Source organism: Eptesicus fuscus, chromosome 3, assembly GCF_027574615.1.
Source record: "Eptesicus fuscus isolate TK198812 chromosome 3, DD_ASM_mEF_20220401, whole genome shotgun sequence".
Classification (NCBI taxonomy): domain Eukaryota; kingdom Metazoa; phylum Chordata; class Mammalia; order Chiroptera; family Vespertilionidae; genus Eptesicus; species Eptesicus fuscus.
Window position 1 is genome coordinate 22796421 of NC_072475.1, and position 62591 is coordinate 22859011.

At 40.1% G+C, this 62591-nt stretch overlaps 2 protein-coding genes across 4 annotated transcripts in view; both read left to right on the top strand.

Moving 5' to 3' along the window:
* Positions 1-8255, top strand: part of RSRC1 (arginine and serine rich coiled-coil 1) — a 326093-nt gene extending 317838 nt beyond the window's left edge. Inside the window, exons 8-10 of the mRNA XM_054713673.1 lie at positions 1488-1594; positions 6958-7110; positions 7767-8255. Coding sequence (XP_054569648.1) covers positions 1488-1594; positions 6958-7110; positions 7767-7859 — 353 coding nt within the window. The 3' untranslated portion in view covers positions 7860-8255. The remainder of the gene's footprint in view (positions 1-1487; positions 1595-6957; positions 7111-7766) is intronic.
* A 27250-nt stretch (positions 8256-35505) lies between these two features.
* MLF1 (myeloid leukemia factor 1) lies at positions 35506-59570 on the top strand. 3 transcript variants are annotated; one of them, XM_054711005.1, is made up of 7 exons: positions 35506-35668; positions 44410-44557; positions 53305-53388; positions 54508-54636; positions 56601-56760; positions 58325-58466; positions 59453-59537. In XM_054711005.1, the coding sequence occupies exons 1-7, from the start codon at positions 35622-35624 to the stop codon at positions 59535-59537; spliced, it is 795 nt and encodes a 264-aa protein (XP_054566980.1). In that variant the 5' UTR covers positions 35506-35621. The 3 variants fall into 3 exon arrangements, with proteins under 3 accessions (XP_054566980.1, XP_028002304.1, XP_008140457.1); XM_008142235.3 differs by having other exon boundaries at positions 35507-35668; positions 59449-59570; XM_028146503.2 differs by lacking the exon at positions 53305-53388 and having other exon boundaries at positions 59449-59570.
* Positions 59571-62591: the final 3021 nt, after the last annotated feature.

The following is a 62591-nucleotide window of genomic DNA, read 5'->3' on the forward strand; positions in this document are numbered from 1 at the left end:
TGGCCATCTTTGTACCAAAATTGATAGAGAGAAATAATTGAAAATATATTCTGCCTTTTCCTGTATAGACTATATTTTACAATCACCAAATCGTCAATGAGGCAACTTCTTCATTATAGAGGAATTAGAGCTAATAAATGCAGGAAGGATAATGGAATTAGAAATCACCATTTTCAACCTCTAATGAAATGATAGATCTAAGCAACAAACATTAATATGTGCTAAAACCTTTCAGGGAAGGGTCCTGGAGAACTTCATAATAGAAGGGTCAGGCTGACAACACCTTGGACCCACTGCTCAATCTCCGCCTCCCTGAAAGTGGGAGAAGCACATCCTGATATGATGTAATAGGATTACACAGCACCGCCTTTGATGTCTTCTTGGTCAGGAGAAATTGAAACTGAATCTAGATCTAACTACTGGTTTACACAAACTACAAAGGGTAAAGGAACATGTCAAATGACATCATGAAAATAAAAATTAGCCAGATCCAGAATGTGGAAATTGTTAAAGGATAAATGATCCGGTTTCTTCAATAAATAAATGGCAATGAAAGGAAGGACAGTGGATAGGAAGTGATTAAAAGGGATTTAAGATACTTATTGACCAAGTGTAGACCTTGTTGGGATCCTGTTCCAAACAAGCCAACTATAAAAAGACATGTTTTTGGACATGTGAAAATTAAACATGGACTGTATAAGGTGATATTAAGAGAATTATCTATAATAATAAAAGCATACTATGCAAATCGACCCAACGGCCGAACAGTAGAACTACCATCCGGATGACCTTCCGGACGAAGCTGGGGCTGCGAAGGCCTACTCTTGCCCGGATTTCGTGCAGAGGGCCTCTAGTTGGTAATATTGTTGGATGTGAAGGTGGTATTGTTATGGTGCTGTTTTTAATTTTTTTCTGTCTGAGATGCTTACTGAAATATTTAGTGGTAACGTGGTATGATATCTGGGATTTACTTTAAATACTCCAGGTCTACCAAAACACACACATACACACTGAAGTGTGATGGATAGATTAATTAAGAATAATAGAAAGTTAATGATTATAGAAGCTGGATGGTGGGTGCAGGTGGATTTATTGTGCTCTTATTTTAGTTTAATGTGTATTTTCAAAATAATGAGGGTTGTTTTTTTTTCCACTTGTTTTTTTGAAAGTTCTCTCACCAGATTAGCCCATATTGGCTTAGATCATTATAGCAGTGCCTTCTCAGCAATGTTTTAGGTTTTAGTGAGAGTCTAAGTATGTAGGAACATTATACTTGCAGATTTTAGGGGAAGAAAAGTTTCTTGCTGTAGCCTAACTATAACTATAGCTTTTCATCCAGTTAAATTTTTCTTTTTATCCAGTTAAATTTTGTGAGTCAAAATTACTTCATAGAAAGAAAGAACTCTGCTTAGGTGTAGTGTTGTTAACAAGTTTATATGCCAAAATACACTGACAATTCCCCCCTTCCCCCCCCCACTTTTTTTTAGACCAAACCACCCTGGTAGAACAAGTAAAAAGAGTAAAAGAAATTGAAGCCATTGAAAGTGATTCTTTTGTTCAGCAGACATTCAGATCAAGTAAAGAAGTCAAAAAGGTAAGTTTTCATCCAGGTGTTATGAATAAACCTTTAGATTCCAACTGAAGAGATGCTTTATTAATGGATTTCACTTAAATGTAAGAGCATCTGCTAATAGATAGATGAAGTAGGGTGAGAGAGTTCAGCATGTTATTGAGCAAGAGAGAATGAACCAGTGAGAATCAGTTTAAGTTTAACTTGTCAAAAAACATACTGTAAAAATGTGTCTGATGCCATTTTTATTTTAAAATTCACTGAAAAGACCAAGTAAAATGTCAACACAGTTCTACAACAATAATTTGCATTTCATGAACATAATACATGATTTTCTTTTCAAGCGTATATACTAGTATCAACTTTTTGAATTCGCATTGCTAGAGAAAAGTTAGAATAGGCCTTTAACAATGAAATTATACCCAAATAGTAACATATATCTATACTCTTGCCAAATGGGTATCTTGTAAAAGGGGCTTTGATTAGCATTTTATTTCTGTTGAATATTTTGTGTGTGCTTTCAATCATAATTAAGGCTGCTTTGGGGAATATATGTTCCTTTGGTAGGAAAAGACATTTTACTATGAAAATACATGTAATCTTTAGTAACATACATATGACAAAGACATGGTGTACTTACCAGTTACTCAAAAATATTCTACATCTATAAATAAGTTAATGACTGAGAGATTCAAGATGGAACGGCGGCCTCTGCCTCCATAAGGAACCTTTTTAAATCTATGTGAAGGAAACCCATCTTCTGTTTCAACTATTTTTAAAACAGTTTCCCCTTCACAATGATCATAAAAAGCAATAAAATCAATTCTGGAAACCCTAGAAATAGCTAGTTTTAGGTTGGATAGTGAGTATGACAGAGAAGCAAAAATAGCCTAGAAATGTTATTAATTCAGCACTGTGAGTTGAGTCCGTTAGAAATGTATTTAGTTAAGATATTTTACCAACATTTTTATTTCTTTCCTGCAAAACCAACTTGCAGACATCTTGGGTTTAGCCATTGGGAAGCAGTGGTCAAAAAGCATAAAATGTAGAGTCAGACAGACTTGGAAACACTTTCTGATTCTGCTCTTTACTATCTACATCCTTAAACCATATAACCTTATTAAACCTTGGCTTTCTTATCTTCAAATGGGGATAATGCCCATGGCAGAGGTCTTTAAAAGATAAGCTAGATACTGTACGTGGAACAGTTAGCCAAGTGCCTGGCACGTAGGAAGACTCCGGAAATGAAAGCTGTTTTACTCTTCTCCTGCTCCAGCCCCACCTCCTCCTCTCACTGTTCACTGAGGGGTATAGTTGTCGATGGCTTCCTAAAGAGGAATTGTAGGTACAAGGATTCCCATTTTGGTTGGACCAGAGACTGTTGTAATTTTTTATGGTTTCTACACCCTAAAATTCTCCTTATTTGAGGCTTGGTGACCTATTGTATTACTAGCAAATAGCTAAAAATTACTTCAGAGCTTTATATAGCTTTAAATTTGCTGGTTTCCAGTATAGGCATCAGCTTTGGACCAATTTGTTTCAACACAGCAATTTGAAAACATTAAAGCATTGAGCAAATTATGAGAAACAATGTTGTATCCTAGCCCCACTTTTTAAATTTAACTTAAATGGCTACCATTAATACCAGACATTTAACATATATAATTTATGTAATATCCCAATAACCCTTATTTATAGCTAAGGAAGCTGAAGCTCTGCAAATTTTCTAAACATGGTCAAACTGCTAGTAAATGACAAGAAGCAGCATCTAAACCAAATTTGTCCAACTCCAGAGCCTCTTTTTCCTACTATCAAATGTCTAGTAATTGTGAACTCAATGAACCTTCCCTGTTGTAGTAAAAAGAAAGCAGGCATTGAAATAGAGTAAGTGGCACCAACAGGGGACTATGCTAAAAAGCCTCAGAAGATGGCATTTAACTTGGTGAATGTACAATAGGATTAGCCACCCAACACTGGACTTTTTATTAGTCACTGCATTTCAAAATTATCAGGAAAGCCGTGATGGGCCAACAATGAATAAATTCACTTCGACTGCAATATAAAACAGAGGACCAATCTTAGTTTAGAAAGTGATATTCTTTTTTTAGTTTCTAAAATGTCTGTGTCTACAGTATATGGTAGGAATTCAGGATGCCCACAAAGCTGAATTATTTATTAGGAGATTACTTAGCACAGGGAGGTAAATTATCTTGAGTACTGTTTCATCCAGATCATGGGAGAGGTGATGGGGTATCCCTGATGCATAGCAAAGACTCTCTTGAGGACTAAATTACCCACGACCCAAGTTTCAACATCTTTCTCTCCTGGAAAGTTCTACACTCATTGGTATAAAGTTTGTATCTCTGAAAAAGGCTTTTCTATACTATCCACCCTTTCCGTTGGTAGAGTCTTTAGCAATGTTAATTCCACTAATTAAGCTAGGGAGCCGTTACCAGAAAAGTGGCTGTTACTAATGACATGCTAGACACCATGCTGTCTGTAACACTTATCGATTGGACTAGTTTACCCTCCGCAATCATGTTTCTCTTGTGAGTAATCTAATAGCTCCTGGTATATCATCAGCATCAGGGAAAAGATGAAGCTTGTTTTCAGACTGCTGTCCATAATAATATTATTACCAATTATTCATCCCTTAAATTGTTATATCTGGCAGATATCCGCCTCGGTTTAAAAAGAGGGTAATTTGTTCTTTAACTTGGAAGTACAATTTGAAAACAATTTTTTCCAAACTGAACCACCAGGTGGCAGTATTATTCAAAGCCGGATGTTGGATAGTGGCCATGTTGAGGGTTTTTTAATCATCAAATTTTCTTTATTTTCTTCACTTAAATAAAGAAGCAATTAATGATTGTTTTCACACATTTTTAATTATGTATTATTATATAATAACTTCCATGTTCTGATTCAAACCTCTGAGAACTTCACTTATGTTTGCTAAGAACTTCTCAAAGAAATATGTACAGTGTAGGTAAAAAATAGAATTAGATTACTTAGTTTTTATAATGAAATATCTCTGCCATACTTTTGGCAACTAGAATAACAGCATGCCACAATTTTTCAAGGCAGTTCCATACAGACAGCTAGTCTCCTAGCTAAGCCCTATCAAAGAACTGCCGAGATATGCAGAATGGCATGCTCTTCTCGTCTCTGCACAACAACATAGACTCAAACAGTGATGTCCTGGACCTCACTGGATTAGGACACTTCCCATTTTTCCCCTTGCAGAATATTGGGTTTAATCTATGTCTTCAGTTTTACAAAGAGTCAGTATAATATCATCTAAATAAGGATTGTGAGTCTTCTAGGCCCAGTATGTTGGAGTCATAGAAATATTTGAGACCTTGGGGTGGGGGGGGGGGGGGGGGGGGTTAAGTATTGGCTCCAAAATATAAGAATAAAACTTCCAATTCAAATTTAACAAATATTTCTTTAAATATTTTTATGTCGCTTGTTATTATTTGTATTTATATATGTACTAGAGGCCTAGCTCGCGAAATCGCTCAGCCCTGCCCACCCACTCGTGCCCCTCCCACCCGCCCACTGCCCCGCCTTGACACCCTAACCTCCTCCCAGAGCTCCAGTGTGCCTGGCCCCACCCCCGACCTCTCTGGCCACATCAAGCCCCTGGAGTCACCTTGGGCTGGTCCCACCTCCTCCAGGCGCCTCCTCTCTTCCACCCCATCTCCAGAGCAGTGCAGCGGCTCCACCCTGTCATGGTGCCGGAGGAGAGCGTGGAAGCCTCGTGCCTGCTGCAGAGTTTTGAGCACCGCTTCCTGGCGGTGTGCACGCTGCGCTCCTTTCCCTGGCAGGTGGGCAGCGGGCACACTGCGTGCGAGCAGTGGGTGGCGAAGGACTGGTGAGGGGGGCGCTATTACCTCTCACCCCCACCACCCCGCCACGGGATGGTCCCGCCTCCTCCGGGCGCCTCCCCACTTCTGCCCCATCTCTGGAGCAACTAGGCAGCTCCGCACTGCTGCACACGCAGCCTCCTGCTGATCAGTCGTTACGGCGTAAGGGCGTAACGACCATTAGCATATTAGCTCTTTATTATAGAGGATTATTATTTATTATTTGTTAGTAATTTGTCAGTCCCATTAGGAAAATGTAATCTCCAATTGGGACAGGGAACATAACTATTTTATTCTCTTTGTGTACTCAGTGCTTAGCAGTTAGTAGTACTTAACAAATACTGGTTAAATAGATAGATTTTTAATTCTAAGATAAGTTATTCTAAGGATTAACTCAATCATGCCTATTTCATTTTTTTCTATATGATTTTCTCAGTGAAATCTGTTTTTCCCTTCATTTAGAGAAGTGAGAGTTCAGAAGTAGACAGGTCAAAAAGAAAATGGAAGTTGAAAAACAATAGGTGTAGAACCAATAGGTATAGAAAAGGGGCTAAGAAGTTGAATTAATCTCCCAATTGTCTTCATTTTTTATTTTAATTTCAACTTCTCATCTAATCCATTTCATATTATCCCTGAAACCTTGCTGATAATCACTGCTTCCCTGGCTTTCTCCTTTCTTAGGGAAGGAAATATTGGAACCAGCCTGAGTTAGCACCAAAATGCTGGCTCCTTCCTGGAAGGAATGATGATTTATTAGTCTTTTTGTCCCCAGCCCTTAACACAGTGCCTATATTATTCAGCAATAAAACTGAATGAAGTACTGATATGTGAATAACATGGATGAGCCTTGAAAACATTATGCTAAATGAAAGAAGCCAGTCACTATAAAACACATATTGTATGATTTCTTATATATGAAATGTCCAGAATAGACAAATCCATAAAGACAGACAGATTAGTGGTTGCCAAGGGTTGGGAATCAATGGGGAGTAGTGACTTCTAATGGGTATGGAGTTTTGGAAAGGATGATGAAATGTTTTAAAGTTGCTTGTGGGGATGGTTACAAAACTCTCTGGGTATGCTAAAAGCTATATGATTTTCAATATGTGAATTATATCTCAGTAAGACTGTTATTTAAAAATAAATAAATAAATAACCTATGGCTTTGCTTTTTATACCTAAAGAGGCCAACTAAATGCTGGAGATTTGTTGCAACCTTGTTTTGTAATAGAGTTTACATATATGAAATATATTTTTTTTCAATAGTATGGACTCAGAGTACCAGTTTCTTAAAATTATGCTGATCATAAGAAATGATAAGCATTTTCCCAATGTTTTTGTATTTGTTTGCTTGTTTGGGGAGTAATTATTTCTTTTTTAATAACCTAGGGCTTCTTCATGATGACTTGCATCTCAGAAGAGACTATTGAGCAATTGTTATTCAAAATCAGAAATATTATTAAAGCAGAATTCTAATTGTATATTGTGATACAATTAATAATATTTGTTTTATCTCAGTCAGTGGAAGCCAGTGAAGTGAAGCATGTACCTGCAGCATCAGGACCAGTGTCAGTAGCTGCTGATCTACCCAATAATGAAAAAGAAATAGACCCGAGCAGCATCCCTACTGCTATCAAGTACCAAGATGACAATTCTCTGGCTCATCCGAACGTAAGATCCTTAAGCCTAAGACTGTCAGTTGAAGTCTAGTTGACTGAAATTAATTCAGACAGTTGCCCTTTTGTGTTGGCGACAAGAATACCATTGAAGGAAATGGATTCATACGTTCCAATTTGCTAAAAGTAGGCAAGTGACCCACACACACACACCCCAGCACTTGGAGCTGTTACATGTATTTGACTATGGTATGTCCAACTCATGTTGCCTGACTTCTAGGAGAAGTATTTCTATGACTAAGAAAAATAGGCAAAAAGAGGAGTTTTGTTGTGTTTTTAATCTGGCACTAAAAGATCTGATTCAGGTTCAGCTTAGATGGTTCATTGACTATGAACTTGTCATGGACATACTTTGCTGTCTTCTGTGAAATGCTGTCATTTCACTCGGTCTCTCAGAAAGATTGTAGGAAATAAACTTCACAAAATAAGGTATAAAGTTGTTAACCAAATGATGTTGATATTAGTCCTTTTACTCCAAAACTATCTGATCATTATTAATTCCAAATAGATGATCTAAGTTAAGTCATCCAGAATTAAACAGTATTCAAATCTTGTGCTGAAAGATATATTTCATAAAGGTGCTTTGCATCATGTGAGGTCAAACCCAAGTGATTAGTACACAATAACATTTTTCTCTTTTTTTTATTTCAGTTATTTATTGAGAAAGCTGATGCTGAGGAGAAGTGGTTCAAGAGATTAATTGCTCTTCGACAAGAAAGGCTAATGGGCAGTCCTGTGGCCTAAATAATACATGTGGTTGAATTAACAGTAACGTTGGAAATTTAGGTTTTTATATCCCATTGTAACTTTTTACTCCTATAAAGAATTGACCCAATTATATAAAAGGGTAATCTAATTTAATTCATTTCTCATGTGGGCTTGAATATTTCTTGATTTGAACTTAACACTGTGAATATTAAAACTAGTGTAAAATTGAGGAATGCATGAAAATCCCTTCTGTTAATAAAGCTAATCCTAAAAATATCAATGTTAAAATAAATGGCACACAGTATCATTTCTAAGTACAATTTTTAAAATATCAAGCTGTCATTTAAAGACACAATTTGATCATGCATATATGAGAATTAATCTATATGCTATAAATATAAGATTTCATCTTCCATGTCTTTGAATCTTTTATTTCACCTTACTGGGAAATTTTAGGAACAATAAAAAGCATTCTTAACAATCTAAGCAGAATGATCATGTTAATATTTAAAGAAAAACATTTATTGAAAAAAAAATCTTAAAGATTAAATAAATTGATGTCTTATTGCTTAGAGATGAGCTTTTACTAAGTGTTCCCTTTAAACATGTTAGCAGACCCCACTCTTTCTTTTAGAAATCACATGCTCATGGTTAATCCTCACCATAGGATATTTTTTAATCACTTGGCCAAATGTCCATGACAGGGAAGTAATTTCCGAGGAAACAGGTAAGAGCTCTCCCTTCAGTCTTACTTAGCCATCTGCTGTTCCCTGTAGCAGTGGTTCTCAACCTTTCTAATGCCGCGTCCCTTTAATACAGTTCCTCATGTTGTGGTGACCCCCAACCATAAAATTATTTTCGTTGCTACTTCAAAACTGTAATTTTGCTTCTGTTAATGAATCGTAATGTAAATATCTGTGTTTTCCGATGGTCTTAGGCTCTACAGCATTGTTTCTCAACCTTTCTAATGTCGCGACCCACAGGTTGAGAACCACTAGCAGGGTCACCTAAGACTATCAGAAAGCACAGATATTTACATTACGATTCATAACAGTAGCAAAATTACAGTTATGAAGTAGCAACGAAAATAATTTTATTTTTGGGGGTCACCACAACATGAGGAACTATATTAAAGGGTCACAGCATTAGAAAGGTTGAGAACCACTGCTGTGGAGGAAGCCAACTAGTTGTAATGTTGAGAGGCTCTGTCACTGTAGAATACCTTTCTCTAGTGGCTGAATGAAAATCAACTATGCATTCCATACTGAACATGCCAGAGATAAGGGCTTTTAGGCCTTGCCTTTAGTTTTCAACAGCTGACATAAATATTTCCCTTCCCTATTTTGTTCTGTTGTTTGATCTCACTCTAATTTAGTCTCTATGAAGACTGTACCTCAGAATACAATATAAGCATGAACAGTTTTAGGGATAAAATTACCAATTTATAGGACATCTAATGATTTTTTTTTATTTTTCTGAAACTACTAAAATTCTAATCCTTGTTAAAAATGAAAAATATAATGCCCTGCCCTGTATTTCTCAGTGATTAGAGTGATGGCCCATGCACTGGGGGATCTCGGGTTCAATTACCAGTCAAGGCCATGTACCTGGGTTGTGGGTTCGCTCCCTGCCCCCTGGTTCAAGGCACATGTGGGAGGCAACCAGTTTATGTGTCTCTCACATCAATGTCTCTCTCTCTCTCTCTCTCTCTCTCTCTCTCTCTCTCTCTCTCTCCCTCTCCTTCCTCTCTCTCTCTCTCTTCCTCTCTCCCTCTCTTTCTCTCTCTCCCCCTCCCTCCCACTCTCTCTGAAAAGCAATGGAAAAAATATCCTATGGTGAGGATTAACAAAAAAAAAAAAGAAAAATATAAAGAGCTTACATTTAATTGCAAAGGTATGGAAAAGAGACTGATGATAAATATGTGTTTTTATACAAACATGTTTTCACATTCTAAATAAATGCTAGTGTTCTTTTTCTTTAGCTGTCAGTGCCCAGTATGAACTCTTTGTATGGTTTTTAATCTAGATATATAAAATTTTAGTGACTTTAAGAAAAAATTACAGTTTTTGAAATATTTTTTATTTTATTCTTTGCATAACTTGTAAGTCATAAAAGTATTATCAGCCTTCTGAAAAGTATACTGTAGTGGTCCAGGCAAGAATATGGGTTGTCATTGGGCCTATCAGTGATTCTCCAAAGAACCTGAACTAGGTGTTTTTTCTCAGTATGACTGACATTCCTCATCTATAAAATAGTGAAAATATTATGATCCACTCTAATTATGTGTAACTCCAGTGTTCCTCTGTGGTAAGTAGCTCAAATACAGAAACTAGAACTGCAAGAGATTTGTATTTTAAAGCTACATTTTTTTATAGAAATAGAGAATTGGTTATGTTTTTAATTAATTAACTAAATTTTAGTCCCTGCAGGAACTCAATGACTATTTTCCCTTCTTGCTGATTTACAGTATGATTCACTTTAATGTATTAACTTCGCTACCTGCGTTCCTATTGAAGACTACAATATTACCACATACGCCAAATCAAATTTAATGAAAAAGACTCATAGAACACCATCAAACACATCACTGAGCTCAGGCCTTCTTTGGTATCCTAACATAATGAGTCTATAAAACAGAGCACTACCTTTCATGTCACTTGAAAATGATAACAATTTGGACCTACATGAAACCTCAAAGTGTTTTTTGAAATGTTGATTTTGTGTAAAATGATGAGTACTAATAATACAAGTTGGATTTTCATTTCTGAGGTGAGTACATTCTCAGGGAAAATGGAATAAGAGAACTTTTTTCTGGCACTCCCTAGTTAAGAGGATGAGATACATAAGGATATAAGGATAGGACACACTTCAGCATCCGAGCCTGTGAAATGAGGATACCAATAGTGGACTTGCCTACTGTGATTTTTTCAGTAAAATTACCTAAAAGAAAACCATTCATAGGAAAAGTTTACTATTTATGCCAATGTAACATTTTGGCATGGTAGCCATCTTAATGAAATGAGCAAATAGTTGCATGGATAATGATTAAAAAGCTACATCCTAATTTCAATGTAGTGTACTCCCTCTGTTTGTATTTGAACTACTATGGCCAGTAGACCCCATTCCAGCTCTCCCCAGATTTCCCTCCCTGCCAAGACCACAAGAACCCCTACTTGCTGCACAGTTAGTGACCTAACTGACTTCTTCGGTCAGATTTACCCACTTTTTAAACTTGTTTTTAAATACCTAGCGTGGGCCAGGCACAGTAAGGGCAGTTGGGTATACAAAGGCTTAGTTGTGAAGCCCCGGCATGTATATGACATAAGAGATACAATATTTAGTAGCAGAGGAGAGGACATGGTTGCAAAGAAGAGAGAAATTACTCCAAGTTGTAAAATTAAGGAGGGCTTAATGGAAGAATTCACAACTGAGCGAAGATCTGAAAGGAGAAGAAAGCTCCTGAAGCCACAAGAACTCACATCCATCCACTTCCTTCCTTCTGATAGCTGCTCTAGAAGGCTGGGAACTGCTGCAGCTCTAACCCAGGGAAGAGTCCCTTTCCTGAAAGACCCAAGTGGCCCTTCCCTCTCAATCATATTAAAAATTCAGGCATAATTTTAGGTTCCTGGTCACTCTCTGGCATTCTCTGGCCATTCCTTCCTCTTGGTGGAGAATTGGCTGAATCAGCTTACTCTTCATTTGGCCCCTAGCAGCAGCAGTCTTGCATCACCACTGCTTGTCAGCCAAGATCACATGAGCCGAGATGTGCTATGGCACCTGAAAGGAAACTTTCACTACCTCTAAGAATGAACTACATCTGCCAATGAGGCCTTGCCTGGCAATGTGGACCACTGTGTGTTCCCTGATACTCTTTGTCTTTCTACTGTATGTTATAGAAAGCATCAGTTTAGAGTAAAAGACACCATTCACTTGCCTGTGGTTAGATCCTTCCACAAATTTCCTTTGGTTTGGGGAACAAGTAAAAAATCTTTCAGTGAGCAAATAAGAGAGAAACAAAAGCTAGGAATGAAACAAGACATGGAACATTTTTGGTCATTAAACTATGGATGAATTGATGTAGAATTCTTACACCCATGTTACTCCTTCTTTCCCCCCTTTCCCACCCCTAAAATTCCTTGTGAGTATTATTACAGAAGAGATTTTAAATCAGCTCTTGGCCGTTACTCAATTGATACCGTGCTTGAATTACTTAGAAAATGTTTGAATGCCATCCTTTGGAACTCCCTTATGGAATAACAGAAAAACAAATCATCTTGATCTGAGTCTTGACAGCAGAACAGGAATAAAAGTGGATGTAAGAAAGAACACTGAATTCTCAAATCATCTTCATCTTTTACCGCAGGGATGAACATTGATCAATATATTCAGCTCTGTTTGGTGGGGTTGTTTTTTTTTCTAAATCAAAGAAAATGTTCTAATTTATTTCTAAGTTATTTTTGCTATTATTATATCCCCATGATCTAGTTCATGCCTGACACCAAAGAAGGCTTTCAATAAATGTTTTTTATGAAAGAAGAGTGGATTTCTTCATGTCAAATGGGCAGTCTATTTAACAGTCTGGTTATTTAAATTACTCAAGCTATTTGGAGCCAGTGCAAAAATAAATAGGTGTCTGGGTATATATCTAAAATAATTACATTATGTTAAGTGAAATAATCCAATTTCAAAAAGACAGATACTACTTATATAAGATTCTTAGAGTAGTCAAAATCATAAAGAAAGTATAATGGTAACAGTATAATGGAGGAAAAGGTGAATTATTGTTTAATGAGTATAAAGTTTCAGTTTTACAAGATGAAAACAGTTAAGAGAATGAATGGTGGTGATGGCTGCACAACAATGTAAATATATTTAAAACCCTGAACTATACACTTAAAAATGGTTAAGATGGTAACTTTTATGTGTATTTTACCACAGTAAATATATGTAAATATGTATACATGTATATAAGATAAATAAATAGATTAGGTTTATAACCCAACTAGAGGCCCGATGTATGAATTTGTGCACCAGTGGGGTCCCTCGGCCTGGCCTGCGGGATCGGGCCAAAACTGGCTCTCTGACATCCCCTGAGGGGTCCCGGATTGCAAGAGGGCACAGGCCAGGCCGATGGACCCCACCGGTGCATGATCAGGGCCTTGAGAGAGACTCAGGAGGTTGGCCAGCTGAAAAGGGACCGCGGGAGGGCTCCAGGGCATGTCCGGCCCATCTCGCTCAGTCCCAATTGGCCAGGCCCCAGCAGCAAGCTAAGCTACCGGTCGGAGCGTCTGCCCCCTAGTGGTCAGTGCATGTCATAGTGAGTGGTTGAGTAGCCTTAGTATATCATTAGCATATCGACCAGACACTTAGCATATTAGGTTTTTATTATATAGGATTAGTTTGGTTTCTCTGATTTATATCTCCAAATGTCTCTGAGCTGACAGAGGCCTTTGGAAGGGCACAGAGTACATAGGGACTAACAGGGGGCTAGACTCTAAGCAAGAATTTTACTGGTCCTATCCTTGCCCAAACTTTCTTTCTGGTTTAGTTTTTTTATTGTACAAATAAAACTTCAAATGATGTGGATGTGGTCATTCAGAGTCCCCCTAATGTCTCCTGTGGTTGCTCTCTGTGTAAGCTACAGGTCAGTTTTCAAGGAATAAAGGCTACCAACACTATAAGACAACACTTTAAACTCAACAGTGTCCCATTTTATTTTTAGGTCTCTAAAAGGAATGGCAAAATGATCCTGCTGCAGTTCTCAGAATGATGAACTGAATTGACCCTCTCATATTCGTATCTTGTAACATGGTCCTCAGGCTTAAATCCCACAGAGTAAAAAACCTAGTATACTGCAGACTCCCTTTGTAATCTTTGAACACCTAAAATCCCATGTCTTCAAAGTCCATAACTACAGTCTATCTACCTGTGCATGTTCCTCGAAAATTATAAATGTAAAATAGAATTTAAAACATAAATATTTGAGAAATAAATGTTTTTCAAATACCAGCACAATAGATTGAATGACTATATTAAAAATTGAGTAGATTTTTTAAAGCAAATTCTATAACTGGATTATTTAGCCTCATTGTGGCTTTTCTCTGTCCTCTTTCTACTATAGTAAGTCTAATTGACCTGGAGAAGATAACTCATGATAACTTATTTATTAACAGTTTGAAAGAAAATACTTCTTTCAAATAGCTCTGTATGAAGTAAAAATAGAAAGTCATCCAAAATTATAATCACTGATAAATATAATTTTCTCCATGTTGAAATATTTCTCTTTTTTTTAATTTTATACCCTACCATAGAGCATAATTAGCATCCAAAGGCATGTGTTACTTAATAGTCGTTGGATCAAAAGCACTTGAACCTTCAAAGAGAAAAACATTTTAATATTAACAGTTGTTCTCCAATAACCACACTTGCATTTCAAAGATGATGTGGGCTGTTTTCAGCAAAGGTGCTCAGAGACTTTTAACTAACTCACCTTCTTTAAAATTAACTAGAGGCCCAATGCACGAAATTTGTGCAAGAGTAGGCCTTCCTTTCCCCCGCTGCTGGCACTGGCTTCCCTCTAGCACCCAGGACCCGGGCTTCCCTCACAGCCCTGGTTTCATCTGGAAGGACAGAAGGACATCCAAAAGGACGTCCGGTCTAATTATCATATTACGCTTTTATTATCTATATAATAAAAGAATAATATGCAAATTTTTACCCTAACAGCAGAACGACTGCTAGACCAGTCACTATGAGGCACACTGACCACCTCTTGGTCCCTTTCCCCGGCTGGCAGGCTCTGATCTCCTGATGTCCATCCGCGGCTGGGGCAGGGCCAGCGAGTGGGCAGGAACAGCCGTCCTCTCTGTCCCTTCGCCCAGCCGTCAGGCACCGATCACCTGATGGTGAACGGGGAACTGGGGGGCGGGGGTGAAGCCAGCTGCAGGTAGCTGGGGAAGATGGCCCTGATCGCAGGCCAGGCCTAGGGACTGTATCCGCACATGAGTTTTGTGCGCCAGGCCTCTAGTTATAGATAAGAGAAGGTGACAAGTGATTGGTAAATAGGTTAGCATTCACCACAGCCTAGAAAATACCAGAGACTTGATTTCTATTTGAGGTTCTTAACTCAGCCTTCCACTTTCTAAGGATTTTTATCTTGCTAATAGTGGCCCGATGCACAAAAATTGTGCAAGAGTAGGCCTTCCTGCCCCCAGCTGCCGGCACTGGCTTCCCTCTGGCACCTGGGACCCGGGCTTCCCTTGCAGCCCCGGCTTCATAGGGAAGGACATCCGGAAGGACATCTGAAAGGATGTCCGGTCTAATTAGCATATTACACTTTTATTATCTTGCTATAATAACTATGCATTATAATTCCCAGGAGACATTGTTAATTAATTCTAAATCCCTTTGAAAGGCATTTACAGAGACCTTAGAACACTTCAAAGGAGTTATAAAAATATTGTGTTTTTTCTCTTATTTTTTGAAAAACGTGTTAGAATTCCCACAACCTATAACAAATACCTGTTCTTTTACTAACAAAGGCTGCGTGGATTTGAAATGTATTCTTACTAAAGCAATATAATTTAAATATCAGTGAGGAGGGTTGAATATTGGATTCCAGTTCAGATGTGCAATTTTTAAATTAAACATAAATGAGCACCATTTTACTAAACTAATGCCCTTTCTGCTCATTACTTCAACCTGTTTTCAATATTCATTTACATACTTTCTCAAAATTATATAATTTAAACATTACAGCAAATGGTCATGTATAATTTATTAAATCTGCTCATTTGCTAACCTCGAATACATACATGCAACCTGATAAAAGGATACACAAAATAAAAGTTACATCACGAATTCAGCTTTTTACATGATGGTTTCCATGTTTTTGTGACTTGGGTTTAATGTTTTCATTGGAAAAGGAAAGTTACATTCCTCATATGCAACCAGTTTGTAAACAAAGAAATGCCCGCCCCTCCTAGTCTGTGGCTGCTTTGTCCTTCCCGCCTGGTGACACCGTCCTTCCCAGCCTTTCCCTGTTTAAACAACTACATCTCTGGAGACAGTGACACGTGGCTCTCTGTTCAGACCATGAGAACACATTGGTCTGCCGTTAACTCTTTCCCTAAATATATGCCTTGGATAATTTTCCAAATGGTGCTTTATTCTTTTCATGGCTGTATAGATTCCTAAAAGTGGAAGTGCTGGGCTACAGGATATGTACCTTTCACACATAAACTAGTCAATAGCAGCAACCATAAGTAAACTTTCAAATAGGTGATTTCATGCAACAGAGACAGAGAAGCATTGATCAGATGCTCAAACCTCAGAGAGAAGGTAGGGGAGGGTGGGGGAAAGAGGGAGCGGTCAACCAAAGGACTTGTATGCATGCATATAAGCTTAACCAATGGACACAGACACCAGGGGGGTGAAGGCATAAACGGAGTTGGGGGGGGGTGCGGGCAATGGGGGGATAAGGATACATTTGTAATACCTTAATCAATAAAAAATAAAAGATTGTACCAATTTCTTCAAAGTACTTAAAAACTAAAAAGTTGTTTTATGATTAGAGCATATTGTATGTAGCTAGTTCTCTTCATCATCCCCTCAGAATAATTCTTCACTCTTTTTTTTTTTTTTTCTCTGCAGTGTTCCAGGAGTCTGACCTATAAGTTGGCATCACCCAGTTTCCCTTGCCCTCTGCTTCTGGTTAGGTTCAGCTGATAGGAGGCGCTGGTGGGAAAGCAAAGGAAGAAGGAGAGAAAATGGGTATCTGTGCCCCCGCTGGGCCACGTGTCCCTTGTGGCTGCTTTCCCAAGGCCACAACTCTGGTAGGCAAGCCCCTCTCCCGAGGACACAGCTCTCACCACGTTGTAGTAGCAGCTCCTCCTCCTGCCCCTCGGATCTGGAGGCAGTTTCCTGTAGCTGCCAGCCCTGATTGGTTCCCCTGGCCCTGCTCACAGCCCTGTCTGTAATGCCTTCATTAACCTTTTGAGTATGTAATCTGTTTACTGCTAGGACAGCCACTGATAAAATTATTTCCAGGGCAGTGTATCAATTGGGATTAATTAAGAACAACAATTAGTTTTTCCTAAACAGTGACAAAAGCAGCAGCAGTGATCAGTGGCTTAAATAAGAAAAATGTTTATTTCTCTCTCAAGAAAAAGTCCTTTAAAGACAGGTCTGGTGGGTTCATACACCCGGAACCCAGGCCCCTGGTCCACCATTCTCAGTAGGTGGCTTCCACTGCGTGGGGCAGTGCGGCTGCTGAGGCTAAAGCCCTCACGCTCACCTTCCAGATGCCTGCCTTCCAGGCAGCATGAAGGGTGCACTCCCTTTTAAGAAGACTCTGCCCAGCCTGCGTAGTTCAGTGGTTGAACATTGACCTATGAACCTGGTGGGTCCTGGTTCGATTCCTGGTTAGGGCACATGGCCCGGTTTCTGGCTCAATCCCCAGTGTGGAGCATGCAGAAGGAAGCCGATCAATGATTCTCATCATTGATGTTTCTATAGCTCTCTCCCTCTCCCTTCCTCCCTGAAATCAATAAAAATATGTGTGTTTTTTTTTAAAAGAAGACTCACATTAAAATTAAAGGGTAGCTATACCTCATTAGCTAGAACTTAATCAAATGACTATCTTCCCCCCCCCCCCAGCCCCACCCCTGTTGCAAGAGAGATTGGGAAATGTAGTATTTCAGTTCATCACAGCAGAAAACATTCTGATAATTATGAATCATAAGATAATATTTCCTTTAAAAAATAAAGCAAAATCCTGAAGAAACCTAGCTATATAGCATACCTACCCATTCAAATGTTCATTAATCTGAAAGCTATGGTGCTGGGTGGCATATTCCCTCTCTCAGCTCCCAGTGGCTACCAGGCAAGCACCTTTGCATGAGGTTATATTAAGCAGCAACGATAGCTGTGTGTGCACACGTTCCAGGCAGAGTAAGTGGCCTTTAGTCCCTCAGAATCCTAATCACCATTGCTGCTCAGCTCTCTGTTCCAGGCCCATACTGATCAGTTAAACATGGTTCTCTGACCCTAAATACTAGTATATATAATTTAAAGAGATCTGGCATTAATGTTTCAGCTTGTCTTTAAGTCAAGGTATGATATCTTGGGGTAAGAGTCCAGGGGGAAACAGGCAACAAGTCATCAATTTAACTCCAGTGCCTCATCATCTTCTCCTTCATTTAAGTAGTTTCCATGTCTTTATTCAATGTTTCATCCTTCAGAGGTTTTTAAAAAACCACCGTTCATTGATCTTATATTGTAAGCACATGGAAAATGCTCAATTCCATTCTAATTCTACATTTGTCAACCAGCCTTTGATCAATGATTTCTGTCTCCACCAGCAGGGTCTTCCTGTCAGCAAGTATTTTCATTTACTAAAGATTGATTTAACCAAGTGCATGATCTCACGTCAGTGAAGCAATGCATTTGAATTTTTTCAGCCTGCTCTTGCTCCTGAAAAGCCAAGAGAAAGCATCTCAGGTGAATGACAGGCATATTCTGGCTCTCTCTGGCTCTGGAAGAAAAGGTTGAAAAGGCCAATTTGTCAAGGTAACAGATCAGCTAGAAATTAGGAGCAGTTGCCCCAACTAGTAATAGAGGCACATTTGCCTGGAGCATGCTTATATTTCTGGGAAGCAAGTGAGCTGGCAGGAAGGGGCAGTGTCCAACAAGGGACATAAATAAGAACCCCAACTCCAACATATAAGCCACAACTAGCAATGTGTAGTTACCCAATGGGATGGCTTTAACCCTTTGCACTCGCTTGCTTTTTTCTCGATTCCTTTATTCTACTCGGGATTTAATTTTTTAAATACCCCAGATTTTACAAAGCACGGCAGTAGAATAAAAAACGAGTTTCTTTTCATACAAACTTATTTATTTGGATTTTTTTATATTTCAAATTATTGATACATTCAATACAATTCGACATACGAGCTGCTACCGATGCTAACCATGTCGAGTCACACTCGACAACCGAGTGCAAAAGGTTAAAACATGTCTGCAAATTCTTTGATACTTCTCTCATTGAGAAGTGGGGTCTATGTCCCCTTCTTTGAATCTGGAATATTCATAGTGACTTGCTTGTAACCAACAGAATTCACCAGTGGCACATCATAACTTCCAAGGCTAGTTCAGAGATACCCACCCCTGGAGCCCTAAGCTGCCATGTAAGATGACTACTCAGGGGCTGCCCAGTTGTACTAGTAAGAAAAGCGAGGCACTATGGGGAGTCTGCACATTGGTGTTCGGGCTGACAGTCCCAACTGAGGTTCCAGTTACCAACCAGCCTGTGAGTGAAGACTCCTCCAGCCAGGGTCTCCCAAGCTGAGGCCCTTAGAGATACGCCATCTTCATTTCCCTGTGAACCTATGAGCATAATCAAATGGTTCTTTTATTATTATTATTAATCCTCAACCCAGGATATTTTTCCATTGGTTTTTTAGAGAGAGTGCAAGGGAGGGAGAGAGACAGAGAGAGAAACATCGATGTGAGAGAGACACATCAATTTGTTGCCTCCAGCACGTGCCCAGACCAGGGCCAGGGGATTGAGCCTAGAACCAAAGTACATGACTTTTACTGGAATTGAACCCAGGTCCCTTCAGTCCATGGGCTGATGCTCTATCCACTGAGGCAAACCGACTAGGGCTCAAATGGTTCTTTTATACCACAAAAGTTTTGGGTGCTTTATTGCACAGCAATAGTGACCAGAACACCAACCCTACTGAGTCACTGGAAACCTGTTTGAACCACATACTGATAAACACTGATGTTTATTGGAGTTCTACTGAAAGCTGGGTGATGGGCACTGCTGGTAGAGAGGCTGCATGACATTATGCTGTTAATATGAGCTATAGAGTTGACCTCCTGACCTCTGTTCCATGACCTAGTAAACAGGAACGGGAATCCTTCTCTTGCAGAGGTCCTTTGTGGATTAGAGTTAATGTGCATAAAACATTCAGCATAGTGCCTAGAAAAGAATCAGAATCAGTTTTGTTTTTTTAACTTAAAAACAGTAAAGCTATAATTTCTGGATTTTACATTTCCTGTCATTTCACTTAGAATTAAAATTACAATCTTATCAGTGATCTTATTTTATAAAACCAACTCACCAAATGCAGATAAGTTGGACAGACAAATCTATAAAAGTGTTTGGGTTAAATGATAGATATAATTAGAAAATGAGAGCACCACGTAAAAACAAATACAGAGTTATTTAGCGCCTTTAGCTCAAAATCAGCATGTCCTATAGAGCTGACTGCCATGAGTGAGATTGAATGAGCTGTAATCATCAAAATGACAGAATTAAAAAAGAAAATTAATTCCTAAAGGAAATCACTGTAGATCTCATTAGTTTAGGAATAACCCACCTTAGGACTTTAATTAAAAATAATATTTATTCCAAATAAATGAGTGCTGGCAGGTTTCTGTGGAATCCGTAATCTTGGCCATGCTAAATCTTTTCTTATATTAAGGCAGACATCATTAATCTCATGCGAGATGCCCTCCGGTCTGACAGCCCTCGCAGCACTGGGGTGATTCTTGCTGCAGCCTTTTTATCTTCACAAAGGAGTTATAACTCATGCAGATACCTCATGTAAAAAGGTCCAGGCAATTAGAGACATCACTCTGAGATCCACACTGGCATTTTATCCTGTTAGAAAGCATCTCATAATGAGTTTGGTCTCAAATGGAGGCCAACATATCAACACTACCATCAAATTAACAGTGATATTTTATTGGTTTACTTATTTCTACCATTCTTTGTTCCAGAAAAATATCATGTGTTTTATAAACACATATTCATAGAATATAGCCAAATAAAGGAAATTTCAACAAGTCATTGAAGAAAATAGGGGAAAGGAGAGAATGAGAGCAGAAAAGGTAGGAAGAAGTTGCAAGGAATGAGGTTAATATCCAAAGTGCATACTGTAAAGTAATGAAATTCTGTAAAGTTAACACACTTTCTAGCTTGGCATCTGATTGCTGGCTTATATAATGATTAATTTAGAAAGTTTGGTTCTGTCCCTATTCTTACTATTTATGTATCTGTATATATAAAAGCCTAAAGCAACCTTTAAAACTGAACAACTGGAATGACTGGTTGACCAGTCGCTATGATGCGCACTGACCACCAGGAGGCAGAAGCTCAATGCAGGAGCTGCCCCCCTGGTGGTCAGTGCACTCCTACAGCCAACCTCCCGCAGCCCCTCCCCCCGGCCAGCCAACTTCCTATGGCCCCCCGCCCTGACCAGCTAACCTCCACAGCCCCTCCCCCCCCAGCCAGCCAATCTCCCGCGGCCCCTCCCCCATGCTGGCTGGCCCCCGTGATAGGCCCCTATCGATGGCCAGGCCAAGGGACCCTACCCATGCACAAATTCATGCGCCAGGCCTCTAGTAAGTTCCTAAAAGATGTATGCACTGTGTTGAATAGTGCAGTCCCATGTCTCCCAGGAACCTGGGAATGTGACCTTATTTGAAAGGACCTTACAGATGTAATCTAGTTAAGATGAGGTCATACTGGATTAGAGTGGCCCCAAATCCAGGGACTAGTGTCTTTATAAGAGAGGGAGATTTGGATTCAGACATCAGACACACAGGGGAGAAAGCCACCTGATGACTGATAACAGAGGCAGAGACTGCAGGGATAGAGGGACAAGCCAATGAACACCAAAGCTTGTGGGCTAGGAAGAGGCAAGGGCAAATTCTTCCCTAGAGCCTTCAGCGGAAGCGTGGCCCTGCCCACAGCTTGACTTCTAACTCCAGAAATGTGAGAGACTAAATCTCTGCTGTTAAAGCCACCCAGTTTGTGGTGCTGTTATGACAGCCTTAAGAAATAAATATGCCGAAACCGGTTTGGCTCAGTGGATAGAGCGTCGGCCTGCGGACTCAAGGGTCCCAGGTTCGATTCCGGTCAAGGGCATGTACCTTGGTTGCGGGCACATCCCCAGTAGGGGGTGTGCAGGAGGCAGCTGATCGATGTTTCTCTCTCATCGATGTTTCTAACTCTCTATCCCTCTCTCTTCCTCTCTGTAAAAAATCAATAAAATATATATTAAAAAAAAAAAATAAAGAAATAAATATGACACTTAAACAATTTTTCCTAAGGACCTACAGTACCTGCCCAGGATAAATACAAAGGTTTGAAGGGGCAACAGTGAAGGAAAAGGAATGAAATTCTAAAAATGTTGCCTAGTAAAGCCTATGGCTCTCTTGTACATGCTGGCTGGTGACAAAACGTGAGTAATCAGCAAACACGTGTCTAATAAATAGTAAGGGAATAAACAATCTGGGAAGCCTCAGTCACATTGAGTTTAGCAGATTGTTTTTCTATGGATAAACAGGCTTTATTGCATACATTAGAGGCTAATATTCCCAAAGCTATCCAGGGAGGACAGTGTTCAACAAATACAAAATGGGAATGCAAGCATTTTAGAGCACAGGCAAGATGGTTTCAGATCCACTTTCAGACTGAACAGAACTAGAAAGGTAATGTAATACGCAGAACCGGAGAAACTTGTGCTGCACTTCTGCCGACCAGATGAAAACAATAGTTTGTCATCTAAATACCCTGCAAAAGTGAAACCGCTGCCGAATGGACCTGATAGTTTAAGATAGAAGCCAGCGATGAGGTAGTGCCTGGTGTCCCCTCACAAAAGCTGCTAGGAGTCGGCGCACTTCCCAACTCTCACAACACGGGGTTCTCCATCAACACGGTTTTGCGTTACACTCAGAAGCCCATCGTGGCTGTTACTGGGTTCAGGTGTCCTTTCAGGACGTGAAAAGACACTCTCAGTAACTGGATCACAGGCTCAAAGCCTGCGGGCCAGATTCAGCCCAGAGGCTGGTTTTGTTTGGCCTGCTCGAGTATTTTGTTTTTAAGTAATTGCTAACTTTAAAATATTGGGAGTTGCCATGTGAAATCCCATATTACCAGCGGGCATGAATTTCTGCAGGACAACCACCTGGAGCTGAATAGCTGGGATCGAGCCCCCTCCAGTGCCTCTTGGTCCCCACCCCGCCAGGTGCCCCTGGCTGTACAGACAGCACAGGGGTAAGAGCAGGCTCTTGGTCGGACTCCAGGAGGTTTGACCTTGAGCAAGGTCTCTTCTCTGAACTTGACTTCCTCTCTTGTCAAATGGACATAATTATACTGTCTATCTCCTTAGATTGTTTGAGGGGATTAAGGTAATTAAAACACAAAGCACTTGGAGCAGTGCCCCTCACACGGAAACTCAATACATATTTGTTTTCATTTTGATGATTATTAATTCTTATCATCTTACCTATCCCATTTCTTTCACCTTTATTACTTGTGTACCTCTCACTGGTGTTTATGCCTTTGACTCCAGCTCTAAGTAAAACCTCACCCTCAATGGGAGGGAGAGGAGACATTTAGTCTGTGCTCAGTGGGGCAGCAGGGTGATACTGGGGTATTAATTAAGAGCCCAGATTCTACAGCCTGGCTTCCAATCCCAACTCTTCTACTTCCTAACAGTATGCCCTTAGACAAATTACTTTTAACTCTCTAAAGCCTGGGTTTACCTCTGTGACATAGTAATGGAACTGTTCTGAATCCATGTGCCTAGCACATAGCACACTTTAGCTTTTATTATTGAGAACTCACAGCAGGCCACAGCATTCTCCTGCCAACCAGCAACCTCATGCCTGACTGCCTCAGTTTCCCCCAACAGGCTGCCAGCGCCATTCAGCAGTATGAGCCTGGTTCGAGGCTGTATCCCCAGGGGGTTTCCAGATCCAAAGGAGAAATGAATTAGAAGGAAATCAGGTAAAGCTTGGAGCCACTCATTATTTTCTCCCTGTTGCCCCTTTGTCACCTTAAAATGTAAGCCCCAGATTGTATTAAAACTTGCATGCCCTTGAAATTAAGAGCAACTCTTCTAAAATGGAAGCAGATTTTCCCCTACCATTTCAAATAGTAAAAGCATCTAAGCATAATGACAAAGGGATGAAGGCATTCAAAGTTCTTGGTGTTTTCCAAAATAATTTTCTCGTTCCCTAGACTTCTCAAATGATTGCCTTCTCAGTGGGACATTCACCCACAGTTTGAATTCTTTCCAAACCTTATCAGAGACTTTAAAATAACTCTTAAAATAATGCTTTAGATAGTCACATCAAACAGTTCCTGAGGTAGATGACCTCAACAGTATTTCTTAAAGAATGCTTTCTACTATTCAACTTGTTTTAGGCTCTATGGTTCTAAAATTACTCATTTTCTTAAAGAAGCAACAAAGTATTTCTTCTATTCCATACACAAAAGAAATAGAGACAGTCACAAACATCAAAGTGTTGACTCAATAAGAAAATCCTTCTTCTGAAATTGTCTGCAGAAAAGAAGGTTTTCAAATCTCACTGGCAATAAAGATTTTAAAATAGCTGAATGTTAGATTGACTTTAAAAACTAATCAAGACATGCACAAGAATGGTCATAGAGCTTTGGTCTTAAAAGCAAAAAAGAAAGAAATCATCCAAAAATCTATCAATAGTAGATGGGCAAATTACTTGTGGTAAATTCATACAATAAAATACTACACAGAAACAAAAAAGAATAAGCTACCACTAAATACAACAATATGAATGAATTTTGCAGACATAATTTAAGCATAAGAAGCAAATCTCAGAATACTGGTCACCTTTGAAAGAGACAGACTGAGAGGGAGCGTGAGGGGATTTTCTGGGATATTTTGGAAATGCTTAATAACTTCCACTGTGTGGCACTGACCTAAGTTTATTTGACTGTAAAAATGTATTGAGCTGTACACTTAAGATTAGTGGACTTCCCTATTTATAAGTTACTAGAGGCCCGGTGCATGAAATTCGTGCATGGGGGTGTGTGTCCCTCAGCCCAGCCTGCACCCTCTCCAATCTGGGACCCCTTGAGGGATGTCCGACTGCCCGTTTAGGCCTTATCCTTACTGGTAGGATCGGGCCTAAACGGGCAATCAGACATCCCTCTCACAATCCAGGACTGCTGGCTCCCAACTGCTCACCTGCCTGCCTTCCTGATTGCCCCTAACCACTTCTGCCTGCCAGCCTGATCACCCCCTAACCACTTCCCTGCCAGCCTGATTGATGCCTAACTGCTCTCCTGCCAGCCCAATTGCCCCTAACTGCTGGCCTGGTCCCCCCCAACTGCTCTCCCCTGCAGGCCTGGGTCCCCCCCAGCTGCCCTTCCCTGCAGGCCTGGTCTCCCCCAACTTCCCTCCTCTGCCGACCTGGTCACCCCTAACTGCCCTCCCCTGCAGGCTTGATGGCCCCCAACTGCCCTCCCTTACAGGCATGGTCCCCCCCAACTGCTCTACCCTGCAGGCCTGGGTCCCCCCAACTTCCCTCCCCTGCAGGCCTGATCATCTCCAACTTCCTTCTCCTGCAGGCCTGGTCCCCCCCAACTGCCCTCCCCTGCTGGCCATCTTGTGGTGGCCATCTTGTGTCCACATGGGGGCAGCCATCTTTGACCACATGGGGCAGCCATCTTGTGTGTTGGAGTGACGGTCAATTTGCATATTACTCTTTTATTAGATAGGATAGAGGCCTGCTGCATGGGTGGGGGCTGGCTGGTTTGCCCTGAAAGGTGTCCTGGATCAGGGTGGGGGTTCCTTAGGGCGTGGGGCGGCCTGGGTGAGGGGCCTGTGGTGGTTTGCAGGTTGGCCATGGCCCCCGGTGACCCAACTGGAAGCCAGGGCCAGCTGGAAGCAGGTATCTGGGATTTATTTATCTTCTATAATTGAAACTTTGTAGCCTTGAGCGGAGGCCAGGGCCGGCCAGGGTGGGTGGGAAGCTTGGCTTCCTCCATCACTGGGGGCAACCCAAGCCTCCTGCTTGCTCCAGCTCCGTGGCCACAGCCATCTTAGTTGGGTTAATTTGCATACTTGCTCTGATTGGCTGGTGGGCATAGCGGAGTGATGGTTAATTTGCATGTTTCTCTTTTATTAGATAGGATACCCCAGATTAAAAATAAATTTAAAAAATTAACCAGGCTTTAGCTGTGGATTGTCATCAACCACACATGACTCTATTATGGACTCTGTGGAAAGTCTGAGTTTTGTTGTTGAATGAAAGTTAGTGTAACATATTTGTATTTTACATTGTCATTCAAATTCTTTGTCTTTGGAGTAATTGCCTTGATTTTATTCATTAAAGAACATTTTGTTGTTTATTTATCAGGAAGATTAAAAAACCTCATATAATTAAACCCAACAATCTATGTCAAAATTTGGACAGTCCTGACAACTTCAGGTCTATGTAATTTCACACCATCGAATCCTTCTTCATTATAGCAGCTTACTATGGGTGTAGTGAGACAAAGATGGCTTTGACATGGTCATACCTGGATCCGAATCCCTGTTCTACCAGTTGCCAACTAGAGGAACCTGGTGACCAAATTGCTCCATTTCCCTGAATCTCTGTGTTCTCACCTGCAAGATGGAGATAATGCCTCCCTCATGGGGTTATTAGGAGGATTAGTTGGGATGACGTTTGTAAAAATCTTGGTAGATGCTTTTGAAATGGAAACTAGCACTAAATGGAAGTGAATACTTTTCTATGTCTTTATTTTAAAAAGATTTTGACACATGCTCCAAAGTATCCAAGCCTCAAAGATTTACATTTAAGAAATGTGGAAAAGGCCAAAATTTTTGCCCATGTTATCAACAATAATAGAATCTTTGGCTCAGCCTTGCCCCTACTGTGGGTCCTCACTTCCTTCCCAGGTTTCCCTAGCATCTCCATCCTCTCTGGCCGCCCATCACTAGAACAGAACATTCCCCTGCTTCCCTCCCACCAACTCCCTCTCTGCCACCTGAACCCCACCCCAGGGACTGAGGCCTCAGCTTCTGCCCCAAGAGGCCGCCTAGAGCATCTTTCCACATAGGCAGATCTCTTGTTACCAACACCCCAGAAGGTGACATTTGCTGATATTTTCCCAAATAAAATATGACCCGGTTAGAATGTATGCAGAATAAACTCCCAGCCATGAATATAGACATCCACAGAGAAAATGAGCTGTAAAAGTCAACACAACTGAAAAAGTCCACTGCTTGTTTACAGTTTGGTGTGAACAAGACTCCTGGCCCTCACCTCCACAGCAGGCACCAAAAAGGAGAATTTAATATTGAGAAATTCCCTCAGTGAACTCAAATTTGCTTTGGGTTTTTACTTCCCTGGAGGAAAACCGTGGTCTGGAGAGTGTGCTTATCACGGGAGAAGGGTGCTGTTGACATTTAGGACAAGACGATTCTTCACTGTGGCCGCCTGCGCCCCACACTGTGAGATGCTCAGCGTCGTTGGCTGCACCCAGTGAGGGAAATACAGCAGCTGAAACTATAAAGCACTTCCAAAATACAGCCAACCAACTACACCTTGACATTTTCTCCTTGAGGAAAGGGGGTGTCGCTCCCCATGGAATGGGAGCCCAGAATATAAATGAAGTTTATTTGCAGGAAAATAAAACTACATTTTTTGCACATGAGTTTGTGGATGGAGTTTGGCACTCATACACTCCTGTTAGTGAAAGGTCTTAGGCTTGGGAGTGGGGCTGCCATGGACCAGCGTGCAATACCTAAGAGGGCCCCAGTCATATCAAACACCTTATTAATTTGTATACTTATTAAACAACTTTTCCCATTAATGAAAATATCTTGAAAAAGGCACCTGTTCCTAGTTGAACAAAGAGGACATATGGCCTTGAGGCAGCCCTGATGGGGAGTATGAAGACCTTGGGACCTATGCTCTTACTAGTTAAGTCATTTAATTGCCATGCACCGTTCCCCATCTTTCATAAGGGAATAATGCAACTCCCTTAGAGGACTGGTAAGAAGGCTGGCTGGAAAGAAGATAAATACTAAAAAGAAAAATCATACCTTTTAGAGAAAATGAATTCATAATACAACTTTAAATTTTAAAAAATAAATTTGAAAATGAGAAAGGTTGTCGGGTTAGACAGGGGTCCCCAAACTGTAAGTACCTTGGTAATATTTTCACTGTGCCCTATAGGGCCAAAGAAACGCTGAATAGTTCTGTTTATTATGTAGGGAGGTCCAAGCAAACTTAAGTATTTATGTTCTAAGTACTCAGTAGCCTTACAGAAAATAATACACATAAGTCAAAAGGGAAAAAATTATATCATTTTAAAATAATCACACTTACTAACGGATGTGTGCTGGTCTAGCACAGCTCAACTTCTCAGACTTTGGAAACAGACTGTACTCTGCCACCAGCGTTTCCTGTTCACATTGATTTCCACAAGGTACTTCCTTTTCATCATATCAACTTTTTTTTTTAATTGATTTTAGAGAGGGAAAGAGGAAACACTGATTTGTTGTTATTTATGCATTCATTGGTTGATTCTAGTACAAGCATGTCAAACTCAAAGGCTAACATGAGCCAAATAAACAAGGTTTAAGTTTATGTGGGCCACAAAAACACAAAAGCTTCAATTTTCATAGAAACCTAGGTTTATTTCAATAGAGACATGCTGAATACAAAGGGCTGAAATAAATGAGTAATCGTTAACAAAATAATAGAACATTTTAATAAAAATTAATATTTTTTCTTGAACATTAACTTACCAGACACCGAATAACTGCACAAATTAATAAGCGTAACGCGAATAAACCTATTTTTCTTTTTCTCAGAAAGCAAAATATTTCCTGTTGCACACAAGTAAGTCCAAGACTAATGACGTGGCAATCGGCTACTAAAATATTCGCTGCTAGTATTAGTGGAGAGAAATGGTGCATCTGCACAAAAGGCGAATAAGGGAAATGAATGCAACACAATTACAGTAATCAGTCATTAGCGAATGTTGTAGTTTGTTATTAATAATCTAATCTAATAATAGACAAATATGCAAATTGACCGCACCTTCGCTACACCTAAGCCACGCCCACCAGCCAAGCCACGCCCACCAACCAATCAGGACGAGTATGCAAATTGCCCCAACAAAGATGGCGGCTAATTTGCATATCAAGACAGCATCCAAAGAAGTCAAGAGCTGCAGAAGGGAGTAAAGCTTCGAAGAAGCAAGCAAGCGGGGGGGGGGGGGGGGGGCGGATAAGGGCGGGGCGGAGGCGGGGCTGGGGGCGAAGGGAAACGCGGGTGGGCTGGAGGAGAAGGTGAGGCGGGGGACAAGGGCGGGGCGGAGGCGGGGCTGGGGGCAAAGGGAAACGCGGGCGGGCTGGAGGAGAAGGTGAGGCAGGCGAACAAGGGAGGAACAGAGGCGGGGTAGAGTGCAGCAGGAAATCCTATTGCAGGATTTTTCCTGCAATGGGAAAGCTAGTTATGTATAACAGGATATTGTAAAAATTAAGTTACGAAATTTTTATTAAAAGTTGCATACACCAGCCCTCCTGATCCGCAGCTGCCAGCTATTATGTTGGCTAGGCCGCAAAAATATTCATTGTGGGCCGCGAGTTTGACATGCTTGTTCTAGTGTATGTCCTGACAGGGAATTGAACCCACAACTTGGGCATATCCAGACGATGCTCTAACCAACTGAGCTTCTGGGCCAGGTCCTCATAAAAATTTTTAAAAACCTAGCTTTCCAAAGATGACATCATCTAAAGGAATATAGCACAATCTAATTATTAAAATATTTGAACTAGTATGTCAAGCTAGTAGTTTGTACACTGTCCAACAAATGTCAAGTTTCTGTTTCTCACAAAAATTTTAAATGCCCCATGGCACCCCCTGTGAATTTGCCGTGATGTCTCACTTCCAGACCACCTCTGTTCATAGTTTAAGAAGACAAAGGGACTAGGACAATGAAACCCCAGACACAGACACGTTGAAATTAACTGAAGTAAATGTGTTTATAATGGGCTAACACCCATGGCTTATGGAGCTATAATTAAGTCTGAAAGTCCAGCACTCAAGAGCCTGTTTATTTCTTCTTGGGCACTTGAGATAATGTCTTCAAAAGCATTTGGAAAATTCCAAAGTGCTATAACAAGGGTGATCGCAGAATTGGCTGGTGAAAGAGCTATCCACTAGAACAGTGATGGCGAACCTATGACACGCATGTCAGCACTGACACGTGTAGCCATTTCTGATGACACGCGGCCGCTGAGGCGGCTGCATGCCGAGGATGAAACATTTGCTGCTCCTGAGGATGAAACATTTGCGAAATAATGTTTTTTCCTCAAAGTGACACACTACCCGAGTTATGCTCAGTTTTTTGGCAAAGTTTGACACACCACGCTCAAAAGGTTGCCCATCACTGCACTAGAATGTAAGCTCCAAGATACCCGAGAGTTTTATATCCTCGATGCCTACAATTGTGCCTGGGAAATAACTGGGCCTTAAAAAATATTTGTTGAATTAATGAATAAAGAAAAGAGGACTCATTGACATTTGGAGCTCTTAGTGTTTTTAATAGAGTTGTAGGGTTGGCTTGGGTTTCATCATTTTCTCTGTTCTCTCAACTTGGTCAATAATGTTCCAAATAAACCATAAATACTAGTGTAGTTATAGATTATATATCTAAAAGTACCTAGTACCTAGAGGTGCAAAGGAAGTGGTTAATTTTTTGAGGATGGCAAAGTTGGATGGTGGAAAGAATATACATATTGGAATAGGACTAATCTGGATTTGAACTGACTTTTTAAAAAATTTTTATTGTTTAAGGTATTGCAAATAGTAGTACATATGTCTCCTTTTTTTTCCCCACTGACCTCCCCCCGGCCTCCCCTACCCTCCGGCACTTGTCCTTGTCCCCCCGCCCCCAGTGTCTTGCATCTGTTGGTTGTGCTTATATGTGTGCATACAAGTCCTTCAGTTGATCTCTTACCCCCAACCCTCCCCTACCTTCCCGCTGTAGTTTGACAGTCTGTTCAATTGAATTTGAATGGGCAATCACCAAATTTCTCTGGGTCTCAGTTTTTTCACATGTAATGGAGTAAACATCTTATAATATACAGGTTGTTACAAGGATTTCATGAGAAAATATATGTAGAGCACTTAATGCAATGCCTGGAACAAGGAAGTATAAGCAGGAGCTATCATCCTAATATGTAATTTTCTCTTGACTTGGTTTACCTCATTTATCTGAAGGTAAGTTTCAGAACATATGAATAGACTGCACTTTAAATACACCAACTATATGCCATCTCAGGGCCTTTGCACTGGCCTGGAATGCTCTTCTGATAGATGTCCACTTCCTTCTAGGAAGTTTGCTCAAATTCACCTTCTTAATGAGGCCTACACAAAACTCCCTGCTTATAATTGCACACCTCCATCTCCCTTACCCTGCTCAGATATTTCTCCTTTTAACTCACTACTTTCTATGTCCTTTATTTTCATTCTGCCTTCACAACAATATAAACTACAGGAACAGGGATTTTTGTTTGTTTTGTTCACCAATGCCACAGTGACTAGCTCAGTGCCTGAATAGGTTAGGCACTCAGTATTTGTAAAATTGAATTGATTTGAATATATTCTCACTGAATTTCATACTTTTTAGTTTGGTCCCATTGTTTGGTTTGTCAGCATGATTTTTTTAAAAATATATTTTATTGATTTCAGAGAGAGGAAGGGAGAGGGATAGAGAGTTAGAAACATCGCTGAGAAAGAAACATCGATCAGCTGCCTCCTGCACCCTCCCTACTGGGGATGTGCCCCGCAACCAAGGTACATGCCCTTGACCGAATCGAACCTGGGACCCTTCAGTCCGCAGGCTGAGGCTCTATCCACTGAGCCAAACCAGTTAGGGCTGTTAGCATGATTTTGAGAACTGATTGCCTGCTTTCATACTGAATCTGTAAGTGTGACCCATCAAACCCATTCCCTGCAAACAGCCCACACTAGGGAGAACTCCAGGCACCCAGCCTAGTTCAGTCACTATCTGTGTGAACCTTGGCAATTTACTTAGCCCGTTAGATGTGTTGGTTGCATCATCTATAACTGGGGATAAAAACCATCTCTACTTCATACATATCTTGTGAGGATTCAATGAATTACACATGAAGTGCCTACAACAGTGCCTGGCACACATTCAATAAATATTAGCTATTGTGATTCTGTTTATAGACAAGTCCGGGATCCTCTCTCCTTTAGTCTTACTCTCTGCATCTCTATTCTCCCCTGCCTACTTGTCCTCTCCCGACTGACCCCTTCTTTTATTTCCCACTTCTTACCCATCAGATCTGAAAGGACTGAGGTCTCTTTAGCTTCAACTCTATTTCCTCCACTAACTTTTTTTTTAAAAAAAGCATTTGTCATTAGGCCAAAACTGCTTTTAGAAGCTCCAGGTAACTCCCTGACTAACATGTGCCACTAAAGCTTTCATGGTTTTAAACAATGTGAGTCTAAGAAAAATCCCCATGGGAACAACAGGGGAAATTTTCTCACAAGTTGCTTTATTTGACCTTAATCCAGAACTATTTTAATATTGTCATTCATCATAAATAACTTACCCCATCTCATTTAAGTTTTTTGTTCCAAGTATGGCCTCCTTAACATCTTGGGTCATATTATTTTAAAGAGAAAGTAATTCAGGTCTTCTAAAACTTTTTTTTTTTTTGCCTTGAAACTAATTTAGAAATGTCCCAATATGTATGTACCTCCTGAGCCTCCTTCTGAGGCCAGAGGAGAAGAGCTACACTATCTTCTCATGGGCGGTGAAGTCTGACCTACCTCATGCCACCTGTCCCAGAAAAAGGAGGCTACCAGAGAACTTGGCTAAAGGTGGGGAGGTAAAAAGTCCAAAGGATTAAATTTCCAGCTCCCAAAATAACCCGAGTACTCCTGCCACCTCCAAATCAGGCTCTGCACGCTTCTGCACGCTGGCTGAGTGCCACTTCTCTGGCTCCATCCAGGAAGCCCTGTGGAGCCATAGATGACCCTCTATCTCCATAGAAAATCACCGTAGAGAGTCCAGTAAACTAAAGGTGTATATGCAAGGTGCATTTTTCCATCTTCTTACAATCTTATCATTCTTTCTTTAATGTCCTCTCTTCTATCTCCTCCTCCACCTGCCTCTAGGCTCCTGGAAGACCTCAGGACAATGTTTTGCAAAACTCAGTAATGTGAATACCATTGTCATGATGTCTCTCCCACCATGTTCGAATTTCACCTGTACTGTTTCTTTAAATTATCTCACTCTCCATTTAAATTGTTAAAAAAACAGCTATTAATGTGCGCTTTAAATTTATTTTTATTTTTTAAATTTATCTTTATTGTTGAAAATATTTCAGATGTCCCCCATTTTTCTCCTCCATCTTGCACGCCTCTCTCTGCCCCCAGGCAAATGTGTGCTTTAAATTTAAAACCAGTGTCACTTGCCTTTAAAAAAAAAAAAGACTCCCACCTACATAATAAAAGGCCAGGGGCCATCACAACCTAAATGACCAGAAGGACAACCAGTCACCAGGAAGTGAATGGAGCACCTCTCAGTCCCTCCCCTGCAGCCCACAGGCTCCTATCACAGCAAAGCTGGTGGCCAGCGGGTGGGCAAGGCAGCTGTGGATCAGGCCTGGAGAGAGGCCCAGAGAGAGAGGCAGGGCCTGATCTGCAGCCACTGTGGCTGCTAGCGAGGCCCAGCAAGAGAGAGAGAGAGGTGGGGCCTGATCCACAGATGCCACGGGGGCTGCAAATCAGGCCCGGAGATAGGCCTGGAGACACTAACTGGCATAGAAACCAACCAATCAGAACCAAATCTGGATGAACTGCAAGGAGCCATTGGCTGCCTAGGAGGCGGAGCTTTTGACACTGATTGGCATAGAAACCAACCAATCAGAACCTAATCTGGGTGAACTGCAAAGGCAAAACCTAAAGTGGAGGCTGAAGAGGGGTTTTAAAGCTGTTTGGGGTAAGGTGTAAGAAAGCAGTTCAATTTTTTAATGACCGGTTTGGCAGTATAGTGCATATGGCTGGCTATCAGTCCAGATATAGGGATTTTGTATTTTTGTCTGCCAAGAGCATATCCTCCTGCTGAAAAAGGCTTTCCCCCTCCCCCATTTAAGCAATCCTATCCTATATAATCTATCTATACTAATAAAAGGGTAATATGCTAATTAGACCGGGTCAACTGGCCATCTTCCGGAAGTCCGACTTCCTTCGAGACAAAGCCATGGTGGTGGGGGCCGAGGCAGAGGCAGTTAGGGGTGATCAGGCCGGCAGGGGAGGGCCATTGGGGCGATCAGGTCAGCAGGGGAGAGCAGTTGGGGCAATCAGTCCACAGGGGAGCAGTTAGGGGTGATGAGGCAGGCAGAGGCAGTTAAGGGCGATCAGGCAGGCAGGCAGCCAGAGAGGTTCAGGGCAATCAAGCAGGCAGGCAGGGGCGTTAGGGGCAATCGGGCAGGCAGGCAGAGTGGTCAAGGGTGATCAGGCAGGCAGGGGTCCCTGATTGGAGAGGGTGCAGGCTGGGTTGAGGAACCCCCACCCCCATTCAGGAATTTTGGCACTGGGCCTCTAGTCCTATATAATAAAAGCTGAATATGCTAAGTGTCCGGTCGACTGGCCATCCGTTCAACCAATCAAAGCATAATATGCTAATGATATGCTAAGGCTGCTCAACCACTCGCTATGACATGCACTGACCACCAGGGGCCAGATGCTCCAACCAAGTAGGTTAGCTTGCTGCTGGGGTCTGGCTGATCGGGACTGAGCAAGATGGGCCGGAAATGTCCTGGAGCCCTCCTGTGGCCCCTCCCCATCTGGCCAACTTCCCACGTCCTTCCCCAGCCCTCATTGTGCTCCAGTGGGGTCCCTAGGCCTGACCTGCGCCCTCTCACAATCTGGGACCCCTTGGGGGATGTTGGAGAGCTGGTTTCAGCCCGATCCTGCAGGTCAGGCCAAGGGACCCCACTGGTGCACGAATTTGGGCACCAGGCCTCTAGTATAATATAATTAAAACAAAAAAGTATATAATGGAATTTTAGTTGGATAGGGTTGCTTGCTGCAAGCTTCATGCCTGAGTCCTGCAGTTAGGTTAAGGAATGGTGGAGCAATGTTGAAGACCTGCCATCATCAAAGTGACACTTGTTCCTTAAAATAGAGACTGGAAAGAGGATCGAAAAGAAAGCAACTTTTTCTTTCTCATTTTAAAATCCATGTGTACTTTTAACTTAAGCATTTCCCACTTTGGTATATATTGCTTTGGGTTTTAGACTTAGAAAAGGCAAATAAGTTTGTTGAAATTTGATAGGCCCCATCCATCCCGCTACCTTCAAACACTAGTATTTACTAACTGGACCCAACAACGTTTGCACATTTTTTTTTCTCATTATTTGTGCACAGCTTGGACCAACGACCACAGATTACTTCAGTTATAAGGCTCTCTCGTGTGGGTCACAAAATGTGGCCCGCGGATGGGTCTTTGGATACCATCTGGCCCAAACCTTGACCCATCTCCACTTTCCTGAAAAGAGACGTGGAGTTCGAGGCCAAGGGCGATTTGCCCAAGGTCGAGCAGAGGGCGGCCTAATTTTTGTGTGTGGTCAGGCCTACGGACAAGCTATCTCGTCAGTCCGTCGTGGGGAGGCTGGAGGTGGGTTGCCTGGCTGGCACCAGTCCGAACTCTTACCTCCGTGTTGATCCCGGTTGTCATGGCAGCGGCGTATTGTCCCCGCCTCGTCTCTGTGACGTCAGGGGGCCAGCATCCAATGGGAAACCAGTTCTGCGTCCGGCTCCGCCTCTACGGGCGGCCAGCGCCTGACGCGCCCAAGCCAGAAGCGAGGACTGTGCGGGGCAGGCAGGGTCCAGCCGCGGCTGCGGCGAGTTACATCGTCCTCCAGCCTGTCCGCCGCGGCCGAGGCCGCCAGCATGTTCAGGATGCTCAACGGCGGGTTTGAGGATGACCCCTTCTTCTCGTGAGTGTCCGGGGCCGGCAGCCCGCCCTCGCGCGGCAATTGAGGGCTGTTTCTAGGGAACTAGTTTAAAAGCAAAGAGCGAGTTTGAGAGGGCGAAAGCGGGGGGCTCCGGGAGGCCGTTTGAGGAAGAGGAGGACTTGGGGGAGGGGCGTGAGAAAAAAGGGAGAAGAGGACTTAGGGGTGAACGAGGAAGGGGAGAGGAGGTTTGGGGGGACGTAGAGAGAAGCAAGAGAGTTTGGGTCCGTGAGGTGAAGTGAGACGAGTTTGGGGAGCTGGGATGGGAAAGGACTTGGGGGGGGCGCGGAGAGAAGGATTTGGGGCGTGAGGAGAGCAGAGGTCTGAGCAGCCCTCCCCTGCATCCCGCACCCGCGGTGAGAGCTGCTCTCCACTCGGCCAGACTTCGGGTGCCCCCACCCCGCCCTTTGCTTTCCTCCTTCGGAGTGAGGCTTTGCAGGGGCGGTAACTGCCTCTGGGTAACGGCCACCCACCGGTGGAACTAATGGTGAGAAGGATGCATGCTCTCGGGACCTCCCCACACCTGTGTCAACCCCAAACGAGGGGCGGGGGGTGTCTTATAGGGTGGCAGTCCTTCGAAAAGGGAAACATGTTCTAGAACAGCACTTTTAATCGTGTGTTCAGGAGAGCACCACGAGGTTGGAGAGCTGTGCTGCCTCTCACCTCCAGGGGCTTGGGAGTTGCCAGGTGCAGTGTTTGTTTTCCTTGCTCGCCTTGTTGCAAAGCTGGCCTTGTTTGGGAAGGGACTGTGCCTCGGTCAGAAGTACAGCGAGGACAGGGAAGCAGGGAGAGGGTGCATTTAACACCCCGCTGACAAGTGCCAACCTGTGGGCCGGTCCAAGTGAAATTGATGTGATGCCTTAGGAAGATGACATCCAGAAATGAATTAGTTGTTCCATTATGATCTAATTTTCTGTTTTGTTTTTTTTTTTTAAATAAAATTCTCCTTTTGGTGATTATATAAAAGTAATGGCCTAATGTAATTGCATCCCTAGAACAGGAAGATTTGTGATCCTTTTTTTGCCCAAGTGTTTTGCCGGTTTGAATTTTGACTTGGTGTCCTTGATTTAATTAGATCGCTTAAATTCTTTCTCTAGGCAACTTAGGGACCCCCCCCCCCTTTTTTTATTTCAAGGTTAAAATGTTAGCCGTTTACCTTCCATGTAGATTTTCTTAAAGGAAAATATTGACTTAAATGTTTAAAACCACATAACATCAAAGTAATAATTGAGGGAATAATTAACAGTGAAATAGCTACCCTCACATTTAAGGAATCAAAGCTAATGAAACAAAGAGGACTATAGACAATGTAATTAATACCTTCAGGAGACTTTAATTTCTAGTGTGACCAAGAAAGCTCAGTTGTACCAACTCTTCTGAAGGTTATTCATTAAACAGCAAATTCATTTGTGCTGTTTTAGTTCACTTGTTTAGAAGCAATTGGGACATTTACAACCAGTGCCATTTTAAAACAAATTTCAAAGTTTGTATTATGATCTGCTCTTTTAAAAGCCTCTGAGAGTAGGGACTAAATATATCCATAGATTAGTGGAGCTGTTGAAGTGGTTCTTATGAAACTGTGACATCAGTACAATGGGTAAAGAAGATTATGATACACAACAGGTCTGTTGTATTATGTCCTTGATTGTATCAAAAAGAGCAATGGCCTTAACTAAACTGTGAATGTATAATTAGCACCTTCTTTAAGATGTCTAGCAAAAGTGTAATTTAAACCCTTGGGTGGCTCTTTTGAGCAAAGGCAATGAACCCAAGGGTCAGGGTCAGAAATAGTAACAGACCACAAATAGTAGGCATGCCTCAAAGAACTCTCTTCCCTGTGCTCACGGTGGAAAAGACCGTCAGTTACAAGTCAGTAGGTCTTTCAGTCATCGCCTTCTTTAAAGGTAGGAAACTGTATCATAAAAATGTAGGATAAAATTATTGTTATTAACTTTATAAAACTGACTCCTGCTTGTAATTTCATTGCTCCACAACTACCTCTATAGAGAGTAAACATACTTTGGAGAAGTTATAGAAAACAAAACAAAACTGTGAGTTTATATTTATTTCCGGTAACGTCATTTGACCTGCCCGTTTTACCCCAACCTCAAACGAAATGAATATCCATTAATTAATATAAGTCAAACATAAAGAATTCATGCCATCTTTTATATAAGCATTATCCCTATTGCTAACATTGTGTGTCTGGTCACTGGGCTCCCTGTGGACAGTTTGATGTCTGACATGTAGAAAGTTTTCAGTAAATACTGTGTAATGATAATCTGGTTTCCTTTACTCTTTGTCTTGTTGTTACTCTGGTATTTCTTGCTGAAAGCAATTATTTGCATTCAACAAACGCCATTGTTGATGTGGCACTTTCTAATTTGAACAGTACCATTTCCTAAATAATCCATCAGTTCAGAATCAAGGATATCAATATAAGCAAACTTTGTTACTTTACTAATTATTTAAGAGTGAGAAGATTAAAAATATATACTACTTGGATATAAAATAATAATAATTCAATAGTTTGAAACTGGTAAAATACGGTGGTCAAATCGTCAAATGCTTAAAATATCTGAGTAAAAACACAATTAAAATAGTGGTTTTAAGTTCAAATATATTCGTTTTAAATGTTTACCTTCACATAATAGCACATATTAAATTTCAACAGAAAATTAAAAGGAAACTTTAAAGTGATTTCTTAGTTTGTTGTATATATTTGGGATTTTTTAAATATTGGTATCTTCTTATGTTGCTGAGCTGAAGTTATTTCAATGAAAATCGATTTACGGCATACCTTCATATATACCTTGTAAATAAATAATACTTGTAATTTGGTTAAAAACACAAAGGCTAAAAAAAAATGGTGGTACTTCCTGGCATGCAGTTTTCTCTCAAAGATGCTACTTCCCCCTCCCATTTATATTTTCTAAAGAAGAAATAAAAATATTTATGTTTGGGCAGGAAAACTAATTTGAGGTTAAAGTTATTTTGGTATCCTATACCCTGAAAGAGTTGATTATTTACTATAAAAGTATATATCTAGTACAATCTGAAAATTTCTACTTTGTACAGAAACATGAGTCTTCTGAGCTACGGAAATGGATTTCTGATCGTGCAAGTCTACAAAGAATATCTATGTTAGCACTTACAAGCTATTAGATATTAAAGGCTCAGAAGCAGGTTGACATGTCTATCAGCCTTATTTTTAATCATAAATTGTTAGCATTTCCTTAAGGCACCCAACTCTTCATATGGGCACCATATGTGTCTTTGGTCAAAGAACTGCATTTATTCACAGGATGTTGTTTTTCCATCTCCTTGATCTTCACAGAAGCTGAAACTTACATTTTTATAATCTCTACTTAAATTCTTTAAAATTTCATTTTGCAATTTGGAGAAAATTGGAGGACACTTCTTTGGCATATTCATTGACTGAGTTGAAAGTAAATGTATTTCATAGACAAGAAAGATATTGACTGATATTTTCTTTTCTTAATATGTTCTTATTGATTTTTTTAGAAAGAGAGGGAGAGGGATAGAGAGATAGAAACATCGATAAGAGAGAAACATTATCAATTGGCTGCCTCCTACTGGGGATCAAGCCCACAACCCAAGCATGTGCCCTGACAGGGAATCACACCGCGACCTCTTGGTTCATGGGTCAACGTTCAACCACTGAGTCACACTGGTGGACTTGACTGATATTTTCTTGATTGAGAATACTGTCATAGCAGGAAATAGAAAGTACCTTACTAGATAAACTTTTGTGAACAATGTTTGAGGTTACTTACATATTTGTTTTCATACATATAGTTTGAGGTAAGGTCTTCATTAAGATGACATAGTTTGGTGCTAAATAGTATTCTAATTCTAATCATTTAATAAAGTTAGCTTTAGAGTACTCAGCTAAAATTTAAAGTTTTCATTTTTAGGATCCCATTTTAAGACTCCTCACAGCTACTATGAGTTTTAGCACTTAAAAATTTATGTTCTCAGAAATATTTTTATAAGGATATTTCTTATAATTTAATTATACATATTTTAGGATATCATATTTATAGAATGAGGTACTATAAACCCTAAAATGAAAGAATTTTTAAGGTAGACTTGATTTGGTGCATTTTTTGGTTCATTGGGTAGTTAAGGAGTACAACACATTTATGACAGTTGGCTGGGTCAAGAAATGCCATTTGATAGCATCTAATCATATCTTAATGCTTAGTTCTATCAATAAACATTATAGCCTGGCTGGTGTGGCTTAATGGTTGAGCATAAACCTATGAACCAGGAGGTCACGATTCGATTCCCAGTCAGGGCACATGCCAGGCTTGCAGCTCAATCCCCAGTAGAGGACCTGCAGGATGCAGCTGATCAATGATTCTCTCTCATTATTGATGTTTCTCTCTCTCTATCCCCCTCGCTCTTGCTCTCCAAAATTGATTAAAAAATATATCTATAATAATAAAAGTGTAAAATGCTAATTAGACCAGACGTCCTTCTGGATGACCTTCTGGATGAAGCCGGGGCTGCGAGGGAAACCTGGATCCTGGGTGCCAGAGGGAAGCCGGTGCCGGCAGCCGGGGGAAGGAAGGCCTACTCTTGTACAAATTTCGTGCATCGGGCCTCTAGTATTTAAAAATAAAAGTAAACATTATAACTATTCATGCAAAAGTAGGGGAGTACTTATAGGATGGGAGGGGTCATAGTCATTCCTACAACTCACTTAGTATCAAAGGTTTATGCCATACTACCATTTTAAACTGTGCTTCTAATTATTGGGGAAATAGATTGGCTGTAGCTATGTAACTCATTCTTCAAGTATTTCTTGGGTTTCTACTATATGCTCAGCCCTGTGGACTCGAAAATTTGTAGAAGTTGTGGCCCATGCCCTCAAGATTTTCTTATGAATGTTACATATATTATTTCTAGCTTTAAAATTTGGATCACCTGATGTATTTTCTTTACGTACCCATACACCTCATTGAAACTCGGGAACATTTCTTTATTATTAAGAGAATCGTAACAATCTGCTGGCTAAGCAAGCTTTTGCTACTAGTACGTATAGTTGAAGGAAGGAAAGAAGGAATTTCCCTTGATGAATGGAACTGCCATATCAATCTGAGACCCTTATGTAATACATAATGTCATGGTTTTTATTTAGAAGTATAAATATCTATATTCTTATACAGGCTAAATAAAATTATAAGCTGTGCCCCCAAATATATATGTGCATGTGGATATATACATATGTATATTTGTATTTGAGCCTTAAAAGCAGGACTTATCTGAAGTGAAACTATACCAGCCCTTAAAAAAAAAAAAAAGCCAGCTTTCATGCCCTGTCCAGTGTGGCTCAGTTAGTTGGGCCTCATCCCATGCACCAAACAGTTACTGGTTTGATTCCCAGTCCGGGCATATGCGGGGGTTGCAGGCTTGGTCCCCTGTAGGGGGTGTTCAGGAGGCAATCAATCTATGCTTGGCTCTCGCATCAATGTTTCTCTTTCCTTCTCCCTTCTCCTATCTCTAGAAAAATAAAATTAAATTAAAAAAACACGTTTATGTTAAAATTATTCCAAACAGGCCCAGAATCAATTTAAGAGTTAAAATTTGGGTGGAAGGGAGTAACAATTTATTTTTTCCTAGCTTGTGATAGATTAATAACATGGAGTAGAAAAAGTACATTTAGTACCAAATGTCACTATGCTTGGTTGTGGTTTGTGTCAGTGATCTTGAAAGAGGCAGTATGGCCATCATAATAGTATAAGTAAAATTTTCATGGAAGAATGAAACATTAATTTCAAAGGAGAACAATATGAACAGATAGAAATATATAAAAACTATTAACTTCTCACCTGATAAACTCTGCATTGGGTTAATTTAAAAACGTGTTAAAACAATTGTTGGCTACTGCAAGAGATTTTTGGCTTGAACAAGAGAAATCTTGAAGTCTTATCTGCAAGCAGTTGCTGTTCTGGGTAGACATGAGTTGCACTCACTTCAGGGTCCAGCCAGATTTCTTCCTGAGTGGTCCAGACAGGTGCAAAAGCCAGGCTGCAAGCCCACTTTCATCTTAATGCTTTTTCCAACAGGCAGCCTTTTGTTGTTGTCACTCAAAAAATAAAGATTTCTTTTTTAGCATTTGTCCTACATATAAATATACCTACTCCTATTTAAATAAAGAGAACCCTGGGCAACATTTTAAATTAGCCACATTTAGTTGCTGAATTTCTAACCCAATTGTATGTAATGCAATCAGAAAAATAAGATTCACTAAATTGCATGTTTCTATAGGAAAATAAACTGTTTCATAATCATTCATCCCCAGTACAAAATTTCATATTCCCTTAAGTATCTTTCTTCATTGCATTTGAAGATATCTAAAGGGAAGGTGAACTGGTTTTCTTGAGTGATGAACATTTTAATCTCCATACTCATATACATACTAGTGACCTGGTGCACGAAATTTGTGCACATTAAAAGGGGATTAATTAGAGGAAATAATTTAATATTGCTATTTGCCCTTTCTCTATAATAGAAGTGTCAGAGATGAAAGAAAATTAGTAAAATGTATATGAAAACCTTCCTCCTGTCAGAGTCTGGGGCACACCACGGGACCCAGAGTCAAGTCTCCGCCCACCCACATGCACCTCAAAAATCGCGTGAGACCCAGACCCGGCCACCCCCCACCCTCCTGTTGGGCTAGATCCAGACCCAGCCAGTCCCACCCTTGTCAAGCCCTGCCGGGCAGGGGTCATAGTCTCAGGTCCCCTGGCCCAGTGCCAGGATGGGGGGCGTGGCCTGAGGTCCCCCAGCCCAGACCGGGGCAGGGGTGTGCCTTGAGGTCCTCCATCAAGCCCCGCCAGGTGGGGACATGGCCTGAGATGCCCTGTCAAGCTCCGCTGGGTGGGGGACATGGCCTGAGGTCCCCTGTCAAGCCCAGCCAGGTGGGGGTTGCAGCCTCAGGTCCCCCGGCCCAGCACCAGGAGGGGGGCACAGCCTCAGGTCCCCCGGCCCAGCACCAGGAGAGGGGCGCAGCCTCAGGTCCCCCATCAAGCCCCACTGGGTGGGGGCGCGGCCTGAGTTCCCCCAACCCAGCACTGGGGGTGCCCCTTGAGGTCCCCTGTCAAGCCCCGCCAGGTGGGGGTTATGGCCTCAGGTCCCCTGTCAAGCCCAGCCAGGCATGGGGGCGCAGCCTCAGGTTCCCTGAGGTCCCCTGTCAAGCCCCACCTGGTGGGGGGCACGGCCTGAGGTCCCCCAGCCTGACGCCAGGGCGGGGGGCGCGGCCTGAGGTCCCCTGTCAAGCCCTGCTGGGTGGGTGATGCAGCCTGAGGTCCGGTGGGGGAGGGGGAGTGGGAGGGCATAACCTCAGGTCCCTGCTGATTGCTTGTTAAGGCTCCTTATGGGAACTTGGCCTCAGCTGTGGGTGCAGCCATCTTTGTGATGGAGTGATGGTCAATTAGCATATTCCCGCTTTATTAGCTAGGATTCTAAGCTCTAAATATTCAGTGAATATAAAGCTCTAAGTAAGTGGGCTCTTTTTTGAATCATTCATTTTAAAATATCAGGTGATATGAAATCTTTTAACTCTACGTAGTTCTATTTCTTTTTTATTCTTTAAAGACATTTTTATTATGAACTATTTTAAAAGTATACTACAAAAGTGTATGTCAATACTGTGTACCCAATACCCAGGATTTCAGAATTGACACCTGCTACATTTATCTCTATATCTGCTGCTGCCTCCAAAGTGTTTTAAAAGCAAATTCCAGACTTTCTATTTTCTCACCTCACGTATTTCCCAATACATTAATCTATGAAAAATGTGGTTATCTTCTTACATAACCACAATATCATATTCACATCAAACAAAATTAACAAAAATCAGATTTATTGGTATCTTCGGGCATTATCATTGAGATATGAAATACTTTATTAATCCTGACTAGAATTTATGTTGTTGACTGCCCAAGGTGGCCTCTACCTGGTAACAGAATTTTCCAGTCTTCTTTTTGCTATTTCCCTTAGAACTAGCTTATGCTACCAGAGATGTGTTACTTTGTGTTTAACATTTTTATATCATAAAGGATAAAGATATATTTTTATTATTATTCATAAGTGAATTATAGTAAATAACAAGAACAGTTCTGTATTTGTGAATATTAGGTCTTTATGAAATATCTATTAACTATACACTGTATTTATGAATAATGGATTTTTATGGGATAACTAGGGCCCAGTGCATGAAACTCATGCATGGGTAGGGTCCCTAAGCCTGGCCAGCAATCAGGGCTGATCTGTGGGGTGACAAGTGGAACAATCGGGGGACCCCCCCACACTGGCACCCACCTTGGCTGGCATGGCACCGCCCACTCACCAGCCCCGCCCACTCACCAGCCCCGCCCCCCGCCACCACCGCCTGTCACCTCCCTCTGCGAGTCGACCAATGGGGCGACCGGGCCGGCCTGGGGCCTGTGGGCTGGGGGCAGCTCCTGTATTGAGCGTCTGCCCCCTGGTGGTCAGTGCACATCATAGCGACCGGTCGTTCCACCTGTCGTTCTACTGTTCAGTCAATTTGCATATTAGGCTTTTATTGTATAGGATTCTATTCTAAAGTGTTCTTTTGTCACTTTAACAGACATATTAGCTCAAAATACTTCATTATAGTATTTATCTGCCTATTATTTAAATTCCAACACTTATTCTTATGTGATTTTCAACAGTGATTCTTTTCATGCACACCGAGAAAGTATGCGACAGATGATGAGAAGTTTTTCTGAACCTTTCGGAAGAGACTTGCTTAGCATCTCTGATGGTAGAAGAAGAGCTCGTAATTGTTCAGGACGTGATGATGGGGAGAATTTTTTGACTGTAAGTTCTTTATTTTAAAGTTAGTGGGAATTTGAAGAAAGGTATTATTTGAAGAATGTATCTATCATGACAGGATATGACTAATACTTACGTTATGGAAATTACTACTCTATAATGGGAGGGACTTGTTGGAAAGCTTACCCCTTTAACAATGAACTGTTAGCTATATAGAATTTCACTATGCTACCTAAACTTTTAGGATCATATGGTTATATATTATAAGCCAAACCTTAAAGCATTGTTTTTCATATGTATATGTATGATTTGTTCTCACCTTAGAAATGCCTCTCATGTCTTAAATTAGTACAGGCAAGGACATATATTTCCTGTCCCATACAATTTTCTTTGCCACTTCAAAATAGCAGCCAAAGCTATAGCATAATTATCACTATTGAACCAGGAAGAGCCAATCTTCTTCATAGTCAATTGACTTCTTCAAAGCCAATCTAAAGTTTTAGATCTTCAAATTTTATATTAACTTTTAACTGTATTCAAAAGTCTTGCATAATTGCAGTATATTTTCATAAGTCTTGTCTGAGAGCAAAGCTAAGTTGCAAACATACACAATAGCAACAACAAAAATCTCAGGCCTGGCCGGTGTGGCTCAGTGGTTGAGCATTGACCCATGAACCAGGAGGTCACAGTTCGATTCCTGTTCAGGGCACATGCCTGGGTTGTGGGCTCAATCCCCAGTGGGAGGCGTGCAGGAGGCAGCCAATCCATGATTCTCTCTCATCATTGATGTTTCTCTCCCTCTCCCTTTCTCTCTCTGAAATAAATAAAAACAAATTTAGAAAGAATCTCAGGGTATTTATATATCTTGACTATTTTCTTTTCTGTTTATTTCTATTGCTTTTTTGGTCTTAGGAATGGCAGTTCTAGAATAACAAATCCATAGAAGTTTCTATGAAGATGAATCTCTGCAATTGGAATGTAGATATTTGGAACTCAGTGAACATTAAATTGGTCAATTAGAAAACTTCCAGAATCTTCCAGATAAACAAAAACACCTTTTCATATTTTCTGTTTTTAATCATCTTAAATAGAGCAAAATATTTTAAATACTTCTAAGAAGTTTAATGGACAGAATTACATTTACCATATATATACTGTATATATATACATACATTCATACTAGGGGCCCAGTGCACCAATTGGTGCACCTTGAAAGGAACTGTGGGCTGCAAGGCTGTGGTGAGCACAGGGGTGGGTCTCGGCCCATCCTCCGCTCCCCTGCCAGGCCCCTCCCACCACAACCTTGAGTCCCTGTCTGCCAGCAGCCCCGTTCCCACCGCCACCACTCCCACGTGCTGATGGCGCCCAGTGATTCAGGCCGGTGCCAGCAGCAGGTGCGAGGGGCCGGCGCAGGCAGTGGGTGCAAGTGCTGGGCAGGACCGCAGTGCATGGGAGTAAAGAATTTTCAGTAACCACCAGAGGCTAACCCTGATGACAGCTACTGGTGCCCCGCCTTGGTCTGGTGCCCCGCTCATCTGCTCCACCATCCCGCCATGGCTGACGCCCACCATATTTCATGCCTGCCCCCTGGTGGTCAGCACACATCATAGCGACTCGTTGTTCGGTTGTTCCACCATTTGGTATGTGTGTGTGTATATATATATATATATATATATATATATAAATTTCTATAAAAGTCTAATATTAAGATCAAAGGATAAATTGTCAAAGAGGGCAGAAAAATCAAATGTGACATTCTAAAATTTTATCTTTCACATGACCATTGAAATATTTTGTATTCTGCTATAACCATAGCAAGGGAAGAATAGAGCTTTATATAGTGCTTTGTATTTATGTCCTAAATGAGCTACTCATAGCTTTTGTGAAAGAAGCAAGAAGTGACAATTTTGTTCCCTGTAAGTATAGAATGGAGATGTGTTTGTAATTCAGCTGTAAAGTTCTTACTGAGGCTGCCTGTTCCCATCAGCTGTAAGCTGCTGGTCATTCACTGGAAATGGAACTTAATCTTTCTTTCCTGGGTATTTGTGCTTAAAACAAAAATTAGAAATTGACTGCAGAAGATGAAAGAGAGTAGTGCTAAGTTTGAAAGAGCACAGCCAAAAAAAACAATAGGCTTTTTGAGCATGCTAGCTGAACTTTTAATACAAAGCTTCTCTCTTTTTGTGAAGTGAAGTTTCAAAATGAGTGTTTTGGTGGAGCAGTAAGCTATTATGCTGATGCTTTTAAAATAGACACCTTGATCCTTTTTTTTTTCTTTTTGGGGGGCCCATTTCTTGACATTTGTCATCTTCACCAGCCATATTATGAGGGAAAATAGAGATTCCTACAAAGGAGAAGCATCAGCTATGCCATTTCCTTGGATTTGTATTGTTAGCATTTTCTTCAGTTCATGATTTCTTTATGGGGCTATTTTTAAGCCAGTTGTCCATTTTGAGAAGATTAATTTTATTTAAAACTAGATAATTTAATCTTTAATGTATTTAATTAGGCAATTTATCATTCAAGATGTGACATGTGAGAATCTGACATTTAGATTGAGTGTTGGTACCAGAGTCAATAAAAAGAAATAAAAAGAGGAATTCTTTTTCTTTCAGTGACAAGAAATAGAAGAATTTTATTGGTGCATCCAAGACACTTTGGAGATTACTGTTGTAGATATACAGTAATAAATATATATCATTTGATATACAATTTTTAATGTAAACACAGTTTTTTTCTATTTTTCAACATAAGTTACACAGGGAAAAAAATCACTGACTATATATATAGCTTTTACCCAGAAATTCTATAATGTTTTCAACATTTGAAACTCTCAAGTAATGAAAGTTTTTCATTTGTATACATGTGTCTAAAATTTTCTTTTTATTCATCTTTACCTATTGAGAAGTATAATTTTTTAACTATAAATTTTTATTATTCCATCTATTTTACTTAACATTCTTTTGCCTATTGAGGCCTTGAATACTTTTAAATCTGTGTGTGTGATCCTTTCTGAAGTCTGTATTTTTTATTTCATAAATTAGTTCTTAGGAGATATTTATTAAAATTTTTGTTCAATATCTCTGCTAATCTTTTGAGATGTTATTAATGTGGATAGATTTTTACTTTTAATCAGTTACAGGCAAGATTAACTGATCTTTTAAAAATATGGATTAGCAGAGCAAAGGAAAGATGATATAATCTTAATCATTATACATTATGTTTTAATTAATTTTGGTGTGAATTTGCTTTCCCTTTGAGATATGTGTGTATTAAGCCATAGCAAATATTTTTTAACTGCCTTTAATAAATACTAGAGTAGTCATATTTAAAAGTGATATATGGTGTCTCCTACTTGCCTGCCAGGCTCCTGTCAGACTATACAATGAATAATAAGCAGGGAATTTTAAAAATATATGCTGAGTTCTGTTTGATTAAAAGGTTCTGTAATATTACTAGCACTGAACTATGTGAGTATATAGTGCATTGCTTTCTTTTCCTGGGATTATCATATAAATATCATAACCAAAATTAATTGCCTTTTTTTTCTAGGCAGTGAATTCTCTTGTGCCTTTTGGCAGTTTTGGTGGTATGGTTCGTATCATGAGACACAAGCCATTTTAGCACTGTTTCCTAACATATTTATTTTTCATTAACTCAAGCAAATTGAATTGGCATGCCGCTTTACTTTTATAGTAGTGGCTTTTTAGTATTTGTACTGAAAACCTGTTTCATGAATTAAGTTTATTTTAGAGTGTGTTGGCATGTGTTTTCTGAAGTAAGTCCTATCCACATATATAAAATCAGTCTTCAGAAATAAAAAGTACATCTTAATAAATGAATGAGCATTCAGTTGATTTCCGAAAGGGATTACAAGTTGGAGACATGCTTATGATGACTTTCCAACAGGCAAAAAAGCACCAGCACTTAGGTCGACAAGCATGTTTGGCAAAGCTCAGACCGGCCGCTTTCTCTAGGTCTCTACTGGCAGCTTGTGCTGCTTTTTCTTTCCCATGCCCAGATGTGCCTGCGCTGCACCCAGCTTTTCTCCCACCTGTGTTTCTTTGGGCTTGTGTCCTGTGTTCTGTAATGCTAGTTTCTAACACATTGGAAGGCAGTCTGAGGAGTAGCAGAGAATAGCATGACTTTGGAACATTTCCTATGGATGCATCTACACTCTCATGAAAAAGTTTTTTGTGTTGTTTTTTTTTTTTAATTCTCTTGTGCTCGACTTCAACCATTTGTATCCTTAAAGTTTAACCTTCCTGATCAGTTTCCAGTGGGACAAGTGACAAAGAAAAGGAGCATTTATAGCAGAGTTATCAGTAAAATGATAGGAAGTTTGACATGCTGTGGAAAAAGCCTGTAACCTTTTGGGGATAGGCGGGTAGAGGTCAATCAGAGAAGACTCCACAAACCTTACGGATTAGTAGGAGTTAGCCAGGAAAAACAGGGAGGGGAGAAGAGTCCTCAACACAGAGGAAGCAGCACCTGCAAAGACCTGGAGGCTAAGGAGCGCAAAAACATTGAGGATCACGTGGCCCCAGAGTATGAGTTGAAGAGTCGATGTAGAGGAGGATGGAGAGGTAACCAAGGACTTCTTTCAGCCTGGTAAGGACTGTGGACATTATCATAAGAGCAGAGGAAGCAGTTGATCAATTTTCATCAAAATAGTAATAGAGTCAGGTTCTCATTTAAACAGATCATTGTGCTTGAAGGGGATGGAGAAATTAGAAGGGACCACAGTGGAGGCAGGGCGGTCATGAGGCTGTTAAAGTGTGAGTAGCATTCACGATCACTTCTGCTTGGGTAATGGCTGTGCTGATAATGAGAAATAATCTCATTTGAGAGAATTAAAGAGGTGAATAGATAGAACTTGGTGATTGATAGGGTTACGGGGCAGTAGAGAAAGAGAATCCCACTGAGATAAGAAACAGAGCAGTGATATGGTGTAGATATGAGGGCAGGAATGGCCAAAGGGATCATTTCACTTTGGGGCCTCTTGTGTTTGAGGCATTTGTGGGTTGTCCGGGTAGATGCACCTATCTGGTAAATAGTTGGATATAGGGGTTTGAGCTGAGCTAGAGAGAATTTGTTATTCATTCAGCAAATATTTATTGAGCCTTCCTATATGCCAGGAAGTATTTCTAAAGTATTGGGAGTATAGTAGTGAATAAGACAGCCCTACCTTCTCAGAGGTTCTTTTTATAGAGTGGGAAAACAGACGGCAAACAATAGCACGATTTCAGGTCGTCCAAGTACTTCCAAGTACTCTGAAGGAGATGACGCAGGGTAATGATACAGTGAGGGAGGTGAGCCGAGATTAGTTTAGATAGGGGGCCTTTCTAAGAAGGTGGTACTCTAATGCTGAGCAGAAACTATCTGTGCTGAGTCGGGGGAGCATTCTAGGCAGAGAGGAAAGCATGTGTACAAAGTTCCTGAAGGCTTTGTGAGCCCACTGGAATCTCAGCTGTAATTTGTACCCCTACTTTTTGTCACTTACGGTGTTGGGCCACCCAGAGAAGGTACAAATACATCTTTTGATGGCTGATTTGACAGTGAATTGAGAATAGGGCAGAACATACCCAAACATCTGATTGTCTCTTCTTTCTTCTCCCTCTTCTCCTATTCCTTGGCCCAGCTCCCTTTCAGCTCTTTAAGAATAGTGTCTCTCATACAGCCTGGTTATTTAGAGTACTAGAGGCCTGGTGCATGAAAATTCATGCACTTGGAGGGGGGTCCCTTAGTCCAGCCTGCCCCCTCTCGCAGTCCGGGAACCCTAAGGGGTGGGAGGCAACCCAGCGATCAGGGCAAGGCGACGCCCCTATCATACCTCTGCTGCTGCCACTGTCAGCAGCACAAGCCTCAGCTGGCCCTGGTTACCTGAGCCTCGGGCAGCCCTGGGCAGCTGGGCAGTCTCCATCTGATGCTTGCCTGCACCTCGGGCCAGCCCTGGGGGGCTGGAGGGCTGAGGGTAGCGGGGGTCTCTGGAAGCAGTCGTGCAGCGGGGCTGAGGGAACTGGGTGCCGCCATCTTTGAGGGCGTGGCATTCAATTAGCATATTCCCTCCTTATTGTCTGTGGGCACCACCACTTTTGTGACCGTGTGAGGATCAATTAGCATATTCCTTCTTTGTTAGATAGGATTTCCTGAACCTCTGAAATGCAGATTAATTATATTGCAGCCCAAGGATGTATCAGTATCTCCTCAATGTGCATTTGTGTTCTGTACTGTGTTAAGTGCGTGTTCTAAATATTAACAAAATTATGGGAATTTGGTTTTCCCATCCATTTTTTTACTAGCAATAAAAACCCAGCAGAACGCAAAATCATAAATAGGCCTATGATAATTTTTTGGTGAGTCCTAGCTTGGCACACAGCAAAAGGATCTCCAGCAGGGCTGCAATATCAGCACTGAATCACAGTGCCTAACAGGATTCGAAAGACTCCTCCTGCTTGAGTGACTTGAACCAAACAGTCTCTCTGTTTAATAGTAGTAGACAGTGCATTGGGTGGAACATTAGAATGTGTGCTTTACTTTTTAATTTCTGGTGAATATTCCAGTGATAAAACCTAAAATTATTATAGATTTTTCTAGAGCAGTTTCTCAGATGTGACACTGCTGACACTTTGGGCTGATAATTCTTTCTTTTTAAAAAATATATTTTATTGATTTTTTACAGAGAGGAAGGGAGAGGGAGAGAGAGTTAGAAACATCGATGAGAGAGAAACATCGATCAGCTGCCTCCTGCACACTCCCCTACTGGGGATGTGCCCACAACCAAGGTACATGCCCTTGACCGGAATCGAACTTGGGACCCTTGAGTCCGCAGGCCGACACTCTATCCACTGAGCCAAACCGGTTAGGGCAATTCTTTTTGTTTTTTAATAATTATAAAGTCAGTGTGTCTTTTACTCTTTATTGTTGAAAGTATTACATAGGTCCCCTTTTTCCCTCATTGACCTCTCTCACCCTGCCCCGCCCCTCAACCCAGGCCTTCACCACCCTGTTGTCTGTGTCCATGGGTTATGCATATACACACATGAGTTCATTGGTTGATCTCTTCCCACCCACCCACGCTCCCCTGTCTTCCCTCTGAGGTTTTTCAGTCTGTTTGATGCTTCTATGTCTCTGCGTCTATTTTTGTTCATCAGTTTATGTTGTTCATTAGATTCTACATATGAGTGAGATCATGTGATACTTATCTTTCATTGACTGGCTTTATTTTGCGTAGCATAATGCTCTCCAGCTGGGGGCTGCCCTATTCTTTGTAAGATGTTTAGCGGTATTCCTGGCCTCTACACACTATATGCTAGTCATACAGCCTCCTCAGTGGTGACAAACAAAACTGAGGATTTCCCTGGAGAACCCCCCTGGAGTCACAGTCTCTCTTGTTTGAGGAACCACTGTTCTAGAGGAATTCTCAGCTCTCCTCCTAAAGGAGCATGCATTAGGCTTCAAGGGTGTGTGCCCTATGAGCCTTCAATGGTAGGTGGCAAATTAGTAGAGTGAGTGAACCTCTATCACCTGGACCCCACAATGATGAAAAGAAGGGCTGGCTCAACTTCTGTCAGCCATGTGGTACTGGTGGGGGTGACACAGGTATCTTATGCCCAAGTTTTATTTATTTGTGTGGTGGGGTATTAGAGGGAAGAAGGAGAGATTTGAAGACTAGTCTATGCTAGAACTGTCCCAGCCCAGAATACATCAGTGTTTATATATTAGCTAAATATGTTTTAAGAAAGTTGATGAATGATACTATGTATATATTTATATGTTCTTGCACATACAGGGTGGGGCAAAAGTAGGTTTACAGTTGTTCATATGGAAAATAATACAATAATCTATATATATAAAAGCCTAAGTGACAGGCCGGCCGGCCGGCCACTTGGTGATGTGCACTGACCACCAGGGGGAAGATGCTCAATGCAGGAGCGGAAACCACAGATATGGAAACATGAAACAGACATGGAGAGGGCGAGAAGAGATTAACCAAAGGTCTTATATACATACTAGAGGCCCAGTGCGCGGATTCATGCACCAGTGGGGTCCCTCAGCCTGGTCTGCGGGGATTGAGCAGAAACCGGCTCTCCGACATCCCCTGAGGAGTCCCGGATTGCAAGAGGGTGCAGGCCAGGCCGAGGGACCCCACCAGTGCACCAACCCGTGCACCAGGCCTCTAGTTAATAAATAGTAATATAAGAATAATCTCGCCGAAACTGGTTTGGCTCAGTGGATAGAGCAGTCGGCCTGCGGACTCAAGGGTCCCAGGTTCGATTCCGGTCAAGGGCATGTATCTTGGTTGTGGGCACATCCCCAGTAGGGGGTGTGCAAGAGGCAGCTGATCGATGTTTCTCTCTCATCGATGTTTCTAACTCTCTATCCCTCTCTCTTCCTCTCTGTAAAATATCAATAAAATATATTTTTTTAAAAAAAGAATAATCTCTGTGTTTTGCATACTCACAACTGTAAACCTACTTTTGCTCTATCCTCTATATCATGTGTGTGTGTGTTTGTGTATGTGTACACACATGTATGTATGCATGTATTTATAGTGTTATGGCTCCCTAATCATTTATATGTTGGCTATTTTGGATTTTGTGTATGCTTTAATTCTTTTCTTTGACAAATCATTTTCATTGTATAGTCTTTAAATTATCTTTACTTGGTCAATTACTGCATGAGATCCCACTGCATAAATCGAGAAAAAAGTTTCAGCTGTTTTGGAATGGTTGATTTGTTTCCATTGTGTTATAGTTATAGTTAATAACATACTTCCTAATATCCTGTAGCATACAGATGTCAGCCCTTTTCAGGCAATGGACCGAATGATGTTAAATATGCGAAACAGTATGCAGGAATTACAAAGAAACTTTGTAAGTACTAAAACATTGATGAGAACGTTATTTTCAGTTATTGGTACCCGATATTATAGTGGCTTTCAAACTCTTTTTAACCATGATACACAGTAGTTAAAAAATATGTCTTATCCATAGCATCTACCTTTGATAGTGATGTGATAAAATAACACTTTCACCAAAAAAAAAATTTATATGTATGTCCTATGTCATGGTATAGTACACAATACTTGTGTACTAAATAAATATATCTGAAAAAAAAGTTTATGAAAATGATCATACTATTTACAATATGTGCTGATATATTCTATTTTATTTCAGATTTTTTAAAAATCCTGGTCACAACCCACACAATTGATTTCACAACCAACAAGTTTGAGGAAAATAGCATTAATTAACTTTCAAAGTTAAAAAAAATCAACCTCAAAAGCATTTGTTCTGCTGAAGGTCACTATTGTAAATGAACATTTTATAAGAATTTAGATTTTTAAATTATTTTATAACTTGTCTACTTAAAAGCAATTGTATCATCTAAGAAGTTAAGTTTTAGTGTTTAAAAAATTCTGAAAATTTTAGAATGATGTTTAGACACTGAATTAGATCCACATCATCCAAATACTTATAAAGTAGTCCTACCACTCTTACTTTTCTACTCAATATTCACATCAAAACAATAACTTGATTCAATCTGAAGAAGGCCCATGTTATTTAGTCTTCTCATTTGAAATCTAAGGATCATTTCAGAATGATTTTAGTAATTAGCAATCTGGTACCCACAGGAGGTATAAAACTCTTGGTGTATGGTTAATTGGCTCAACGTTGGCAAACTAGCACACAAGCATCAACCACTGACTAAAAGTATCACAGCATCTATATTTAAGTCTAAGCCATAGGTCTTTGATCCCAAAGACTTAAGGATCTTTGAGTGACTCGCTTGTTTTCCTCAGTAAGAGGTGGGAATTGATGGCTAAAAAGGAAGGAAGTTAGGACCTTCCTGGTGGTGCCATTTGGATATAACATACTGATAGCATAGTATCCTTAGTAGAACTTCTGGTTGTGTTATTACTTATTTGAGTTCTCTGACATTAGTTCTGCATATTTGACTAAACTTTCTGAATTTACAATTTATATTTGTAGGGTAACCTTTCAATGGATCCAAACGGACATTCGTTTACTTCTTCCTCGGTTATGACTTATTCCAAAGTAGGAGATGAACCGCCAAGGGTTTTCCAGGCCTCAACTCAAACCCGTCAGGCTCCAGGAGGAGTAAGTATTTTCTAAGCATTCTTAGAGCTTTATAGAGTTGTGGAATGACTGCCTCTATCAAAGGTTAATTATTCAAATTTGACCGGGTTCTGTCAGGGGGATGTGGAGGAGAGAAGACCCCTGTCACTATGAAAAACAATAAAGCATTTTTTGTCTCCCCACCCAACCTTTATTTATATAAATATCTGTTGATGTTTATTAACTTTACATGTTGACAGATACATAGACACTAAAAGGAGTCTTTGTTTCATGAAACAAATGTCTACTTTTAACTTATACTTGAAGTAAATGAATTTTTTAACTCATGGGATATTTCAAGTATACAGGAAGGATATAAAGAATAATATAAATATTCATATGCCTTAAATCACATCATTTTTCTCTATTTAACTTGTCTCTTGTTTTCTTTTTAAGCAAAAACCTTTGCAGATGCAGTTAAAGCTTCCAGTGCCTTCCTCCCTCCTTGGTCCCTTTTCCTTGTCTCCCTCCCTCAAAGAGCACCATTTTCCTATATCTGGAACTTATCATTCTCATGCATGTCTTTATAATTTTGTTACTTATGTATGCTTCATAAATAACATAATGAATTGTTTTCAAGTTTCTAAACTTCATATAAATGGTGTCATATTGCAGTGTCCTCTGCAACTTGACTTTGCTCAATAATATGCCTCAGATTTATTCAAGTTGATATGTATGTAGCTCTGGTTTCTTTAACTTCTTAATAGTATCCCAAATATGATTACATAGCAGTTTTTAAATCTACTTTTCTACTGATAAACATTTGGGTATTTCTAATTTTTCATTCATATTTACAAAAGTCTCCTTGTGCAAATGATCTAGGAATGGCATTGGCTGGGTGTAGGAGGTGTGTATCATTTTCATTAGAAATTACCAAGTTACTATCACACAGTGATTGAAACAGTCAGCTTCCACAAACTCTGGTATAAGAGTTCACATTTCTCCATTTCTTTGTTAGTAATTATAGTAAAAAAAGTTAGGTTTGCCTGTCTAATGGGTGTGAGTGGTTAATTTATTTAGTTCTTACATATTAGTTATATCTTTTAATGATGCTTTTGCAACAGTGCAGCTAATTCACCTCAGACATTTTAATTTTAACTTGCTGTAAATGACATGCATCATAAATGTAAACAGAATATAAATGTAGATGTCCCATAGAGAACCATGTTAATAGCTTTGGCTATCATCGATAGTCTAATAACCCATAGAGTTCATAGTTGGGAGTCATGAGATTCAATCTCATCAACATGACTGCTGAATAATTAGCTGCCCTTACTTATAGGAATGCAAACATGTATTACTATTACATTGTCAAGGGCAGTGTCGAAGGCACTAAGTTTTCTATAATTAAGTTATTCTTTGATTTAACATTTGATTACAATTTTTAAAAAGATTAAATTGTGTTGGTCCTATTTGTCCTAGACATTTTAATTTCAAGCAGTTCAGGAAATATCAGAGAATTATTACCATAATTTTACTGCAAGTTGGTAGTGGAACTGAGTGCCCATTATTTTTAGAACAGTAGACTGATGGTCTAATCCCTGTAGTAAACAGGCCCTGAGGAGTTTAGAATTAAATCCATTTAATGTATCTATATATAAAAGGCTAATATGCAAAGTGTCCCCTCGGGAGTTCGACCAGGAGAACGATAGTTCGATTGCTCGCTATGATGTGCACTGACCACCAGGGGGTGGCGTGGAACATGGTGGGGGACCAGTGGTGGCAGTGGGGCGCTGAGGGAGTGAGGGAAGGAGGAGGCAGGGAGGCGGGGGGAACTGCGCCATGGCGGTGCGCAGGCAGCAAGGGAAGGAGGAGGCAGGGAGGTGGAGAACCTGATCAGCCCTGATCGCTGGCCAGGCCTAGGGACCCTACCCATGCACGAATTTCGTGCACCAGGCCTCTAGTATTTAAAGAATAGCTCATTTTTATTTTCTTTACTTTTACAGATAAAGGAAACCAGGAAAGCATTGAGAGATTCTGACAGTGGACTAGAAAAAATGGCTGTTGGACATCATCTCCATGACAGAGCTCATGTTATCAAAAAATCGAAGAACAACAAGACTGGAGATGAAGAGGTCAACCAGGAGTTCATCAATATGAATGAAAGTAAGTGTTTGCAGAAAATAGCATTCTTCCCAGTAAAGTCAAAATAGCACCTGCACTGGTGGAACTTGAATATTTTTTGTAGAAAAATTTCATAAGAAGTCGTTTTGAGATAGTTTATGAATGTGTAGGAAATACCTTATCAAAGTAATAACATTGTGGTTTCATAATTTCATAGTAGATCTGTTTTTATAGTAATTTTTGGTAATGCTGAGTACTATTTTATGTTTTATGTTTGGGAAATGGAATAGTTTGCATTGTTATTAGTAAGATTCAGTAGGCAAAATGAGTTTAAATATTTCTGATTTTCAAAAAAGTACATTTGAAAAATGTAAAAAAGTATAAAGAAGAAAATTATCTGAAATTTCAACCCAAAATAACTACTATTAATGTTTTGGTGTATTTCTTCCTAATAATTTTATGTATATATCAACATATATACTTTTTTCAAAGTTAATATTTTAGTGTTTATATAATTTATATAGTGCTTATTTTAATTCTCCATTATAATTGTGAACAGTCACCTATGATGTTTTTCAAAAACATTTTGAATGGTTACCTAAAAGTTTTATCATGAATAGGCCATAATTTATTTAAATGATTTGGTATTTTTGGATATTTAGGCTTTTATATCGATAAGATTTTAATTTCTGGTATTGTTAGAAATAGATATAATGTAATATATTACATATCATGTATGTATCAAGTAAATTTTTTCATTTTCTAGATTTTACATTTATTTTTAAATGAATTTGTCTTTCCCATATCCTAATTCTTCTGGCTGTAGTTTTAAAGTTATATTCATCTCCTATTTTCAGAAAGTATCCTGAACAAAAATATTTTAATACCATAAAGGGTCTGAATTATTGTATAATTTTAGAAAGAGAATTTCTCTTAAGGTTGGAGTTTGATAAACTTATTCTTATGCAATGAAATGGAAGCCACAACATCTTAACCTTTTGTTACTTTTAACCTTTATAATTTTGTCATATTGAAATATAATTAACATACTAAAGCAAGATTTAGTGAAGGAATACATTATTATAAAGACAGTCTGAAAGAACAAGTATTGCCATTTATCTGTTGTTGTTATGGAAGTGAGGTTACCTACAGTCAAAATGAGTAACCTGTCTTAGGAAATGGACAACAGAAGCTTGTGAGGTCAAATTACACAGGAAAATGGTGAGGGTGATAGGAATGCTAGCCACAGGAGGAGAGCCCAACTACAGAGGAAAAGGATGATCACTACGGGAGGCACAGGAAGGAAGACTAAAAGTCAGTGTAATTGGGTCAGGGGGTCCCTTGGGTAGAATAATGTGATATCCAGGGAGGTGTGTGTAAAACCAGATCATCGGTGACACAATTATCAATAGGAATAGGAGAGGAACAAACAGAAAAGGAAATACTACCCTGAGCCAGAGACCTTTGTATCTGAAGCAGTTTCCTGCCTCTATCTTGAGGTTAGATTGATGGAAACATCGGGCTAGAATGAAGTTTGTGGGGGGCAAGACATTTACTGGCCGACCGATACCTTAATATTACTCCATTGTTTCGCTCTTTAATGTAGGTGATGCTCATGCTTTTGATGATGAGTGGCAAAATGAGATTTTAAAGTACAAACAAGGGAGACAGTGGTGCAATCTAGAAAACACCAGGATGCCCCGAAGTGTTGGGCATGAGAATTCAGGAGCCCGAGAACTTAAAAGAAGGTAAGGGTTATTTCTAAAATAAATTGTGTTGTGTAAAGAATAATTAGGAAAAAAGTTTCATAATTTTACCTCTGTTATCAAGAAGTTCTCATTAACATCCAAGTTGTTTTCATCAACAATATCTTTTGAGAAAGATGTGATTTACATTATATCTGAGTATTCCACACAAATTTAATTTTATACCTAAAAAACAATAATATTTTAGGATTACATGATTAGTAACTCACTAGCAAATTATGCTTCAGAAGATAAGGGCTAAATCCTCCTAAGGAACATGCTATAATGTAGTTATTCACGTGAAACAGATTTTAATGTAAATCAGAAGCCTCGTGCAGAATTTCATGTGCTAGCATCTTTTATTTTTAAAATACCTGTTTGGAGTTTAGAGCACTAATATTTTCTATAGGAAATCTGCTCCCGTATTAATTTTAGATAGTATTTGTCTCACTTGGAAAAGTTTACTGATAAAAGCCTAACAGTGGTAAGAGTGACTATGAAATCCAGGTCCCGGTGAAAGAAAGCATGTTCTTTATAAACGATCTATAATTTACGGCCCTTTCGGGCATTTCCTGTAAACTAGCACCATGTGATAGAACTTTCTGAAGTGATGTTCCGCAGTGATGAAAATGTTCTATATCTGTACTGTCCAAAAATGTAGCCACTAGCCACATGTAGCTATGGAATCACACACCCTCAGTGGCTGGGGCAACTGAGGAACTGAATTTTATTAACATATAAATGACATTGCTAGTGGCTGCCATCATGGTTAAACTATGCATAGTTAAATCTATCTCAGGAAAGCAGCGGCTGCTTTCTTAAATGTCAAGGGAAATCGTCTGACATATGTTTTTCAAAGCTATTGAGAAACTGTTAAGGTAAAATCTTGCTTAAATCACAGTGATTTTTAACATGTTTGTATTGATTTGTAAACCATTGACCATTTAAAAAAAAAAGTATTAATTTTTATATGTATATTTCTCAGGGAGAAATCTCATCAATGCCCAGGCATTGAACGTGGAAGAAGATCAAATGTTTTCGTGGACAAACTCAACATCAAAGGATCACCTGTGAAAATCAACAAAAAATAAACAGCCTTGCATTTGATATGCTCAGTTTGGGTTGTTTTACAGAGAAAGTAATGGTGCTGGGTAATACACATAAGACCAATCTCCTGTTGTTAAATCAGTACTGTACTTAGCAACTTTCTTCTGATATCTCAGTGTTCGTGGAAGGGCTAGCATTATGTTGTCCCTACTTTAGAAATAAAACTTTGATTTTCAGCAGTGTGGCAAAGTTGTTAAATATTTAATCAAACTCTTCACTTTAAAACATACTAATTTTCAAAACTCACGTGCTGATTTTGCTTTCCCAGTTATTTTCCTGTTGGCTGCGTATTCTTTTATACAAGACTGAATGTGGCACTAGTTCTATATAATTAGTTTTAAGAAAGTTAAATGTTTAAAAAATTGTCTCAATTTTCATTTAACACTACTCTAGGGTCATGTTAATAAGGTTAAAATCATTTACTTCAGATTTCACAATGTGTTATGTAGCCAGCTAGCTTAAAGATTTTTAAAAAATAAAGCAGAACTATACTAGTACTGTCTTGCAAGAAATTTATCATTTTGATAAAATAAAGAGCAAATAGTTCACTTTCAAAGAAATATTTTAAACTGCTAATATACATGAGTTTTCTTCTTATGGTGTCTTTATATGGTATATTTTTCTTTCTATATTGCATTCTTAACATTTATCAGACTTTACACTGACCTTTCTGTGTAACGTCTTCAGGTATTTCTACTCTCCTTTCCCACAAACACTTAATCTGTCTCCACTGTTAACATTCTGAAGTTGGAGTGTCCTTGGAGAAACTCTGCTCAGCCTTTCTGTGACATTTAGAAAAATGCATTTGGTATTCTGCAAACCTGAGTGATTGATTGTCTCAAAATTTCTTAGACAGGTGATGTGTGTGTTTGACTTCCTAAGTCAATTGGTCCCTTTTCAATTATACCATTTATAAAATCATCTCTAGCATTTTTATTCTAGAATTAAAGCATTAATTTTTATAGAAGTTAGGTTTGAACTCTATTAGAATATAAAATCTTATCTCTTAAATCTTTGTTGTTTCAAGGGGAAAAAATAGAACAAAAAATCCGCTCTCTTCCTTTTTTAACTTTGGAAGTAGAATTACATGATTGTGCTTACACTCTTCTAGTTTTCTATATCATATCCTGTTCATTTTACTAGTTGGCGTTTCATGCCTTTAATGAGTCACTAAGATAAGATGCATATGCATCAATTAATTTTTATAATGGAAAGTGATTTAGCATGTATTAAAGATGTTAGAATTTTTCTTTTCCATATACTTTAGTGTACTAATAACATAATATAACATATTGAGTAGTTGTCAAAAGGCATAAATTTTTAAAAAATACATATTTTATTGATTTTTTTTTACAGAGAGGAAGGGAGAGGGATAGAGAGTTAGAAACATTGATGACAGAGAAACATTGATCAGCTGCCTTCTGCACCCCCCCTATTGGGGATGTGCCCACAACCAAGGTACATGCCTTGACCAGAATTGAACATGGGACCCTTCAATCTGCAGGCCAACGCTCTATCCACTGAGCCAAACTGGTTAGGGCAAAAAGGCATAAATTTTAAAGAACACTTTTGCATAAATTTACTTGATAGAGCAGAATCTCAAGAGTAGATACTGTCATTATTCTTCTGTTGCCTAAATCATTATACTGATAACTGGAATCCCTATATTCAAATGTGAAAACACTTTATAAATAATTTTTCTTAAAACAGTACAACTTCTGTGCATCATACAGCCATTAGATAATCCAATTTATTTACCGTGGAAATTAAGAAAAAAATGAAATTAAAGCTATGGGTTTCTTATCCCAGAGTACTTCCTAAGGGGCCACTAGACAAATCTTTATGTTCACATGATGCTGAAAATGAGGTTTTTTCCAGAATTTATTTTTACCATAATGCTGAAGTCAACCAGTATAAAAAAGAAGGCTCTCTGTAGCCTGTAGCTCACATGATTTTTTTCTTAACGGACAACATTGATCTTTCTGGAACCCTGGGTCTTAGGGGAATGTAAGGATATGAACAATTTGGCGAATGTGGCCTTGGTAATAAGGCCAAGTTGCATAGTTAGGCTCCTTGCCACTTTGGAGGTTTTCCTGGCGCTGGCAGTCTCAGTGATACGCTTTCCTTACCTTCATGACTCCATTGTCCTTTCCTGTCACAGGGCAGTGCCGGAGCACATTGGAATCAGATGGTGCCTGCAAGTGGCAGTGTGATGGTAATTGGAGATGGGGCTGTTGGGTGTGATTAGGTCATGGGGGTGGAGCCCTCATGAATAGAATTAGTGACTTTATAAGAGACCCAGAGAGCTTCCTTGCCCTTCCATGTGAGCAGAGTTGATGTTGACTGCCTTTGAATGAGCGAGTATTTTCTCACCAGACACCGAATCTTCTGTCCTTGCTCTTGGACTTCCCAGCCTCCAGAACTACATGAAATTTCTATTGTTTATAAGCCAACCAGTCTATGGTCTTTGTTTCAGCAGCTGGATGAACTAAAAGAGTGGTCTTAGGCTGATCAGGCTGGGACAATTTGGAGATTCTACGAAGGCTCAACCTAGACCCTTATTGCAATGAGTAGGACCTTCAGTTTGGTAATTATGTATATATCTGAGACCCTTTAAGGCCCCTCTGGCCCTGATTTCATAGGTTTTGCAGTAAACTGCCTTCTGATGATATCTTTGGCCCTAATGTCATGCTGGAGTTTGGAGGTTCTGATGAGACTTCGGTGTCCTCTGGTGAATTTGGCTATAAACACATTTATCTTCTGTTTTCCCACCATGTTATATTATTTGTCCATGAAAACTTACCTCAGTCTTGCCTTTGTACAAGAAGTTTGCTTTGGGAGAATCCTCCTGTCCATGACTGTTACCATCTAACCACATGATTCTCAGGTCGGTTGTCAGCCTGAGACAGACGTAAGAATACTTTCCATTTGATAGCACATCAGGCCGTTTTTCATGGGTTTGTCAGCGAACAGACAAACCTCTGGCACACCTTTAGCAAGGAACTGCAGTAACCACTTTGG

Coding starts and splice junctions, on each gene's coding strand:
- MLF1 (XM_008142235.3), top strand. CDS start 35,622: ATGTTCAGGATGCTCAACGGCGGGTTTGAGGATGACCCCTTCTTCTC. Junction 54,637..56,600: donor CCCGTCAGGCTCCAGGAGGA/GTAAGTATTTTC, acceptor TTACTTTTACAG/ATAAAGGAAACCAGGAAAGC. Junction 58,467..59,448: donor GCCCGAGAACTTAAAAGAAG/GTAAGGGTTATT, acceptor TATATTTCTCAG/GGAGAAATCTCATCAATGCC.